The sequence below is a fragment of the Dendrobates tinctorius genome, unplaced genomic scaffold (assembly GCF_039654945.1).
Source record: "Dendrobates tinctorius isolate UK_male_01 unplaced genomic scaffold, ASM3965494v1 ptg000168l, whole genome shotgun sequence".
Classification (NCBI taxonomy): domain Eukaryota; kingdom Metazoa; phylum Chordata; class Amphibia; order Anura; family Dendrobatidae; genus Dendrobates; species Dendrobates tinctorius.
In genome coordinates, this window is record NW_027361835.1 from 196,774 (window position 1) to 268,862 (window position 72,089).

Sequence of the window (72,089 nt, forward strand, 5' to 3'; positions counted from 1 at the left end):
GGAATCTCTCTCAGGCAAAACTAACAGGTCAAGGAAATTCTTATCCTCTCTTGCTGACAACTTTATCTTCCAAAAGGTAAGGGAGAAAACAAGGGGAACTGCTACCTTGGATCTAATCCTTATAAACAGGGAGGAAATGGTTGAGGAGGTAAAAGTGGCTGGGACCCTAGGAGGTAGCGACCATGCTATTTTAGAATTTTGGATTACTAGAGGTGGAAGACCTGTGAAGACTCAGACGTCAAGGTTAGATTTCAGAAAGGCAGATTTTAAGGGATTCAGAAAGAGAATTGGAGGGATCCAATGGCTGGATATCCTTACAGACAAAAATGTCCAGGAAGGATGGGAAATCTTGAAAAATGAAATTCTCAAAGCACAGTTGTTAACAATTCCGAAAAGAGGGAAGAATAGGAAGCATTTAAGGAAACCAGGATGGATGAACACAGAACTTGAGCACATGCTAAAAAGGAAGAAAAAAATGTTTATAAAATGGAAAGAGGGAGGCATATCTAAAGAAGAATATAATGCTGTCTGCAGAACCTGCAGGGCACAAATCAGATTAGCTAAAGCTGAAAATGAACTGAGGCTTGCAAGAGATGTCAAAAGCAATAATAAAGGATTTGGGGGATATGTCAAAAGTAAAAGAAAAGTCAAAGATGCTATAGGATTTTTACAGGATGAAAATGATGAAATGGTAAGACAGGATGTTGAGAAGGCTGAACTTTTAAATTCCTATTTTGCATCTGTTTTCTCTCAGAAAGGAAATGCAACATCAACTGTTATTCACTGTCCTATTAAGGGAATAGAAGAATCCAGGATATCTATAAACAGAAAGATAGTGAGGAAACACTTAGCTAACCTAAATGAATTCAAGTCTCCAGGTACAGATGAATTACACCCCAGAGTACTGAAGGAGATAGCAGAAGAAATTTTTGAACCCCTCTCCATAATCTTTGAAAATTCTTGGAGAACAGGAGAAGTGCCAGAAGACTGGAGAAGAGCAAATGTTGTTCCTATCTTCAAAAAGGGGAAGAAGGTGGACCCAGGCAACTATAGGCCGGTGAGTCTGACTTCTATACCAGGAAAGATCTTTGAACAAATTATTAAACAACATGTATGTCAATACCTGGATAAGAATGAAGTGATTAAACAGAGTCAGCATGGGTTTCTAACTAATAAGTCATGTCAGACTAACTTAATTTCCTTCTATGACGGTATCACTGATTGGGTGGATCAAGGAAATGCTGTAGATATAGTATATCTTGACTTCAGCAAAGCATTTGACAAAGTCTCTCATACAATCCTTATTGAAAAAATGACTAAGTATGGAATGGACAAGGCAACTGTTAGGTGGATTCATAACTGGCTTAGTGATCGGACCCAAAGAGTGGTCGTAAATGGCTGCACATCCAGTTGGAAGAATGTCTCAAGTGGGGTACCACAGGGCTCTGTCCTGGGCCCTGTATTGTTCAACATCTTTATCAACGATTTAGATGAAGGAATTGAGGGTAAACTGATTAAATTTGCTGATGACACAAAGCTAGGAGGGATAGCTAATACTAGAGAAGAGAGAGAGAGGATTCAAAAAGATTTAAATAAACTGGAGAAGTGGGCAGCAACTAACAGAATGGTTTTTAACAGGGAGAAATGCAAAGTACTACATCTGGGCAATAAAAATGAAAAAAGCATATATAGAATGGGAGGAATAGGGCTAAGTGACAGCACATGTGAAAAAGACTTGGGTATACTAATAGATCACAGACTGAATATGAGTCAACAGTGTGATGCAGCAGCAAAAAAGGCAAATGCAATTCTAGGATGTATTAACAGAAGCATACAGTCTAGATCACGTGAAGTCATTATTTCCCTCTACTCCTCTTTGGTCAGACCTCATCTGGAATATTGTGTCCAGTTTTGGGCACCACATTTTAAAAAAGACATCAACAAACTGGAGCAAGTTCAGAAAAGAGCGACCAGAATGGTGACCGGTCTGCAAACCCTGTCTTATGAGGAAAGGTTGCAGGATTTGGGAATGTTTAGTTTGCAAAAGAGAAGACTGAGAGGAGACTTAATAGCTGTCTACAAATATCTAAAGGGCTGTCACATTGTAGAAGGATCAACTTTATTCTCATTTGCACAAGGAAAGACTAGAAGCAATGGGATGAAACTGAATGGGAAGAGACACAGATTAGATATTAGAAAAAACTTTTTGACAGAGTGATCAATGAGTGGAACAGGCTGCCACGAGAAGTGGTGAGTTCTCCTTCAATGGAAGTCTTCAAACAGAGGCTGGACAGACATCTGACTGGGATGATTTAGCGAATCCTGCTTTGAGCAGGGGGTTGGACCAGATGGCCCAGGAGGTCCCTTCCAACTCTACGATTCTATGATTCTATGTAACAAGGGCCTCGGCTACCTTTACTGCTGTAATACTGGACAGGGCCACAGCTTCAGGATACCTAGTGGCATAGTCCACCACGGTCAGGATATATTTTTTCCCTGACCTGCTGGGGTGGGCCAGAGGACCTATGATGTCGACGGCTACACATTGAATTGGTTCCTCAATTATGGGCAGGGATTGCAGGGGTACCTTATGTTGAGCTCCTGGATGCCGCATTCGCTGGCACACATCGCAGTTGCGGCAATAATGGGCTACCGACTGCGAGACGCCCGGCCAGTAAAAACTTTGGGTGAGTCTCTTTTCAGTCCTTTTTCTCCCTTGATGCCCAGCCAAGGGGATCTCATGGGCCAGTTGAAGTAGTTGTGCCCTGTACTTCTGAGGGACAATGAGTTGCCTGGTCGTTGCGTCAGGGTTGCCCTGGTCACTGCCCTTTGTTACACGATAATACAGTCCCTTTTCTCAAGTGAAGCCATCCCCATTATCTCCCATGTGCCCAGTTTCTGCCTTTCGCCTAAGGGCTGCTAAGGTAGTGTCACCCTCTATTTCTCTCCTAAACTCCTCTCTGTCCCAAGACTCTCCCAATGTAGTAGCAGCGAAAGCATTGCTTACCGACTCTGATGTGGTTCGTGGTGGTTGCTCCCCAGTGGGGTCCGGATGACGTAGTGCTTGAAGGGCCTGTAGTCGGGTGACTGCTCCCACAAATTGGCACTGTAACTCCCCAATGTCGTTCCCAAGGAGGATATCTGCAGGAAGTCCTCCCATAACTCCAATCCAACACAGTTTTTCTCCACAACCATAATCCAAACGCACAGAAGCTCGCTGTATATATTTGCGGGCACCGCCCGCCAGGAGAATGGGAATTCCCGGACCCTGGTAAATTGCCTCGGGTCGAACCACACGGGGGTCAGCGATAGTCAAGAATGCCCCCGTATCTCTAAATCCTGACACTTTGTATCCATCAATAAAGACATCCTGCAGGTGGCGTTGCCGTTGCTCTGAGTAGCTAAAGGACAGAGGCCGGAGTCCGTACACTCCAGGAGGGGTATCTATGGTGCCGTGGTCGGTGGTCCACTCTGGTGGGGGTGGTGGTAGCTCTTCCTCAGGTGTGGTGGAATGTACAAGATGCACTGGACGAGGTGGGGCTGCGTGGGGCTCCCTCCGAATCCTGGAGGGACAGCCAGACTGCAAATGTCCAGGTTGCCCACACCCATAACACCTCCTCTCTGTGATACCCCCAGGTCGTGGTCGGAACTGTTGGGGCCTAGGATTGTGAGGCGTGATTGTCATCGGCTTGCGACTAGGTGGAAGGGCAGATATAATTGCAGGGGGACGGGGCGCGGGAGCAGGCCGTGGTTCATTGTCCAGAAGCCTCCTCCATTGCGGCCGGATAGTAAGGGCTTCATCGGCCAAGGCTGCAGCTCTATCCACGGTACACGGCGTGCGCTCCCGGACCCATTCCCGTACCTCTGCAGGGCACTTGGCAAGAAATTGTTCTAAAGAACGCCTGTATAACATCTTCCACAGTAAAGGCGTTTTCTGCTTCCAGCCATCTCCGACATGCCTCGGACATCTTATGTGCATACATCCTAAACGATCCCCCCGTGGTGCATGGGAGGTCTCGGAACTTGGCCCTATATGAGTCTGGGGTGATAGCATGGTAATCCAGGATAGTCCGCTTTACAATGTTATAATCCCGGTTCCGCAGTGCATCAATGGTTCGGTAAGCCTCCGCCATGCTTCCGTTCAGGAGCCCCACTAACAAACGCATCCAGCTAGAGTGGGGGACCTCCATCACATCCCACTGCTGCCACCAGTTGTCACGGGGTCCTTCTCTGGTATCACACAATCAACAGAGCAAGCGAAGAGTGAACAATTCCAAGACCTTTATTCAGGCAAAAATACGAAAAGGTCCATATTCAGTCCACCACACAAAGGATAAGATAGTCCAGAATAAGAATGCAGTCCAGTATCAGGATAAAATGTCCAGGGAAACGAGATTCCACAACTCTAGCATCCAGAGGATAGAAATGGGTCCTTCTCTCTGAAATACAGCCTTTTCACCATCTTGTCTCTACCGGAACTGACTTGTTCAACTGCAGTTCTTCCCCCCACCCCCTTCCTTGTCCAGGGGTTGTCAAACAAGTTGCCTCCCAGAAGAGAACAAAGGGCCTTAGGGATTAATGCACTACAGGTGGTCATCAAGAGACAGATACAGTGAGGCTGTTTAGACTTACAATGTAATAAGAAAAACACTATGAAAATAACTGGAATTGTTAAAAATAGGAATATACAAAAAATGACACCCACATAACATATCACACCATCACAGTGGTCACTAGGGGCCCGCCCATGGACCTGGAGGGCCCCAAACCACCGAAGATAGTAGGCGGATCAGCTAGAAACCCGGCCTACCACAGTCCCCCTGGGGGCGCGATGGCACACCTGCCGTCAGCTGGGCCACCTGCAAAGACAATGCCCCAACCGGACTCAGCATACCCAGGGGCCAAAGGTGGGAACAGCTCCCTTCAGCCGGGCTGCTGTACACTGCTACCAAGGCGAAGCCGACCCAGCATTGGGGGCTACGATTAACCAAGGGGTGGAAGAGATGGAAGAAGTGCTGCATGAAGTAGACCCCGTGCAGGCAGCCCGGGCAGATAATCGACAACAGCATCGACAGGTCGTGTGGGTTAATAGGAAACGTACGCAGGGACTAAGAGATTCCGGAGCAACTTTGACCCTTGTGAAGCCTCATCTCGTCTGGGACCAAGAGAAGACGGACCGGACAGTGGCAGTCCGTGTAGCAGGGGGAGCCATACATCGACTACCCACTGCCAGGATTCACCTGAACTGGGGAGTCGGGGATGGCCTTGTTGAGGTCGGCTTGATGGAGGATTTGCCTGCAGATGTCTTGCTGGGAAATGACTTGGAGCCCATGTTGTCTGCATTCTCGGTGGCCCCTCTGGCTGAGACCTATCCTGTGACCACCCGGAGACAAGCTCGAGCTGCGGAGGCGGAATCACACTCAGGAGGCCCAGGTAAGACATCCCAGCCCTGCACGTGTTCCCATAGCCAGACACATTTCTTGGGCCACCCCAGATGAATTTAAGAGGGAGTTACTTGAGGATCCTTCATTGGAGGGATATCGTGGGAAGGCACAGAAGGGGAGAGGAGTACTGGAAGGGGAACAGTTTGTATGGAAGCAGGGACTCCTCTATCGGATCACAGAGCAGCACCACACAGGGACGAGCCCCACTATAAAACAACAGCTGATAGTTCCAAGAAGTATAGGCAGGAGCTACTGCGAATCTCTCATGATATACCCTTGGCCGGGCACTTCGGCGTCAGTCGCACCAGGCATCGTCTGACACAAAACTTCTTTTGGCCGGGGGTAACCTATGATGTTCGTCAGTACTGCCAGACCTGTGACAGTTGTCAGCGCATCGGCAAGAGGGGGGACCGATGCAAGGCCAAATTACGCCCGCTCCCCATTGTGGAGGAACCATTTAGCCGAGTAGCGGTCAATTTGATAGGGCTGTTAGCCAAACCCAGTCCGTCCGGGAAAAAGTATATATTGACAGTGGTAGATTATGCCACACGGTATCCAGAGGCGGTTGCGTTACCTAACATACTGGCAGAGACGGTGGCGGCCGCCCTGCTCCAGGTTTTCTCACGGGTTGGATTTCCCCGGGAGATTATCTCGGACCAGGGTACCCAGTTTACAGCAGAGGTGACCAACCAACTGTGGAAGCTGTGCAGCGTAAAGTCCATTAGAAGCGCCCCGTACCACCCACAAACTAATGGGTTGTGTGAACGCTTTAACGGGACATTAAAACAGCTCATTGGGACTTTTACCAGGACCTACAGGGACTGGGAGAAATTCTTGCCACACCTCCTGTTTGCCTATCGGGAGGTGCCCCAAGAATCCACGGGGTTCTCCCCGTTCGAGCTGGTATACGGGAGACGGGTAAGGGGACCCCTAGACTTAGTGCTGGAACACTGGGAAGGGGAGGGCCTCATAGAAGGGGTACCTATTGTACCCTATGTGCTGGAATTCCAGGACCGCCTACAGGAGCTGACTCAGGCTGTACATGAGAACATGCAGGCGACCCAGCGGCGCCAGCGCATATGGTACGATCGGAGGGCCAGAGAGCGCACCTTGGAAATAAGACAGAAGGTCCAGGTGTTAGAGCCCACTAAGCAGAATAAGTTTCAAGCTGCATGGCAGGGGCCCTACCAGGTAGTGGGGAAAATAGCCGACACAACCTACAATGTCGCCGATTGTGACGACCCCAGGGTTATCCGCATGTTCCACGTGAATATGCTGAAGCCCTACCGGGAGCGCCCTGAAGAGGTAGTGGCCATCTGTGCACCTGAGGCAGAGGATTTAGCCGGACTTCCCTTGCCGGATGTCTTAGGGGAAAGGACTCAGTCTAAAACATGGGACCAGGTACACTTGGGTGAAGACCTAGGCCCCCGGGAGAGACAGCAGGCGGAGGTGTTGTTGAGGCTGCGACAGAGGATGTTTTCAGAGAGACCGGGGTACACTCGCCTGGCACAACACAAGGTTGAGACCCAGGATCAGACCCCCCTGCGACAAAACCCCTTCCGCGTCCCTGAGTCTGTACAAGAGGGGATGCGACAAGAGATACATGTTGCGTTTAGGGGTCATTGAAGAGTCAGATAGTCCCTGGGCATCCCCCGTAGTGTTAGTGCCCAAGAAGGATGGGACTACACGGTTTTGTGTAGACTATCGTAAGCTCAATGAGAAAACAGTGACGGATGCATACCCCATGCCGCGTGTGGATGAGTTGTTAGACCGGCTGGCGGGGGCAAAGTATTTGACCACCATCGATGTATGCAAAGGCTACTGGCAGATTCCCCTTAGTCCTGACGCTATTCCCAAGTCGGCATTTGTCACCCCGTTCGGCTTATTCCAGTTTCGAGTTATGCCATTCAGGATGAAGAATGCCTCGGCGACCTTCCAAAGGCTGGCTGACCGGCTTCTGGATGGTCTCCAGGACTATGCTTGTGCCTACCTGGACGACATCGCCATCTACAGTGCGACATGGGAAGAGCATCTAAATCACCTAGAAACAGTATTGGACAGGATCCACCAGGCCGGAATCACCCTGAACCCAAACAAGTGTCACGTGGGCAAAGCAGAGGTTCAGTATTTAGGGCATTGGGTGGGAAGTGGGAAACAGCGACCAGAACCAGCCAAGATTGAGGCCATAGCCAAATGGCCCATGCCATGCACTAAAACCCAGGTCATGGCGTTTTTAGGGACAGCGGGGTATTACAGGAAATTCGTTCCCAATTACAGCAGCGTAGCCAAGCCCCTCACTGATTTGACCCGTAAGAATCAACCCCGCCAGGTAACCTGGACCTCAGAGTGTGAGGAAGCCTTCCGCCAACTAAAGGACGCCCTCACCAATACCCCTGTATTGGCCGCACCCAATCCAACTACACGTTTCCTGGTTCATACAGACGCTTCTATGTTTGGATTGGGGGCAGTACTGAGCCATGTCGGGCTGGACGGCCAAGAACACCCGGTAGCTTACCTGAGTCGGAAACTACTGCCCCGTGAAGTAAGCTATGCGGCCATCGAGAAGGAGTGCCTGGTGGTAGTATGGGCACTCAAGAAGTTGCAACCATATTTGTATGGACGACAGTTTTCCCTCCTAACGGACCATAATCCCCTAGTCTGGCTTAATCGGGTCTCTGGAGACAACGCCAGATTGCTGCGGTCGAGTTTAGCCCTACAACCTCTGGACTTCACCATCCACCACAGACCCGGCAACCAAAACAGTAACGCCGATGGACTAAGTCGACAAACGGAACTTGTACCAACCCCATAAACTTCGGTCATCCCCAAACCGATCCGTTGAGGATCAGACTGTGTATGCCGATCGCGTCGCTGAAAAGGGGAGCCGTGTTACAGAACCACTCAGCACCCAGAATATGTTGTGCAGTTATATGTATATATAATAGGTTCCATGTGAGATGCATGTCCCTAATGTATCAGCAGTGTCCGCCCTCCCCCCACCTTTGTAATTCCCACAGTAAACATACGCAGGCTCCGGCCACCTGCGGCTTTTGTAATGCATGTCTGGCCTGACTCTTGTCTATTGGCCGGCCCTCTGTATCTGTGTGATATATTCTGTGTCCTGTGAGTAAAGTGTTGTCAGACTGGAAATACACGGAGAAGCAGTGATCTTTTATATGCGCCCATGCACTCAGAGGAATTCCAGCCAGCGTCCTTCATTCAGACTCCAGCCAACGCAGAGTGGACCTCCGAAAACACGGAGTGGTACTGAAAGAGGTACCCCAGCTTGGAAGACCCCGTTACAGAACCTAAGAACCCTAGCTCGCCCTACACCTATACCTCACTAGTGAAATGGACGGTGCAGAAACTAATCCCACCACTGCACTGAAAAACACAAAAGGAAAGTCACAAAACAGGGGTAACACCACTTAGCTTTGCTCTGTTGCTATTGCTCCAAGCAACAGAGTCCCCCACCAGAATTAAGCTTCCACCTGAAGCTACTACACCAGAGCTCTGCCTGAGCTGCAAGGAACTCCTCTCATTTGTTCCTTCCTCCACCAGACTTGGTTGGAATAAGCAATATCACCAACCGTGATTGCAACACCTGATACTCTTTTATAGGTAAGAGCCAGCAATCACACCTGCTTTATAATCATGTGCAATAACGCTCACCACCACCGGGGGCAAACTAGAACAAAAGACACCAGTGTATAATAATCCTAATGGCCACCGGGGCAAAACCAAACTTAAGCACACAGCTTAAGGAAAAAAAAAAAAGGTCACATGTGCTCTTAACTGTCATCATCCAACCTGGATCATGACACATTATAAGTCCCTTTATTGTTTCCTCTCTCCCTCCCTCCGTCCCCAATTCTTTATAAGTCCCTGTATTGTCCTCTCTCCCAATTCATTATAAGTCTCTGTATTGTGTCTTCTCTACCTCACCAATTCATTTTAAGTACCTGTACTGTGTCCTCTCTCCAATTCATTATAATTCCCTGTATTGTGTCCTCTCTCCCGAGTTCCTTATAAGTCCCTGTATTGTGTCCTCTCTCCCTCCCCAATTCATTATAAGTCCCTGTATTGTGTCCTCCCTCCCCAATTCATTAAGTCTCCATATTGTGTCCTCTCTCCCCAATTCATTATAAGTTCCTGTATTGTGTCCTCTCTCCCTCTCCAATTCATTATAAGTCCCTGTATTGTGTCCTATCTCCCTCCCCAATACATAAGTCACTGTATTGTGTCCTCTCCCTCCCCAATTCATTATAAGTCCCTTTGTTTCCTCTCACCCTCCCCAATTCATTATAAGTCCCTGTATTGTGTCCTCGCTCCCTCCCCTATTCATTATAAGTCCCTGTATTGTGTCCTCTCCCCAAATCATTATAAGTCCCTGTATTGTGTCCTCTCCCCAAATCATTATAAGTCACTGTATTGTGTCCTCTCTCCCCAATTCATTATAAGTCCCTGTATTGTGTCCTCTCCCCAAATCATTATAAGTCCCTGAATTGTGTCCTCTCTCCCCAATTCATTATAAGTCCCTGTATTGTGTGCTCTCTGCCTCCCCAATTCATTATAAGTCCATTGATTGTTTCCTCTCTCCCTCCCTCCCCAAATCTTTATAAGCCCCTGTAATGTGTCCTCTCTCCGCAATTCATTATAAGTCCCTGTATTGTGTCCTCTCTTCCTCTCCAATTCATTATAAGCCCCTTTATTGTTATCTCTCGCCCTCCCTCCCCAATTCTTTATGTATTGTGTCCTCTCTCCATAATTCATTATAAGTCCCTTTATTGTTTCCTCTCTCCCTCCCCAATTCATTATAAGTTCCTGTATTGTGTGTTCTCTCCCCAATTCATTATAAGTCCCTGTAGTGTCTTCTCCCCCTCCCCAATTCATTGTAAGTCCCTGTATTGTGTCCTCTCTCCATCCCCAATTCATAATAAGTCCCTGTATTGTGCCTACTTTCCCTTCCCAATTCATTATATGTCCCTTTGTTTCCTCTCTCCCTCCCCAATTCATTATATGTCCCTGTATTGTGTCCTCTCTCCCCCAATTCATTAATAGTCCCTGTATTGTGTCCTCTCTCCCCCAATTCATTAATAGTCCCTGTATTGTGTCCTCTATCCCCAATTCATTATAAGTCCCTTTATTGTTTCCTCTCTCCCTCCCTCCCCAATTTTTTATAAGCCCCTGTATGGTGTCCTCTCTCCCTTCCCAATTCAATATAAGTTACTGTATTGTGCCCTCTCTCTCTCCCCAACTCATTATAAGTCCATGTATTGTGTACTATTCCTCCCCAATTCAATATAAGTCCCTATATTGTGTCCCCTCTTCAATTCATTGAAAGTCTTTTCTTACCTCCGGACTATTCTATCTCGCTCCAGACTCTTATCTGGAGGGGATAGAAGAGTCCAAAGGGGATCGAAGAGTCCGGAGGGGATCGAAGAGTCCGGAGGGGATCGAAGAGTCCAGAGGGGATCGAAGAGTCCAGAGGGGATCGAAGAGTCCAGAGGGGAAGGAGGAGTCCAAAGGGAATGGAAGAGTCCGGAGGGAATGGAAGAGTCTGGAGGGAATGGAAGAGTCTGGAGGGAATGGAAGGGTCCGGAGGGAATGGAAGGGTCCGGAGGAGATGGAAGAGTGCGGAGGGGATGGAAGAGTGCGGAGGGAATGGAAGAGTCCGGAGGGGATGGAAGAGTGCGGAGGGGATGGAAGAGTGCGGAGGGGATGGAAGAGTGTGGAGGGGATGGAAGAGTGCGGAGGGGATGGAAGAGTGCGGACTCTTCTATCCCCTCCAGGGTCTTCTATTACCTCTGAACTCTTCCATCCCCTCCAGACTCTTCCATTGCCTCTGGACTCTTCTATTGCGCTCCGGACTCTTCTATTGCCTCCGAACTTTTCCATCCCCTTCATACTCTTTTATTACCTCTGATCTCTTCAATCGCCCTCTGGTCTCTTCTATTCCCTCTGGAGTCTTCTATCCCCTCCAGACTCTTCCATCTCCGCTGGACTGTTCCATCACCTCCGAATTCTTCCATCCCCTCCAGACTCTTCTATTATCTCTGGACTCTTCCATTCCCTCCAGTATTTTTATTACCTCCGGTCTCTTCTATCTCCCTCCAGACTCTTCTATCCCCTTCATACTTTTTTATTACCTCTGGTCTCTTCTATCTCCCTCTGGACTCTTCCATCCCTTCTGGACTCCATCAGCTCCGTGCTCTTCTATCGCCCTCCGTCTCCTCTGAAAGTTGCTTAATCCCAAGAGTACAAAGTGATCAGGCTTTTCAATTCTCTCTTACATTAACTATCATATTCAGGAGGTTTTCATACACATTAGATGTTTTCTATGAAAGCATCCCTCACAGACTCCTGTCTTCATAGGAATCCTTTGCCCCTTACAGACACCTCTGTGCCCTACACACTACTTTGTCTTCTAGACTCCCAACACCCCAGACTCCACTGTCCCCACTAGTTTCATGCAGGAAGGGGAACTTCCAGGAGAGTAAGGTGAATTCTCCATGGACAGCATATATCGGGGGGTCAGAAGGCTCTTACAAGTACATATCAGATGGTGGCCACTCCTGGTGAAAAGACTCATTTTATAGGGGTGTTTCTCGCAGTAATAAAGAACAAGTCATGCCATTGAGACTTTCCTAGTCTTACAGCAGCTGCCAGCAGAGGACAGTATGAATCTCTAGAAGGACGAGGGCAGCGATGGCTGCTATCTGATCTGTTCTTCTGGCACTATGTGCTCACTACTTATGTGGGCAATGGATGACCTTCTCTTGGCAATGCTTTGCAGTATAGGTGCACAGTTTAGCTTTAGAGGCCAAAGTAAGTAATTTGTTGGGCAATGCATCATTTCCCTCAATGTGATCACTGTATTATGCTATCTGGGTAGCGCATGCATAATCTGTGCATGGTGAGCAGTACATGATGAGTACTTTATACACATATATCAATATTTCCGGGCACTCTCCATGCCTTCACATATGTACAGCTGCACCTCCTCACCCCTGGATCGAGAGTTATAGTGAGTGCTGACGCCCTGGGGTGATGTGTGGCCCCAGCTGAATAAACACTAGTATAGAGCTCCGGACATCCTCTGACTTCTGGGTCTCCGAGAGGCATCTGCTCCAGTGTTTGTCCATTAGAGCAGGGAGTAAACACTCAGCACAGAGCTGTGTACACTGATGGCTCCATCCCCTCCTAGTGATCATCATTTACTGAACTGGATGGAGGCATCAATAACCTCCATCAACGACGCAAATCAGCAGAGTTCTGCCCCACAAACGTGGACCCCTCTAATGTTTGCCTGATTCAGGAAATGACGTTCAATCTTTTTTTTCACCTTGTGGAAAATAAAACTCATTAAACTTATAATAGAAAAAAAAACATAAAAGTTACTTAATTCAATGTCAATAAGAATCCACTGTCCCATTCCATATTGTCGCTCCAAAAAAAACCCTAACATCTATTCAGGTTGTGCATCTACTGCCAATTATCTCCTATCCCTGCTAATAAACAGGTGGCTCTCATCTTCTCCAGATGATTTGGAGACCTCTTCAGACTAGAAGAAACGTCCACATTTTATAAGCCTCAAATTGACTTCAAGTTCAACACTCTGCACTGATAAGTTTCTTATAATATCTTCATATTATTCAGAACCAAAACAATAAATAAGATCCTGTCTGCTGTCACCACTAGGGAGAGCTCCCTGTATACAGAGATACATAATATCCTGTCTGCAGCCACCACTAGGGGGAGCTCTCTGTATACAGAGATACATAATATCCTGTCTGCAGCCACCACTAGGGGGAGCTCCCTGTATACAGAGATACATGATAAGATCCTGTCTGCAGCCACCACTAGGGGGAGCTCCCTGTATACACAGATACATAAGATCCTGTCTGCAGCCACCACTAGGGGGAGCTCCCTGCATACAGAGATACATGATAAGATCATGTCTGCTGTCACCACTAGGGAGAGCTCCCTGTATACAGAGATACATAATATCCTGTCTGCAGCCACCACTAGGGGGAGCTCTCTGTATACAGAGATACATAATATCCTGTCTGCAGCCACCACTAGGGGGAGCTCCCTGTATACAGAGTCACATGATTAGATCCTGTCTGCAGCCACCACTAGGGGGAGCTCCCTGTATACAGAGATACATGATAATATCCTGTCTGCAGCCACCACTAGGGGGAGCTCCCTGTATAAAGAGATACATGATAAGATCCTGTCTGCAGTCACCACTAGGGAGAGCTCCCTGTATACAGAGATACATAATATCCTGTTTGCAGCCACCACTAGGGGGAGCTCCCTGTATACAGATATACATGATAAGATCCTGTCTGCAGCCACCACTAGGGGGAGCTCACTGTATACAGAGATACATAAGACCCTATCTGCAGCCACCACTAGGAGGAGCTCCCTGTATACAGATACATGATAAGAGCCTGTCTGCAGTCACCACTAGGGGGAGCTCCCTGTATACACAGATACTTCATAAAATCCTGTCTGCAGTCACCACTAGGGGGAGCTCCCTGTATAGAGAGATACATGATAATATCCTGTCTGCAGCCACCACTAGGGGGAGCTCCCTGTATAAAGAGATACATGATAAGATCCTGCCTGCAGTCACCACTAGGGAGAGCTCCCTGTATACAGAGATACATAATATCCTGTTTGCAGCCACCACTAGGGGGAGCTCCCTGTATACAGAGATACATGATAAGATCCTGTCTGCAGTCACCACTAGGGGGAGCTCCCTGTATAGAGAGATACATGATAAGATCCTGTCTGCAGCCACCACTATGGGGAGCTCACTATATACAGAGATATATGATAAGATCCTGTCTGCAGTCACCACTAGGGGGAGCTCCCTGTATACAGAGATACAGAAGATCCTGTCTGCAGTCACCACTAGGGGAGCTCCCTGTATACACAGATACATGATAAGATCCTGTCTGCAGCCACCACTATGGGGAGCTCACTATATACAGAGATATATGATAAGATCCTGTCTGCAGTCACCACTAGGGGGAGCTCCCTGTATACAGAGATACATTATAAGATCCTGTCTGCAGCCAACACTAGGGGGAGCTCCCTGTATATAGAGATACATGATAAGATCCTGTCTGTAGCCATCACTAGGGGGAGCTCCCTGTGTACATAGATACATGATAAGATCCTGTCTGTAGTCACCACTAGGGGGAGCTCCCTGTATACAGAGATACACGATAAGATCCTGTGTGCAGCCACCACTAGGGGGAGCTCCCTGTATACAGTGATACATGATAAGATCCTGTGTGAAGCCACCACTAGGGGGAGCTCCTTGTTTACAGTGATAGAGCTCAGAGTAGAGCTCCCTTTACTGATGGCTGCAGGCAGAATGTTATGTATCTCTGTATGTAGGAACCTCCCTGTTTTTCCATCTCGACTGTCCCCTATTGTAAGTGACTCTTTCTCTATAGCTTTCTTTGATTTGTATCTAGGCATTCATCTGTGCATCTCCTATCTATTGTCGCCCTCCCTCCTCTCCCCCCCCTACATCTCCACCTTCAGTGATTCCTGGTAGTGTTTTTTCTCTTTCCTATCCATTTCCTCTCTAGTTGCTTGTAATGTCTCATTCTATCTCTGAGCTGTTCTCTCTGTCTCATCTCCCTCACTCTCTATTTTCCCTCCTGTGTCATCTCACTCCATCTCTTAATTTGGCTGTCTCCTCTATGTCATCACTCTTCGTTTCTTGCTCTCTGTCAGTTCCTTGTTCTCTCTTATTTTCTAGCTCTCTCTTTAGTTTCTTGCTCTTTCTTGTTTTTTGCTCTCTTTAGTTTCTGGCTCTCTCTTTAGACAGTGAGAGCCCCGGTCGGCCGCCCTGTGTAGGTGGGATCCCTCCGCCCGGGTGGAGCAGACCTGATGTCGTCTACTGGCAGGAAGTCGTCCCGACTACTCCAGGCTGCCCAACTCTGGAGAACTTGGTCGTCAGCGATCCGATGGTCCCTGGGTGAGTGTCTGCAATGCAGTGGTGTTTGCAGTAGATGTCGCTTCTAATAAACGCTGCTCATTCACTTAGCTGTCTTCTAGAAGAAAATACAGTCATTTTTGGAAGGAGGGGGAGCCGTGTAAGGAAAGGATAAATTATTAATCGCTGGAGAGTCTTTCTTTTACTTTTCATTAACGTTTTAAGTTTTTTTTTTTATTTTGTCTTTTTTTTTTTTTCAATGACATCAATGCAAATGAGTCTGTCAGTGGCCAAAATGACTGGCACATTTTGTGAATGGAATACTCAGTGACTGTGATGACGTCATTGGAAGGCTTGGGGTCCGAGCACTAATGGGGATTGGACACTGGAAGTCCCGGGTGGAGCCTATTGGCTGGGCACCACTCATCCAACGCCTACACACTGGCAGCCAGGAGCTACATATAAAAGCCTAGCCTGCTCCATTGGAGAACATTGAGATTTGACAAGTTTGAGAGGAGTCTCCGTGATCTGCACTCTACACAAGGACCACTGGCCGGTGAGTAGCTGATGACCAGTTGTGGTGGGCACAGGATGACCCATTCTTCAGTTTTGGATGCCAGATGCTTTGCCATCAGTTGACCGAAGCCTTGGAGGGAACCCATGCGAAGACCTGTTGCTCCGCAGAAGTGGTCGTACTACCAGCCTCAGCATCCCCTTTGGCCGCCTGGGGCTTGTAGTACGTGGCGTTTCAGTGACTCTTCTTGTAATCAGCTTGTTTGGTCGGATGGTGTCTGAGGCTGGGAGTTGCGTGTGATGAATGTGGAGCGATTGCAGGGTGCCGGGTCCAGGCTGCGCTCACATCATTACTCTGGACTCTCTTAATGCTGATGGCATTCCTGGCAGACGGCCAACGCTTCTCCCTTAAATCTTGTAGGAAGGACATTATGGTCGTGCTGAAGATCTCATCTCTTCTTGCAGTCCTGGGATTGCTGGTTTGCCAGATGTGCAGCTCACAGGCGGCTCCAGTCAGGTAAGTGTGTGTCAGTGGGATGGTTCTGTGCGGACCCCGCAGACCAGTCACCACCTGCCTTTCTTTCCATGAAGATCTGGCTTAGAGTCATTACCAGACCGGGTCACAGTCAGTGACTACGAGGCGCGGAGGTTACTCAATGCACTGGTCAAAGAATTTGTGCAGATGACAGCAGAAGAAATGGAGCAGGCGAATGACGGGAACAGGTAAGAGTGGAGCCTTCCTATCACATGCTGACATTGAGCTACACTGCACAGCACAGAGTAGACTGCAGCCTGTACAAGTAAGGATCACTGCACAGCACAGAGTAGACTGCACCCTATACAAGTAAGGAGCACTGCACAGCACAGAGTAGACTGCACCCTATACAAGTAAGGACCACTGCACAGCACAGAGTAGACGGCAGCCTGTACATGTAAGGACCACTGCACAGCACAGAGTAGACTGCAGACTGTACAAGTAAGGACCACTGCACAGCAGAGTAGACTGCAGCCTGTACAAGGACCACTGCACAGCAGAGTAGACTGCAGCCTGTACAAGTAAGGACCACTGCACAGCACAGAGTAGACTGCACCCTATACAAGTAAGGACCACTGCACACCACAGAGTAGACTGCAGACTGTACAAGTAAGCACCACTGCACAGCACAGAGTAGACTGCAGCCAATACAAGGACCACTGCACAGCAGAGTAAACTGCAGCCTGTACAAGTAAGGACCACTGCACAGCACAGAGTAGACTGCAGCCTATACAAGAAAGAAGCACTGCACAGCACAGAGTAGACTGCAGCCAATACAAGTAAGGACCACTGCACAGCACAGAGTAGACTGCAGACTGTACAAGTAAGGACCACTGCACAGCACAGAGTAGACTGCAGCCTATACAAGTAAGGACCACTGCACAGCACAGAGTAGACTGCAGACTGTACAAGTAAGGACCACTGCACAGCACAGAGTAGACTGCAGCCTGTACAAGTAAGGAGCACTGCACAGCACAGAGTAGACTGCAGACTGTATACGTAAGGACCACTGCACAGCACAGAGTAGACTGCAGCCAATACAAGGACCACTGCACAGCACAGAGTAGACTGCAGACTGTACAAGTAAGGACCACTGCACAGCACAGAGTAGACTGCAGCCAATACAAGTAAGGACCACTGCACAGCACAGAGTAGACTGCAGCCTATACAAGTAAGGACCATTGCACAGCACAGAGTAGACTGCAGCCTATACAAGTAAGAAGCACTGCACAGCACAGAGTAGACTGCAGACTGTATATGTAAGGACCACTGCACAGCACAGAGTAGAGTGCAGCCTGTGCAAGTAAGGACCACTGCACAGCACAGAGTAGACTGCAGCCTGTACAAGAAATGATCACTGCACAGCACAGAGTAGACTGCAGCCTATACAAGTAAGGAGCACTGCACAGCACAGAGTAGACTGCAGCCTGTACAAGAAAGGACCATTGCACAGCACAGAGTAGACTGCAGACTGTATATGTAAGGACCACTTCACTGCACAAGTAGACTGTACAAGAAAGGACCACTGCACAGCACAGAGTAGACTGCAGACTGTATATGTAAGGACCACTGCACAGCACAGAGTAGACTGCAGACTGTATATGTAAGGACCACTGCACAGCACAGAGTAGACTGCAGACTGTATATGTAAGGACCACTGCACAGCACAGAGCAGACTGCAGCCTGTACAAGAAAGGACCATTGCACAGCACAGAGTAGACTGCAGCCTGTACAAGTAAGGACCACTGCACAGCACAGAATAGACTGCAGCCTGTACAAGTAAGGACCACTGCACAGCACAGAGTAGACTGCAGCCTGTATATGTAAGGACCACTGCACAGCACAGAGTAGACTGCAGCCTGTTCATGTAAGGACCACAGCACAGCACAGAGTAGATTGCAGCCTATACAAGTAAGGACCAATGCACAGCACAGAGTAGACTGCAGACTGTACATGTAAGGACCACTGCACAGCACAGAGTAGATTGCAGCCTATACAAGTAAGGACCACTGCACAGCACAGAGTAGACTGCAGACTGTACATGTAAGGACCACTGCACAGCACAGAGTAGATTGCAGCCTATACAAGTAAGGACCACTGCACAGCACAGAGTAAACTGCAGCCTGTACATACAAGGACCACTGCACAGCACAGAGTAGACTGCAGCCTGGACAAGGACCACTGCACAGCACAGAGAAAACTGCAGCCTGTACATGTAAGGACCACTGCACAGCACAGAGTAGACTGCAGCCTGTATATGTAAGGACCACAGCACAGAGTAAACTGCAGCCTGTACATGTAAGGACCACTGCAAAGCGCAGAGTAGACTGCAGCCTGGACAAGAACCACTGCACAGCACAGAGTGAACTGCAGCCTGTACATGTAAGGACCACTGCACAGCACAGAGTACACTGCAGCCTGTATATTTAAGGACCACTGCACAGCAGAGTAGACTGCAGCCTGTACATGTAAGGACCACTGCACAGCGCAGAATAGACTGCAGCCTGGACAAGGACCACTGCACAGCACAGAGTGAACTGCAGCCTGTACATGTAAGGACCACGGCACAGCACAGAGTACACTGCAGCCTGCATATTTAAGGACCACTGCACAGCAGAGTAGACTGCAGCCTGTACATGTAAGGACCACTGCACAGCACAGAGTAGACTGCATCCTGTACAAGTAAAGACCACTGCACAGCACAGAGTAGATTGCAGCCTATACAAGTAAGGACCACTGCACAGCACAGAGTAGACTGCAGCCTGTTCATGTAAGGACCACAGCACAGAGTAAACTGCAGCCTGTACATACAAGGACCACTGCACAGCACAGAGTAGACTGCAGCCTGGACAAGGACCACTGCACAGCACAGAGTAGACTGCAGCCTGTACATGTAAGGACCACGGCACAGCACAGAGCACACTGCAGCCTGTATATAAAGGACCACTGCACAGCAAAGAGTAGACTGTAGACTGTACATGTAAGGACCACTGCACAGCACAGAGTAGACTGCAGCCTGTGCATGTAAGGACCACTGCACAGCAGAGTAGACTGCAGCCTGTACAAGTAACGACCACTGCACAGCACACACTGCAGCCTGTACAAGGACCACTGCACAGCACAGAGTAGACTGCAGCCTTTACAAGCAAGGACCACTGCACAGCACAGAGTAGACTGCAGACTGTATATGTAAGGACCACTGCACAGCAGAGAGTAGAGTGCAGCCTGTACAAGAAAGGACCACTGCACAGCAGAGTAGACTGCAGCCTGTACATGTAAGGGCGACTGCAAAGCACAGAGTAGACTGCAGCCTGTACAAGTAAGGGACACTGTACAGCACAGATTACACTGCAGCCTGTACAAGTAAGAACCAATACGCAGCATAGAGTAGACTGCAGTCTGTAAATGTAAGGACCACTGCACAGCACAGAGTAGACTGCAGCCTCTACATGTAAGGACCACTGCACAGCACAGAGTAGACTGCAGACTGTACATGTAAGGACCACCGCACAGCACAGAGTGCAGCCTGTACAAGTAAGGACCACTGCACAGCACAGAGTCGAGTGCAGCCTGTACAGGAACCACTGCACAGCACAGAGTAGAGTGCAGCCTGTACAAGTAAGAACCAATACACAGCACAGAGTAGACTGCAGCCTGTACAAGTAAGAACTACTGCACAGCACAAAGTAGACTGCAGCCTGTACAAGTAAGGACCACTGCAGAGCACAGAGTAGACTGCTGCCTGTACATGTAAGGAACACTGCACATCACAGAGAAGACTGCAGCCTCTACATGTAAGGACCACTGCACAGCACACACTGCAGTCTGTACAAGTAAGGACCACTGCACAGCACAGAGTACACTGCAGCCTGTATATGTAAGGACCACTGCACAGCAGAGAGAAGACTGCAGCCTGTATAAGTAAGGACCACTACACAGCACAAAGTAGAACTGCAGCCTGTACATGCAAAGACCACTGCACAGCACAGAGTAGAGTGCAGCCTGTACATGTAAGGACCACTGCACAGCACAGTGAAGACTGCAGCCTGTACAAGTAAGGACCACTGCACAGAGCAGAGTAGACTGCAGCCTGTACATGTAAGGACCACTGCACAGCACAGAGTAGAGTGCAGCCTGTATGTGTAAGGACCACTGCACAGCACAGAGTAGACTGCAGCCTGTACATGCAAGGGCCACTGCACAGAACAGAGAAGACTGCAGCCTGTATATGTAAGGACCACTGCACAGCACAGAGTAGACTGCAGCCTGTACAAGTAAGAACCACTGCACAGCACACAGTAGACTGCAGCCTGTAAAAGTAAGGACCACTGCACAGCACAGAGTAGACTGCAGCCGGTACATGCAAGGACCACTACACAGCACAGAGTAGAGTGCAGCCTGTACATGTAAGGCCCACTGCACAGCACAGAATAGACTGCAGCCTGTATATGTAAGGACCACTACACAGCACAGAGTAGACTGCAGCCTGTACATGTAAGGACCACTACACAGCACAGAGTAGATTGCAGCCTATACAAGTAAGGACCACTGCACAGCACAGAGTAGACTGCAGCCTGTTCATGTAAGGACCACAGCACAGAGTAAACTGCAGCCTGTACATACAAGGACCACTGCACAGCACAGAGTAGACTGCAGCCTGGACAAGGACCACTGCACAGCACAGAGAAAACTGCAGCCTGTACATGTAAGGACCACGGCAGAGCACACTGCAGCCTGTATATAAAGGACCACTACACAGCAAAGAGTAGACTGTAGACTGTACATGTAAGGACCACTGCACAGCACAGAGTAGACTGCAGCCTGTGCATGTAAGGACCACTGCACAGCAGAGTAGACTGCAGCCTGTACAAGTAACGACCACTGCACAGCACAGAGTAGACTGCAGCCTTTACAAGCAAGGACCACTGCACAGCACAGAGTAGACTGCAGCCTGTACATGTAAGGGCGACTGCAAAGCACAGAGTAGACTGCAGCCTGTAAAAGTAAGGGCCAATGTACAGCACAGAGTACACTGCAGCCTGTACAAGTAAGAACCAATACGCAGCATAGAGTAGACTGCAGTCTGTAAATGTAAGGACCACTGCACAGCACAGAGTAGACTGCAGCCTCTACATGTAAGGACCACTGCACAGCACAGAGTAGACTGCAGACTGTACATGTAAGGACCACCGCACAGCACAGAGTGCAGCCTGTACAAGTAAGGACCACTGCACAGCACAGAGTCAAGTGCAGCCTGTACAGGAACCACTGCACAGCACAGAGTAGAGTGCAGCCTGTACAAGTAAGAACCAATACACAGCACAGAGTAGACTGCAGCCTGTACAAGTAAGAACTACTGCACAGCACAAAGTAGACTGCAGCCTGTACAAGTAAGGACCACTGCAGAGCACAGAGTAGACTGCAGCCTCTACATGTAAGGACCACTGCACAGCACACACTGCAGTCTGTACAAGTAAGGACCACTGCACAGCACAGAGTACACTGCAGCCTGTATATGTAAGGACCACTGCACAGCACAGAGTAGACTGCAGCGTGTACATGTAAGGACCACTACACAGCACAGAGTTGACTGCAGCCTATACAAGTAAGGACCACTGCACAGCACAGAGCAGACTGCAGACTGTATATGTAAGGACCATTGCACAGCACAGAGTAGACTGCAGCCTGTACAAGTAAGGACCACGGCACAGAACAGAGTAGACTGCAGCCTGTACATGTAAGGACCACTGCACAGCACAGAGTAGACTGCAGCCTGTACATGTAAGGACCACGGCACAGAACAGAGTAGACTGCAGCCTGTACATGTAAGGACCACTGCACAGCACAGAGTAGACTGCAGCCTGTACAAGTAAGGACCACTGCACAGAACAGAGTAGACTGCAGCCTGTACATGTAAGGACCACTGCACAGCACAGAGTAGACTGCAGCCTGTACATGCAAGGGCCACTGCACAGAACAGAGAAGACTGCAGCCTGTATATGTAAGGACCACTGCACAGCACAGAGTAGACTGCAGCCTGTACAAGTAAGAACCACTGCACAGCACACAGTAGACTGCAGCCTGTAAAAGTAAGGACCACTGCACAGCACAGAGTAGACTGCAGCCGGTACATGTAAGGCCCACTGCACAGCACAGAGTAGACTGCAGCCTGTACAAGAAAGGACCACTGCACAGCACAGAGTAGACTGCAGCCTGTACATGCAAGGACCACTACACAGCACAGAGTAGAGTGCAGCCTGTACATGTAAGGCCCACTGCACAGCACAGAATAGACTGCAGCCTGTATATGTAAGGACCACTACACAGCACAGAATAGACTGCAGCCTGTACATGTAAGGACCACTACACAGCACAGAGTAGACTGCAGCCTGTACATGTAAGGACCACTACACAGCACAGAGTAGACTGCAGCCTGTACATGTAAGGACCACTACACAGCACAGAGTAGACTGCAGCCTGTATGTGTAAGGACCACTACACAGCACAGAATAGACTGCAGCCTGTACATGTAAGGACCACTACACAGCACAGAGTAGACTGCAGCCTGTACAAGTAAGGACCACTACACAGCACAGAATAGACTGCAGCCTGTATATGTAAGGACCACTACACAGCACAGAGTAGACTGCAGCCTGTATGTGTAAGGACCACTACACAGCACAGAATAGACTGCAGCCTGTACATGTAAGGACCACTACACAGCACAGAATAGACTGCAGCCTGTACAAGTAAGGACCACTACACAGCACAGAATAGACTGCAGCCTGTATATGTAAGGACCACTACACAGCACAGAGTAGACTGCAGCCTGTATGTGTAAGGACCACTACACAGCACAGAGTAGACTGCAGCCTGTAAATGTAAGGACCACTACACAGCACAGAGTAGACTGCAGCCTGTATATGTAAGGACCACTACACAGCACAGAGTAGACTGCAGCCTGTATGTGTAAGGACCACTACACAGCACAGAGTAGACTGCAGCCTGTACATGTAAGGACCACTACACAGCACAGAGTAGACTGCAGCCTGTACATGTAAGGACCACTACACAGCACAGAATAGACTGCAGCCTGTACATGTAAGGACCACTACACAGCACAGAGTAGACTGCAGCCTGTATGTGCAAGGACCACTAGACAGCACAGAGTAGACTGCAGCCTGTACATGTAAGGACCACAACACAGCACAGAGTAGACTGCAGCCTGTACATGTAAGGACCACTACACAGCACAGAGTAGACTGCAGCCTGTACATGTAAGGACCACAACACAGCACAGAGTAGACTGCAGCCTGTATGTGTAAGGACCACTACACAGCACAGAGTAGACTGCAGCCTGTACAAGAAAGGACCACTGCACAGCACAGAGTAGACTGCAGCCTGTACATGCAAGGACCACTACACAGCACAGAGTAGAGTGCAGCCTGTACATGTAAGGCCCACTGCACAGCACAGAATAGACTGCAGCCTGTATATGTAAGGACCACTACACAGCACAGAATAGACTGCAGCCTGTACATGTAAGGACCACTACACAGCACAGAGTAGACTGCAGCCTGTACATGTAAGGACCACTACACAGCACAGAGTAGACTGCAGCCTGTACATGTAAGGACCACTACACAGCACAGAGTAGACTGCAGCCTGTATGTGTAAGGACCACTACACAGCACAGAATAGACTGCAGCCTGTACATGTAAGGACCACTACACAGCACAGAGTAGACTGCAGCCTGTACAAGTAAGGACCACTACACAGCACAGAATAGACTGCAGCCTGTATATGTAAGGACCACTACACAGCACAGAGTAGACTGCAGCCTGTATGTGTAAGGACCACTACACAGCACAGAATAGACTGCAGCCTGTACATGTAAGGACCACTACACAGCACAGAATAGACTGCAGCCTGTACAAGTAAGGACCACTACACAGCACAGAATAGATTGCAGCCTGTATATGTAAGGACCACTACACAGCACAGAGTAGACTGCAGCCTGTATGTGTAAGGACCACTACACAGCACAGAGTAGACTGCAGCCTGTAAATGTAAGGACCACTACACAGCACAGAGTAGACTGCAGCCTGTATATGTAAGGACCACTACACAGCACAGAGTAGACTGCAGCCTGTATGTGTAAGGACCACTACACAGCACAGAGTAGACTGCAGCCTGTACATGTAAGGACCACTACACAGCACAGAGTAGACTGCAGCCTGTACATGTAAGGACCACTACACAGCACAGAATAGACTGCAGCCTGTACATGTAAGGACCACTACACAGCACAGAGTAGACTGCAGCCTGTATGTGCAAGGACCACTAGACAGCACAGAGTAGACTGCAGCCTGTACATGTAAGGACCACAACACAGCACAGAGTAGACTGCAGCCTGTACATGTAAGGACCACTACACAGCACAGAGTAGACTGCAGCCTGTACATGTAAGGACCACAACACAGCACAGAGTAGACTGCAGCCTGTATGTGTAAGGACCACTACACAGCACAGAGTAGACTGCAGCCTGTACATGTAAGGACCACTACACAGCAGAGTAGACTGCAGCCTGTACATGTAAGGACCACTACACAGCACAGAATAGACTGTAGCCTGTACATGTAAGGACCACTACACAGCACAGAGTAGACTGCAGCCTGTATGTGTAAGGACCACTAGACAGCACAGAGTAGACTGCAGCCTGTACATGTAAGGACCATAACACAGCACAGAGTAGACTGCAGCCTGTACATGTAAGGACCACTACACAGCACAGAGTAGACTGCAGCCTGTACATGTAAGGACCACTACACAGCACAGAGAAGACTGCAGCCTGTATGTGCAAGGACCACTAGACAGCACAGAGTAGACTGCAGCCTGTACATGTAAGGACCACAACACAGCACAGAGTAGACTGCAGCCTGTACATGTAAGGACCACTACACAGCACAGAGTAGACTGCAGCCTGTACATGTAAGGACCACAACACAGCACAGAGTAGACTGCAGCCTGTATGTGTAAGGACCACTACACAGCACAGAGTAGACTGCAGCCTGTGCATGTAAGGACCACTACACAGCAGAGTAGACTGCAGCCTGTACATGTAAGGACCACTACACAGCACAGAATAGACTGTAGCCTGTACATGTAAGGACCACTACACAGCACACAGTAGACTGCAGCCTGTATGTGTAAGGACCACTAGACAGCACAGAGTAGACTGCAGCCTGTACATGTAAGGACCACAACACAGCACAGAGTAGACTGCAGCCTGTACATGTAAGGACCACTACACAGCACAGAGTAGACTGCAGCCTGTACATGTAAGGACCACTACACAGCACACAGTAGACTGCAGCCTGTACATGTAACCACCACTACACAGCACAGAGTAAATGGCAGCCAGTACGTGCAAGGACCACTGCACAGTACAGAGTGCAGCCTGTACATGTAAGGACCACTGCACAGCACAGAGTAGACTGCAGCCTGTACATGTAAGGACCACAACACAGCACAGAGTAGACTGCAGCCTGTACATGTAAGGACCACTACACAGCACAAAGTAGATTGCAGCCTGTACATGTAAGGACCACTACACAGCACAGAGTAGACTGCAGCCTGTACATGTAAGGACCACTACCCAGCACAGAGTAGATTGCAGACTGTACATGTAAGGACCACTACACAGCACAGAGTAGACTGCAGACTGTACATGGAAGGGCCACTACCCAGCACAGAGTAGACTGCAGCCTGTACATGTAAGGACCACTACACAGCACAGAGTAGACTGCAGCCTGTACATGTAAGGACCACTACACAGCACAGAGTAGACTGCAGCCTGTGCATGTAAGGACCACTACACAGCACAGAGTAGACTGCAGCCTGTACATGTAAGGACCACTACACAGCACAGAGTAGATTGCAGCCTGTACATGTAAGGACCACTACACAGCACAGAGTAGACTGCAGCCTGTAAATGTAAGGACCACTACACAGCACAGAGTAGATTGCAGACTGTACATGTAAGGACCACTACACAGCACAGAGTAGACTGCAGCCTGTACATGTAAGGACCACTACACAGCACAGAGTAGACTGCAGCCTGTACATGTAAGGACCACTACACAGCACAGAGTAGACTGCAGCCTGTACATGTAACCACCACTACACAGCACAGAGTAAACGGCAGCCAGTACGTGCAAGGACCACTGCACAGTACAGAGTGCAGCCTGTACATGTAAGGACCACTGCACAGCACAGAGTAGAGTGCAGCCTGTACATGTAAGGACCACTACACAGCACAGAGTAGACTGCAGCCTGTACATGTAAGGACCACTACACAGCAGAGTAGACTGCAGACTGTACATGTAAGGACCACTACACAGCACAGAGTAGACTGCAGCCTGTACATGTAACCACCACTACACAGCACAGAGTAAACGGCAGCCTGGACATGTAAGGACAACTACACAGCACAGAGTAGACTGCAGCCTGTACATGCAAAGACCACTGCACAGCACAGAGTAGATTGCAGCCTGTGCATGTAAGGACCACTGCACAGCACAGAGTAGACTGCAGCCTGTACATGCAAGGACCACTGCACAGAACAGAGTAGACTGCAGCCTGTATATGTAAGGACCACTGCACAGCACAGAGTAGACTGCAGCCTGTACAAGAACCACTGCACAGCAGAGAGTAGACTGCAGCCTGTAAAGGTAAGGACCACTGCACAGTACAGAGTAAACTGCAGCCGGTACATGTAAGGCCCACTGCACAGCACAGAGTAGACTGCAGCCTGTACATGCAAGGACCACTGCACAGAACAGAGTGCAGCCTGTACATGTAAGGACCACTGCACAGCACAGAGTAGAGTGCAGCCTGTACATGTAAGGACCACTACACAGCACAGAGTAGACTACAGCCTGTACATGTAAGGACCACTACACAGAACAGAGTGCAGCCTGTACATGTAAGGACCACTGCACAGCACAGAGTAGACTGCAGCCTGTACATGTAAGGATCACTGCACAGCACAGAGCAGACTGCAGCCTGTACATGCAAGGACCACTGCACAGAACAGAGTGCAGCCTGTACATGTAAGGAGCACTGCACAGCAGAGAAGACTGCAGCCTGTACAAGTAAGGAGAACAGAGTAGACTGCAGGCTGTACATGGAAGGGCCACTGCACAGCACAGAGAAGACTGCAGCCTGTACAAGTAAAGACCACTGCACAGCACAGAGTAGACTGCAGACTGTACATGCAAGGACCACTGCACAGCACAGAGTAGACTTCAGCCTTTACAAGTAAGGACCGCTGCAGAACAGAGTAAACTGCAGCCTGTATATGTAAGGACCACTGCACAGCACAGAGTAGACTGCAGCCTGTACAAGTAAGGACAACTGCACAGCACAGAGTAGAGTGCAGCCTGTACAAGTAAGGACCACTGCACAGCAGAGTAGACTGCAGCATGTACATGCAAGGTCCACTGCACAGCACAGAGATGACTGCAGCCTATACAAGTAAGGACCAATGCACAGCACAGAGTAGACTGCAGCCTATACAAGGACCACTGCACAGCACAGAGTAGACTGCAGCCTGTATATGTAAGGACCACTGCACAGCACAGAGCAGACTGCAGACTGTATATGTAAGGACCATTGCACAGCACAGAGTAGACTGCAGCCTGTACAAGTAAGGACCAATGCACAGCACAGAGTAGACTGCAGCCTGTACAAGACCACTGCACAGCACAGAATAGACTGCAGCCTGTACATGTAAGGACCACTACACAGCACAGAGTAGACTGCAGCCTGTACAAGGACCACTGCACAGAAAAGAGTAGACTGCAGCTTGTACATGTAAGGACCACTGCACAGCACAGAGATGACTGCAGCCTGTACAAGAAAGGACCAATGCACAGCAGAGTAGACTGCAGCCTATACAAGGACCACTGCACAGCACAGAGTAGACTGCAGCCTGTATATGTAAGGACCACTGCACAGCACAGAGCAGACTGCAGACTGTATATGTAAGGACCATTGCACAGCACAGAGTAGACTGCAGCCTGTACAAGTAAGGACCAATGCACAGCACAGAGTAGACTGCAGCCTGTACAAGTAAAGACCACTGCACAGCACAGAGTAGACTGCAGCCTGTACATCTAACTACCACTGCACAGCACAGAGTAGATTGAAGCCTGTACAAGTAAGGACCACTGCACAGCACAGAGTAGACTGCAGCCTGTACATGTAAGGAACACTGCACAGTACAGAGTAAACTGCAGCCTGTACAAGTAAGGACCACTGCACAGCACAGAGTAGACTGCAGCCTGTACATACAAAGGACCACTGCACAGCACAGAGTAGACTGCAGCCTGGACAAGGACCACTGCACAGCACACAGTACACTGCGGCCTGTATATTTAAGGACCACTGCACAGCACAGAGTAGACTGCAGCCTGTACATGTAAGGACCACTACACAGCACAGAGTAGACTGCAGCCTGTACATGTAAGGACCACTGCACAGCACAGAGTAGACTGTACATGTAAGGACCACTGCACAGCAGAGTAGACTGCAGCCTGTACATGTAAGGACCACTGCACAGAGTAAACTGCAGCCTGTACATACAAGGACCACTGCACAGCACAGAGTAGACTGCAGCCTGGACAAGGACCACTGCACAGCACATCGTACACTGCGGCCTGTATATTTAAGGACCACTGCACAGCACAGAGTAGACTGCAGCCTGTACATGTGTAAGGACCACTACACAGCACAGAGTAGACTGCAGCCTGTACATGTAAGGACCACTGCACAGCACAGAGTAGACTGTACATGTAAGGACCACTGCACAGCACAGAGTAGACTTCAGCCTGTATATGTAAGGACCACAGCACAGAGTAAACTGCAGCCTGTACATACAAGGACCACTGCACAGTACAGAGTAGACTGCAGCCTGGACAAGGACCACTGCACAGCACATAGTACACTGCGGCCTGTATATTTAAGGACCACTGCACAGCACAGAGTAGACTGCAGCCTGTACATGTGTAAGGACCACTACACAGCACAGAGTAGACTGCAGCCTGTACATGTAAGGACCACTGCACAGCACAGAGTAGACTGTACATGTAAGGACCACTGCACAGCACAGAGTAGACTGCAGCCTGTACATGTAAGGACCACTACACAGCAGAGTAGACTGCAGCCTGTACAAGTAAGGACCACTGCACAGCACAGAGTAGACTGCAGCCTGTACAAGTAAGGACCACTGCACAGCACAGAGTAGACTGCAGCCTGTACATGTAAGGACCACTGCACAGCAGAGTAGACTGCAGCCTGTACAAGTAAGGACCACTGCACAGCACAGAGTAGACTGCAGCCTGTACAAGTAAGGACCACTGCACAGCACAGAGTAGACTGCAACCTGTACAAGTAAGGACCACTGCACAGCACAGAGTAGACTGCAGCCTCTACATGTAAGGACCACTGCACAGCACAGAGTAGACTGCAGCCTGTACAAGTAGGGACCACTGCACAGCACAGAGCAGACTGCAGCCTCTATGTGTAGGGACCACTGCTCAGCACAGAGTAGACTGCAGCCTCTACATGTAGGGACCACTGCACAGAACAGAGTAGACTGCAGCCTGTATATGTAAGGACCACTGCACAGCACAGAGTAGACTGCAGCCTGTACAAGAACCACTGCACAGCAGAGAGTAGACTGCAGCCTGTAAAGGTAAGGACCACTGCACAGTACAGAGTAAACTGCAGCCGGTACATGTAAGGCCCACTGCACAGCACAGAGTAGACTGCAGCCTGTACATGCAAGGACCACTGCACAGAACAGAGTGCAGCCTGTACATGTAAGGACCACTGCACAGCACAGAGTAGAGTGCAGCCTGTACATGTAAGGACCACTACACAGCACAGAGTAGACTACAGCCTGTACATGTAAGGACCACTACACAGCACAGAGTAGACTGCAGCCTGTACATGTAAGGATCACTGCACAGCACAGAGCAGACTGCAGCCTGTACATGTAAGGAGCACTACACAGCACAGAGTAGACTGCAGCCTGTACATGTAAGGACCACTACACAGCACAGAGTAGACTGCAGCCTGTACATGTAAGGACCACTACACAGCACAGAATAGACTGCAGCCTGTACATGTAAGGACCACTACACAGCACAGAGTAGACTGCAGCCTGTATGTGCAAGGACCACTAGACAGCACAGAGTAGACTGCAGCCTGTACATGTAAGGACCACAACACAGCACAGAGTAGACTGCAGCCTGTACATGTAAGGACCACTACACAGCACAGAGTAGACTGCAGCCTGTACATGTAAGGACCACAACACAGCACAGAGTAGACTGCAGCCTGTATGTGTAAGGACCACTACACAGCACAGAGTAGACTGCAGCCTGTACATGTAAGGACCACTACACAGCAGAGTAGACTGCAGCCTGTACATGTAAGGACCACTACACAGCACAGAATAGACTGTAGCCTGTACATGTAAGGACCACTACACAGCACAGAGTAGACTGCAGCCTGTATGTGTAAGGACCACTAGACAGCACAGAGTAGACTGCAGCCTGTACATGTAAGGACCATAACACAGCACAGAGTAGACTGCAGCCTGTACATGTAAGGACCACTACACAGCACAGAGTAGACTGCAGCCTGTACATGTAAGGACCACTACACAGCACAGAGAAGACTGCAGCCTGTATGTGCAAGGACCACTAGACAGCACAGAGTAGACTGCAGCCTGTACATGTAAGGACCACAACACAGCACAGAGTAGACTGCAGCCTGTACATGTAAGGACCACTACACAGCACAGAGTAGACTGCAGCCTGTACATGTAAGGACCACAACACAGCACAGAGTAGACTGCAGCCTGTATGTGTAAGGACCACTACACAGCACAGAGTAGACTGCAGCCTGTGCATGTAAGGACCACTACACAGCAGAGTAGACTGCAGCCTGTACATGTAAGGACCACTACACAGCACAGAATAGACTGTAGCCTGTACATGTAAGGACCACTACACAGCACACAGTAGACTGCAGCCTGTATGTGTAAGGACCACTAGACAGCACAGAGTAGACTGCAGCCTGTACATGTAAGGACCACAACACAGCACAGAGTAGACTGCAGCCTGTACATGTAAGGACCACTACACAGCACAGAGTAGACTGCAGCCTGTACATGTAAGGACCACTACACAGCACACAGTAGACTGCAGCCTGTACATGTAACCACCACTACACAGCACAGAGTAAATGGCAGCCAGTACGTGCAAGGACCACTGCACAGTACAGAGTGCAGCCTGTACATGTAAGGACCACTGCACAGCACAGAGTAGACTGCAGCCTGTACATGTAAGGACCACAACACAGCACAGAGTAGACTGCAGCCTGTACATGTAAGGACCACTACACAGCACAAAGTAGATTGCAGCCTGTACATGTAAGGACCACTACACAGCACAGAGTAGACTGCAGCCTGTACATGTAAGGACCACTACCCAGCACAGAGTAGATTGCAGACTGTACATGTAAGGACCACTACACAGCACAGAGTAGACTGCAGACTGTACATGGAAGGGCCACTACCCAGCACAGAGTAGACTGCAGCCTGTACATGTAAGGACCACTACACAGCACAGAGTAGACTGCAGCCTGTACATGTAAGGACCACTACACAGCACAGAGTAGACTGCAGCCTGTGCATGTAAGGACCACTACACAGCACAGAGTAGACTGCAGCCTGTACATGTAAGGACCACTACACAGCACAGAGTAGATTGCAGCCTGTACATGTAAGGACCACTACACAGCACAGAGTAGACTGCAGCCTGTAAATGTAAGGACCACTACACAGCACAGAGTAGATTGCAGACTGTACATGTAAGGACCACTACACAGCACAGAGTAGACTGCAGCCTGTACATGTAAGGACCACTACACAGCACAGAGTAGACTGCAGCCTGTACATGTAAGGACCACTACACAGCACAGAGTAGACTGCAGCCTGTACATGTAACCACCACTACACAGCACAGAGTAAACGGCAGCCAGTACGTGCAAGGACCACTGCACAGTACAGAGTGCAGCCTGTACATGTAAGGACCACTGCACAGCACAGAGTAGAGTGCAGCCTGTACATGTAAGGACCACTACACAGCACAGAGTAGACTGCAGCCTGTACATGTAAGGACCACTACACAGCAGAGTAGACTGCAGACTGTACATGTAAGGACCACTACACAGCACAGAGTAGACTGCAGCCTGTACATGTAACCACCACTACACAGCACAGAGTAAACGGCAGCCTGGACATGTAAGGACAACTACACAGCACAGAGTAGACTGCAGCCTGTACATGCAAAGACCACTGCACAGCACAGAGTAGATTGCAGCCTGTGCATGTAAGGACCACTGCACAGCACAGAGTAGACTGCAGCCTGTACATGCAAGGACCACTGCACAGAACAGAGTAGACTGCAGCCTGTATATGTAAGGACCACTGCACAGCACAGAGTAGACTGCAGCCTGTACAAGAACCACTGCACAGCAGAGAGTAGACTGCAGCCTGTAAAGGTAAGGACCACTGCACAGTACAGAGTAAACTGCAGCCGGTACATGTAAGGCCCACTGCACAGCACAGAGTAGACTGCAGCCTGTACATGCAAGGACCACTGCACAGAACAGAGTGCAGCCTGTACATGTAAGGACCACTGCACAGCACAGAGTAGAGTGCAGCCTGTACATGTAAGGACCACTACACAGCACAGAGTAGACTACAGCCTGTACATGTAAGGACCACTACACAGAACAGAGTGCAGCCTGTACATGTAAGGACCACTGCACAGCACAGAGTAGACTGCAGCCTGTACATGTAAGGATCACTGCACAGCACAGAGCAGACTGCAGCCTGTACATGCAAGGACCACTGCACAGAACAGAGTGCAGCCTGTACATGTAAGGAGCACTGCACAGCAGAGAAGACTGCAGCCTGTACAAGTAAGGAGAACAGAGTAGACTGCAGGCTGTACATGGAAGGGCCACTGCACAGCACAGAGAAGACTGCAGCCTGTACAAGTAAAGACCACTGCACAGCACAGAGTAGACTGCAGACTGTACATGCAAGGACCACTGCACAGCACAGAGTAGACTTCAGCCTTTACAAGTAAGGACCGCTGCAGAACAGAGTAAACTGCAGCCTGTATATGTAAGGACCACTGCACAGCACAGAGTAGACTGCAGCCTGTACAAGTAAGGACAACTGCACAGCACAGAGTAGAGTGCAGCCTGTACAAGTAAGGACCACTGCACAGCAGAGTAGACTGCAGCATGTACATGCAAGGTCCACTGCACAGCACAGAGATGACTGCAGCCTATACAAGTAAGGACCAATGCACAGCACAGAGTAGACTGCAGCCTATACAAGGACCACTGCACAGCACAGAGTAGACTGCAGCCTGTATATGTAAGGACCACTGCACAGCACAGAGCAGACTGCAGACTGTATATGTAAGGACCATTGCACAGCACAGAGTAGACTGCAGCCTGTACAAGTAAGGACCAATGCACAGCACAGAGTAGACTGCAGCCTGTACAAGACCACTGCACAGCACAGAATAGACTGCAGCCTGTACATGTAAGGACCACTACACAGCACAGAGTAGACTGCAGCCTGTACAAGGACCACTGCACAGAAAAGAGTAGACTGCAGCTTGTACATGTAAGGACCACTGCACAGCACAGAGATGACTGCAGCCTGTACAAGAAAGGACCAATGCACAGCAGAGTAGACTGCAGCCTATACAAGGACCACTGCACAGCACAGAGTAGACTGCAGCCTGTATATGTAAGGACCACTGCACAGCACAGAGCAGACTGCAGACTGTATATGTAAGGACCATTGCACAGCACAGAGTAGACTGCAGCCTGTACAAGTAAGGACCAATGCACAGCACAGAGTAGACTGCAGCCTGTACAAGTAAAGACCACTGCACAGCACAGAGTAGACTGCAGCCTGTACATCTAACTACCACTGCACAGCACAGAGTAGATTGAAGCCTGTACAAGTAAGGACCACTGCACAGCACAGAGTAGACTGCAGCCTGTACATGTAAGGAACACTGCACAGTACAGAGTAAACTGCAGCCTGTACAAGTAAGGACCACTGCACAGCACAGAGTAGACTGCAGCCTGTACATACAAAGGACCACTGCACAGCACAGAGTAGACTGCAGCCTGGACAAGGACCACTGCACAGCACACAGTACACTGCGGCCTGTATATTTAAGGACCACTGCACAGCACAGAGTAGACTGCAGCCTGTACATGTAAGGACCACTACACAGCACAGAGTAGACTGCAGCCTGTACATGTAAGGACCACTGCACAGCACAGAGTAGACTGTACATGTAAGGACCACTGCACAGCAGAGTAGACTGCAGCCTGTACATGTAAGGACCACTGCACAGAGTAAACTGCAGCCTGTACATACAAGGACCACTGCACAGCACAGAGTAGACTGCAGCCTGGACAAGGACCACTGCACAGCACATCGTACACTGCGGCCTGTATATTTAAGGACCACTGCACAGCACAGAGTAGACTGCAGCCTGTACATGTGTAAGGACCACTACACAGCACAGAGTAGACTGCAGCCTGTACATGTAAGGACCACTGCACAGCACAGAGTAGACTGTACATGTAAGGACCACTGCACAGCACAGAGTAGACTTCAGCCTGTATATGTAAGGACCACAGCACAGAGTAAACTGCAGCCTGTACATACAAGGACCACTGCACAGTACAGAGTAGACTGCAGCCTGGACAAGGACCACTGCACAGCACATAGTACACTGCGGCCTGTATATTTAAGGACCACTGCACAGCACAGAGTAGACTGCAGCCTGTACATGTGTAAGGACCACTACACAGCACAGAGTAGACTGCAGCCTGTACATGTAAGGACCACTGCACAGCACAGAGTAGACTGTACATGTAAGGACCACTGCACAGCACAGAGTAGACTGCAGCCTGTACATGTAAGGACCACTACACAGCAGAGTAGACTGCAGCCTGTACAAGTAAGGACCACTGCACAGCACAGAGTAGACTGCAGCCTGTACAAGTAAGGACCACTGCACAGCACAGAGTAGACTGCAGCCTGTACATGTAAGGACCACTGCACAGCAGAGTAGACTGCAGCCTGTACAAGTAAGGACCACTGCACAGCACAGAGTAGACTGCAGCCTGTACAAGTAAGGACCACTGCACAGCACAGAGTAGACTGCAACCTGTACAAGTAAGGACCACTGCACAGCACAGAGTAGACTGCAGCCTCTACATGTAAGGACCACTGCACAGCACAGAGTAGACTGCAGCCTGTACAAGTAGGGACCACTGCACAGCACAGAGCAGACTGCAGCCTCTATGTGTAGGGACCACTGCTCAGCACAGAGTAGACTGCAGCCTCTACATGTAGGGACCACTGCACAGAACAGAGTAGACTGCAGCCTGTATATGTAAGGACCACTGCACAGCACAGAGTAGACTGCAGCCTGTACAAGAACCACTGCACAGCAGAGAGTAGACTGCAGCCTGTAAAGGTAAGGACCACTGCACAGTACAGAGTAAACTGCAGCCGGTACATGTAAGGCCCACTGCACAGCACAGAGTAGACTGCAGCCTGTACATGCAAGGACCACTGCACAGAACAGAGTGCAGCCTGTACATGTAAGGACCACTGCACAGCACAGAGTAGAGTGCAGCCTGTACATGTAAGGACCACTACACAGCACAGAGTAGACTACAGCCTGTACATGTAAGGACCACTACACAGCACAGAGTAGACTGCAGCCTGTACATGTAAGGATCACTGCACAGCACAGAGCAGACTGCAGCCTGTACATGTAAGGAGCACTGCACAGCAGAGAAGACTGCAGCCTGTACAAGTAAGGAGAACAGAGTAGACTGCAGGCTGTACATGGAAGGGCCACTGCACAGCACAGAGTAGACTGCAGCCTGAACAAGTAAAGACCACTGCACAGCACAGAGTAGACTGCAGACTGTACATGCAAGGACCACTGCACAGCACAGAGTAGACTTCAGCCTTTACAAGTAAGGACCGCTGCAGAACAGAGTAAACTGCAGCCTGTATATGTAAGGACCACTGCACAGCACAGAGTAGACTGCAGCCTGTACAAGTAAGGACAACTGCACAGCACAGAGTAGAGTGCAGCCTGTACAAGTAAGGACCACTGCACAGCACAGAGTAGACTGCAGCATGTACATGCAAGGTCCACTGCACAGCACAGAGATGACTGCAGCCTATACAAGTAAGGACCAATGCACAGCACAGAGTAGACTGCAGCCTATACAAGGACCACTGCACAGCACAGAGTAGACTGCAGCCTGTATATGTAAGGACCACTACACAGCACAGAGCAGACTGCAGACTGTATATGTAAGGACCATTGCACAGCACAGAGTAGACTGCAGCCTGTACAAGTAAGGACCAATGCACAGCACAGAGTAGACTGCAGCCTGTACAAGACCACTGCACAGCACAGAATAGACTGCAGCCTGTACATGTAAGGACCACTACACAGCACAGAGTAGACTGCAGCCTGTACAAGGACCACTGCACAGAAAAGAGTAGACTGCAGCTTGTACATGTAAGGGCCACTGCACAGCACAGAGATGACTGCAGCCTGTACAAGAAAGGACCAATGCACAGCACAGAGTAGACTGCAGCCTATACAAGGACCACTGCACAGCACAGAGTAGACTGCAGCCTGTATATGTAAGGACCACTGCACAGCACAGAGCAGACTGCAGACTGTATATGTAAGGACCATTGCACAGCACAGAGTAGACTGCAGCCTGTACAAGTAAGGACCAATGCACAGCACAGAGTAGACTGCAGCCTGTACAAGTAAAGACCACTGCACAGCACAGAGTAGACTGCAGCCTGTACATCTAACTACCACTGCACAGCACAGAGTAGATTGAAGCCTGTACAAGTAAGGACCACTGCACAGCACAGAGTAGACTGCAGCCTGTACATGTAAGGAACACTGCACAGTACAGAGTAAACTGCAGCCTGTACAAGTAAGGACCACTGCACAGCACAGAGTAGACTGCAGCCTGTACATACAAAGGACCACTGCACAGCACAGAGTAGACTGCAGCCTGGACAAGGACCACTGCACAGCACACAGTACACTGCGGCCTGTATATTTAAGGACCACTGCACAGCACAGAGTAGACTGCAGCCTGTACATGTAAGGATCACTACACAGCACAGAGTAGACTGCAGCCTGTACATGTAAGGACCACTGCACAGCACAGAGTAGACTGTACATGTAAGGACCACTGCACAGCAGAGTAGACTGCAGCCTGTACATGTAAGGACCACTGCACAGAGTAAACTGCAGCCTGTACATACAAGGACCACTGCACAGCAGAGTAGACTGCAGCCTGGACAAGGACCACTGCACAGCACATCGTACACTGCGGCCTGTATATTTAAGGACCACTGCACAGCACAGAGTAGACTGCAGCCTGTACATGTGTAAGGACCACTACACAGCACAGAGTAGACTGCAGCCTGTACATGTAAGGACCACTGCACAGCACAGAGTAGACTGTACATGTAAGGACCACTGCACAGAACAGAGTAGACTTCAGCCTGTATATGTAAGGACCACAGCACAGAGTAAACTGCAGCCTGTACATACAAGGACCACTGCACAGCACAGAGTAGACTGCAGCCTGGACAAGGACCACTGCACAGCACATAGTACACTGCGGCCTGTATATTTAAGGACCACTGCACAGCACAGAGTAGACTGCAGCCTGTACATGTGTAAGGACCACTACACAGCACAGAGTAGACTGCAGCCTGTACATGTAAGGACCACTGCACAGCACAGAGTAGACTGTACATGTAAGGACCACTGCACAGCACAGAGTAGACTGCAGCCTGTACATGTAAGGACCACTACACAGCAGAGTAGACTGCAGCCTGTACAAGTAAGGACCACTGCACAGCACAGAGTAGACTGCAGCCTGTACAAGTAAGGACCACTGCACAGCACAGAGTAGACTGCAGCCTGTACATGTAAGGACCACTGCACAGCAGAGTAGACTGCAGCCTGTACAAGGACCACTGCACAGCACAGAGTAGACTGCAGCCTGTACAAGGACCACTGCACAGCACAGAGTAGACTGCAGCCTGTACAAGTAAGGACCACTGCACAGCACAGAGTAGACTGCAGCCTCTACATGTAAGGACCACTGCACAGCACAGAGTAGACTGCAGCCTGTACAAGTAGGGACCACTGCACAGCAGAGCAGACTGCAGCCTCTATGTGTAGGGACCACTGCTCAGCACAGAGTAGACTGCAGCCTCTACATGTAGGGACCACTGCACAGCACAGAGTAGACTGCAGCCTCTATGTCTAGGGACCACTGCACAGCACAGAGTAGACTGCAGCCTCTATGTGTAGGGACCACTGCACAGCACAGAGTAGACTGCAGCCTGCACATGTAAGGACCACTGCACAGCACAGAGTAGACTGCAGCCTCTATGTGTAGGGACCAATGCACAGCACAGAGTAGACTGCAGCCTCTACATGTAGGGATCACTGCGCAGCACAGAGTAGACTGCAGCCTCTATGTGTAGGGACCGATGCACAGCACAGAGTAGACTACAGCCTCTACAAGTAGGGACCACTACACAGCACAGAGTAGACTGCAGCCTGTACATGCAGGGACCACTGCACAGCACAGAGCAGTCTTCAGCCTCTATGTGTAGGGACCAATGCACAGCAGAGTAGACTGCAGCCTGTACATGTAGGGACCACTGCACAGCAGAGTAGACTGCAGCCTGTACATGTAGGGACCACTGCACAGCAGAGTAGACTGCAGCCTGTACAAGTAAGGACCACTGCACAGAGTAGACTGCAGCCTCTACATGTAGGGATCACTGCACAGCACAGAGTAGACTGCAACTTCTATGTGTGGGGTGTGTACCTGATACCTATTTTCAGGAGCCATAAAACAGAGCACATCTTCATGTCATGTCTGACCCCACACATAGGGGGCAGCACAAATCCACAGTGATGTCTGGGTATTGGGATAGAACTGACCTGTTGATCTCCTCTCATATGTGTCCTGACAACTATTATTTATCACCCTCATCATCCTCAGAGACCTTAACTCTTTCCATGCAGCAGGTGTCCGCAGAGCCTTAGTGTCTGCCCCATGTCTGTTTCCATTAGCCATAAAGAGAAGGAATGTTCCCCTTGGAGAGACCATGGGGTGTGAGCGTGAGGTACGGTATCATGGAGAAGAGAGGTCCCGGGTCTGGGGGTGCCCTCGCTCACAGTGTTGCATGCTCCCCCATATTCAGGCATGTAGTGTAATGACGGCGACTTTGTCTGCAGTGAGAGGATTAATAATATAACTGGGCGTTCACATAATGCACTGAGCGATGACATCATCCTCCGAGCCGAGAGATCAATAGCAGCGCATGGACTGCATTGTAATAACCGCAACTATAGCATGATGTAAGCATGCCTGCACCGTGCTCTGCAGCGGGACTGTACCCCAAGTCTACTGCTCACACTCCGCATGCCTGCACCGTGCTCTGCAGCGGGACTGTACCCCAAGTCTACTGCTCACACTCCGCATGCCTGCACCCTGCTCTGCAGCGGGACTGTACCCCAAGTCTACTGCTCACACTCCGCATGCCTGCACCTCGCTCTGCAGCGGGACTGTACCCCAAGTCTACTGCTCACACTCCGCATGCCTGCACCTCGCTCTGCAGCGGGACTGTACCCCAAGTCTACTGCTCACACTCCGCATGCCTGCACCCTGCTCTGCAGCGGGACTGTACCCCAAGTCTACTGCTCACACTCCGCATGCCTGCACCCTGCTCTGCAGCGGGACTGTTCCCCAAGTCTACTGCTCACACTCCGCATGCCTGCACCCTGCTCTGCAGCGGGACTGTACCCCAAGTCTACTGCTCACACTCCGCATGCCTGCACCCTGCTCTGCAGCGGGGACTGTACCCCAAGTCTACTGCTCACACTCCACATGCCTGCACCCTGCTCTGCAGCGGGACTGTTCCCCAAGTCTACTGCTCACACTCCGCATGCCTGCACCTCGCTCTGCAGCGGGACTGTTCCCCAAGTCTACTGCTCACACTCCGCATGCCTGCACCCTGCTCTGCAGCGGGACTGTACCCCAAGTCTACTGCTCACACTCCGCATGCCTGCACCCTGCTCTGCAGCGGGGACTGTACCCCAAGTCTACTGCTCACACTCCACATGCCTGCACCCTGCTCTGCAGCGGGACTGTACCCCAAGTCTACTGCTCACACTCCGCATGCCTGCACCCTGCTCTGCAGCGGGGACTGTACCCCAAGTCTACTGCTCACACTCCACATGCCTGCACCCTGCTCTGCAGCGGGGACTGTACCCCAAGTCTACTGCTCACACTCCACATGCCTGCACCCCGCTCTGCAGCGGGACTGTACCCCAATTCTACTGCTCACACTCCGCATGCCTGCACCCTGCTCTGCAGCGGGACTGTACCCCAAGTCTACTGCTCACACTCCGCATGCCTGCACCCTGCTCTGCAACGGAACTGTACCCCAAAGTGTACTGCTCACACTCCGCATGCCTGCACCCCAAGTCTACTGCTCACACTCCGCATGCCTGCACCCCGCTCTGCAGCGGGACTGTACCCCAAGTCTACTGCTCACACTCCACATACCTGCACCCTGTACTGCAGCGAGACTGTACCCCAAGTCTACTGCTCACACTCTGCATGCCTGCACCTCGCTCTGCAGCGGGACTGTACCCCAAGTCTACTGCTCACACTCCACATACCTGCACCCTGTACTGCAGCGAGACTGTACCCCAAGTCTACTGCTCACACTCCGCATGCCTGCACCTCGCTCTGCAGCGGGACTGTACCCCAAGTCTACTGCTCACACTCCGCAAGTCTGCTACCCGTATTGCAGCGGGACTGTACCCCAAGTCTACTGCTCACACTCCACATGCCTGCACCTCGCTCTGCAGTGGGGACTGTACCCCAAGTCTACTGCTCACACTCCGCATGCCTGCACCTCGTACTGCAGCGGGACTGTACCCTAAGTCTACTGCTCACACTCCACATGTCTGTACCCCGCACGGCAGCAGGGACTGTACCCCAAGTCTACTGTTCACACTCTGCAGCGGGATTGTACCCCAAGTCTACAGCTCACACTCCGCAAGCCTGCACCTCGCTCTGCAGCGGGACTGTACCCCAAGTCTGCTGCTCACACTCTGCAAGCCTGCACCCCGTACCGCAGCGGGACTGTACCCCAAGTCTACTGCTCACACTCCGCATGCCTGCACCCCGTCTGCCGCTCACTCTCACCATGGTACAGCAGGCAGCTCTCACTTCTCACTGTCTGGTTAACCGCATGACATGTGAACGTGCAGAGGTGCATGAGGGTGCATGTGTCTTCTGACCACTTTAGTTTGGCTGTTTTTTTGGCATGTCTCTTTTTTTCTGTTTTCCCCCCTGCAGCTTGGATAGACCCATGTCTAAACGTTGCTCAGGTCTGAGTACTTGCACGCTGTGGAAACTCTCGCAGGATTTGCACAAATTAAACTCTTATCCTCGCACTGATGTCGGTGCTGGCACGCCTGGCAAGAAGAGAAGCGCCCTGGCCGCCATGGACAATGAACATTACGCAAACTATGGCGAGCAGTTTGATATTAATAACTAACGCAAGGCTGATGCATGTGGAGAAATCGTGGCCAGGGCCCCTCAGCCGGAGCGCAGAGCGCACAACCAACCTCATATATTACTAGAGCCAGTTAGCTAGGTGCAGGAGCCCCCCCCCAGAACACGAGCGCTGGACCCCCCATCATTACTTCAGATTCGAGCTCACAGCGCTTTGTCCCTTTTCATTGCTGCTTATGTACAAATAAAATCCTCTCATCCGCCTGCTCCGCACTCAATTAATAAACCTATTTTTCTACAAGGAGAAGTTTTGTGGTTTAATAGTGTTCTGTAGAATAGACGGTCAGCTCTGTAGTGAGGGAGATCAGTGACAGGGCGGGTGAGGGGTTAACACCGGCCTGCGGGGAGAAGAGCGCAGGTAAAACACTGAGCTGTGAAGGTAAGAGACTATTTCATCCTTGATACATTGTAGCCTGTGATTGGAATTCTTGTAGTGATACAATGTAACAGCCGTGGTGATCCACTTTCTGCACTGAGTAGATCATTCTGCAGATCTGTGCCGGCTTCCACGATCCTGTTTAGTGGCCAATATCAGGCCTTCACTAGCCGTCTCCCTCTTGTGCTCAGCAGATGACACGTCTGCGGTGTCTTAGGATTTGGACGCTGATGTGACATCTTCTACATTTTCTTATGACTTATGTCAACTTCACAAATGTTATGATGATCATCAGATCTCTATGTACCAAGATTAGACCTGATGGATTACAGATCATTTCTAGCTTTAGTAGGGAGCTGGTGCCATGCCAGTCGCTGAGGGACTACAAGTCTCAGCATGTTTCCTGATATCACAAATGATAATTGTGTTTTTCTTACTTGACCCCAGAAGCAATGTGACAGCTCAGAAGAGAGCGTGCAACACGGCGACCTGCGTCACCCACCGCCTGGCGGACTTCCTCAGCCGGTCAGGGGGAATGGTGAAGAGCAATTTTGTGCCCACAAATGTCGGCTCCAAAGCATTTGGCAGGAGAAGACGAAGCCTCCACGTCTAAAGACAGCCATGACAACAGGAATATGGTAATGGTCTGAGGGGCTGCGTCCTGGCACGGTCCGTCATGGGCCCTCATTGTGGACTGATGGACAGTGTAATATGGCTGGAAGACGTGATCATAGGAAAGGCTACGGCACGTAATAGATCATACGGAATACTAGCTAATAGAATAAACTAGGATCTAATACCCCCTAATATGTCACACGCAATACTAGGATTGTATAATAAGATTCCCTAATCTAATGCGATTCAGTATGAAATGTATCAGCCACTAATATCAAACCCGAGACCGTAATATGCAGGAAGATCAGATTAGATGCCAGATTACAGCAGATGTCAGCGCCAGCTGCAAGATTCTCTCCTGACCAGAACCCCAGAACTTTTTTTTACGTCGGATGTTACACTTATTTTATCCAAATCTTTTAATGGCGAACTGAAGAGATGGTGACACATTGCAGCTTTCCAGACTCCTCAGGTCTCTTCTCGGAAACTTGCAATGTGTCACCATCTCTTCAGTTCACCATTAAAAGGCATCAACCACTGAGGACTCTCAATCCTGAATATTATTCCATCTACTGGCTAACACGGTGCAGAGATATACATCTTCCCTGTATCCAAATCCTGATTTTATTACATTTCTGAGCTGCTGTAAATGATCGGCGACAGAGCAGCAGAGCAGAGACTCAGACACGGAAAGGGAAGCGGAAAGAGAAATAACGCAGTGATACCGAGCACACGGAAAGAATAACGATAATGACACCACATACACAAATACCCATCACAAAGAAAAACTAACCCAGCGCACAACGCTGCCGGCTACGTCTGCACGCCTGGCCCCGGCGCTGTATCTAGCGAGCTTCAGTCCTCAGCGTGGATGGAATATAGCAGTAGATCCCTATGATATACAGATAAATGTACAATTAGGATCTGATCGGCTCTTGGGCTGAGCTCAGCGATTCCCCAACCCAAAGCTGACCTTATCATCAAACAGTAACACAAGTATCCCACTAGTAACACTATACGGGCCCAACCATGAGCACCACCACTGATGTAGCCTACTAAGCAGCACTGGTTAGAGGTGAGCGGATCGATTCACGCCTCCCTGGTCTGCAGTAGGGGTCCTCTGGCCGTGGACAGGAGCTGTGTGAATTTCCTGAGCGTCTGGGTCCCCCATATGGCATTTGTTTTGCCGGCCTGGCATGATGTGCAGTTGGGGCGCACAGATGATGTCTTGCCTGCCTGGTTAATCACAAGTTGAGCCTGGGAAAGCGGCATGGCTCGTGTCCACAGCCAGAGCGCACTGACCTGGACATGGACTGGGGTGGCACGAGGCGACCCACTCACCTCAAGAACTGATACTACTAATCTAATTACTACCCCAACACAGTGACCCCGACATCAGGAACATGGTGCCGATCCCCGGCTGTCTGATCTCAGCCCACTATGTCTGACTATGAAACTCTGCAGCATTTCAGACAAAAACACTCTAAAAGTCGCATGGGACCGAGCTCCACATGAAACTATCCGGGCTGGCAGGTCTCCAACAGCTCTCCTCGCGTGTATAGGCAGAGACCTGTCAATCCAGGGCAGTGGGCGGGGAGAAACTGCGGGGGTCCTGCCGATCCGGCTCGTCTCCAGCACGGCTCGGTCCACGGCGGATTGTATAGTATGTTCTTCTCTGAAACGCCGCACTGTTTTACCGTCACACACACTGGGCTCAGGTCGTACAGCCGGTGCCGGATACCTGGATCAGCGCGCATTGACTAGTAAACACTAACATATTCCTGAGCCAGATACTAATAATACAAGTCTCTCCTAATAATCATACCAGTCCAAGCTCACATCGAAGCCCAAGTGTAACCAACCCGGAGCGTAGTAATAACAAAGACTCACCGATACTACAACTCGCAATTCTAATGTCACCCAATAACCACCTAACTACTATTAGTCTGTGCTAGAACCAACTAGTAACAACACTCATCTAATACTCATCGGACCTGGAAGAAATACGTCTGCAAACTACCCCAACCCCAAGAACGGCCGCCCTTATAATAACACTCCAGCAATCAGTCCTAATAGTCAGACAACTCCTAATATTAATCCACCCCGACTGCCAGAACTGCGTTATCCCAATAGTAACTACTGAAGTTAATCTGCACTAATAGAAACTAGTTCTACTGATATTACCGTAATCTGCTTTAGCAACAATTGCTACGGATCTACCCCAATAGTAACAGTTACTGACCGAACAGCGGCTAGCATTAATCCAAGTCTGACACCCTCTTATAGATACAACTATTTATGTAGGCGACTTCTCACCTCTACAAATTATACCAGGCATCTAGATTTTAATGTTCGACTTGCAAAAACAAATTTTTATTTAACATGCAAATAAGGGGGCTTCAATGCACCATTGGCATGGCCTATGGCGTGGTGCACTCTTGGCGTGGCCTATGGCGTGGTGCACCATTGGCGTGGCCTATGACGTGGTGCACCATTGGCGTGGCCTATGGCGTAGTGCACCCTTGGCGTGGCCTATGGCGTGGTGAACCCTTGGTCTGGTGCGCCATTGAAGTGCCCTATGGTGTGGCCTATTGCATGGTGAACCCTGAATGTGGACTATGGCGTGGTGAACTACTGGAGTGCCCTATAATGTGGCCTATGGCGTGGTGCACCCTTGGCATGGCCTATGGTGTGGTGAACCCTTGGCGTGGCCTATGGCATGGTGTATCCTTAGCATGGCCTTTGGCATGGAGCACCCTTGGCATGGGCTATGGTATGGTGAACCCTTGGCGTGGCCTATGGCATGGTGAACCCTTGGTCTGGTGCACCATTGGAGTGCCCTATGGTGTGGCCTATTGCATGGTGAACCCTGAATGTGGACTATGGCGTAGTGAACTACTGGAGTGCCCTATAATGTGGCCTATGGTGTGGTGCACCCTTGGCCTGGCCTATGGTGTGGTGCACTCTTATGCTTTTCCATTTGGGTATTAAGCCCAGTCCATTATCTTGATTTCCTCACTTAGTAATGATGAATGCTGACTAGAAGCAATCCCTGTTTATGCGCTGGCGCACTGGCACAGGAGGAGCCCAGCGGTGCACTCAGTGCCAGTTCAGGCAATGTGGCTCTGGCCACAGTCTGTTAGCAGCTGTAGCTCACAAGTCTTCAATGTCCTCTCCGCCTCTGCGAAGCCGCTCTCTCACTTCACTTCTGGGTGTATAGCGAGGCAGCCGCAGACAGGCAGGAGCCAGGTGTCGGAGAGCCACGATGTGAGTGTGCCGGTGGGGCCCCCCAGTATCAGTGTGTCAGCACACAAATGGTGACTGATTATAGACAGCGGACACTTACCCAGCGAGTGCTGTCAATCGAGACAAGGGACTGGGCTTAATATGCAAATTGGAGGGCACCACTGAAACTCATCATTTGTATATTACATAGATTCTTCTGCAAATATACCATTAAATGTCTATGTCTGGTGTGATATTTCTAGGGTCCGTGCCCACCATATAAAGAAGTCAGCAATAGAAATGTCACTTTGTGGGTGACAGACTCCCTTTATCCTAATAGTAACTTACCAAACTGACGCCATAGTCACTAACACTCCACTAAACTAATAACTACTAACGAACGGTCCTAACAAAGGACTATTCATATCAATCTGCGCTAATAACAATAATGACTAATCTAACACAGCGGCTCCCACTGTATATTAATATCTACTAATCCATCCAAATAATGCAGCTAATACTAATCTACCCTATTCGTAACCCGGTTACTAATTATCTCATTAGCAATGGTTACTAAACTAACCCAATGACTATTACTAATCCAACCTCGAACTCATCTAACACAACGGCTCCTATTATATTAGTAATGTATGCGAATAGTAACCAACACTGAGCTACCTTAATAATACAACTACCATCAGTAACGTTTCCTTATACCGGCAATATTAATAGTTGATAATATTAATACAAATTACACCTAGAAGAAGAATTATACAATTTGACTATGACAAAGCCAGCAATAATTTGCTCGTCCTCATCAGATTGGGGATCACGCACATATGAGGTGTAGCTTTCGATAGTATAATAGTCACAAACGTATCAAGGATGGAAATTAGTCATCCTTTTAGATCCTGGAGTCTTGGAGGCTTCTGCAGGGGCGGAGCTCCAGATTAGAGTCCTCCTGGGCGTCACCCTCAGTGAACGCTCTTGGCCAATCACATTGTACTGGATCTAATCTCTGAAGAGAATATGGCGCCTCTCGTCCGCTGTACTGTAACTCTAATCCACAATGTCACCGGCGGATCAGAGGAGAATTGTATGAGGAGGAGACATGATTAGCAGCAGCGAGACACTGCAGTCACTCTATCAGCACTTCGTGCTCTCCAGGATTTAAGTCACCATAGACATTTATTTTTTTATTACATTTTTTTAAATATCATTTTCTTTTCTTTCTTGTAGATTGCCATGAAAATGAAAATTCAATTTTCTTCCAAAAACACCACATCTCGAAGATCAAACAAAACCGTTCTGCATCTGAACCAAGACCCATTTTTTTTGTTTCGCGTTTTTTTTTCCATTGCTAGCGCCCTTCTGTTATTTATTGTATAGAGACAGAGAGAAAAGTATTTATTACAACCAAATGAGTCTATTCTTTTTATATCTTATATTTCAAAAAATAAAATCTGACGGCATCCATTGATTCTTTACATTGCGGCGTCCTGGCGGACTGCACTGCCCTCGGGGACACACTGTACAGGTCTCTGTCGGGCCGGATGAGTGAAATGCGCCGTGCCTTGGACTGACATGATTGTACAGTATGTTACAAAAAGAATAAACATTGTATCAATTGTGTATTTCAGCAAGATTAAAAAAGTATTTTAGATACAGCGCCGTTCCTGCTCCTTTCTTTATGGCGGCTTTATCCACTACAGGTAAATAATGGTGGCCAGTGATAACCCACAGGGGCCACACTTGGAGCACAGATCACATTGGTCACACATCACCAGTAGAGTATGGAGTACAGACTGAACCCCACATTTATAAAGCGCTCACCCCTCTTGGGAACTCCAGGACTGGGGAGTGTTTAGTTTTCTTATTAGTGGCTTCTGGCAGCGCAGAACACCCTGGTGAAGAATGTTATATATGGGGGGACAGTACATCAGTAGAAATATACTGTCATTCACGGGACAGAGACTGTCCCCAGTGACCTCATGAGAAATGCAAGACCCACAATGCGGTTCTATATGGTCATCTTCTATCAGTCACACTGGCCTCTAGTTTATGTCACCGACACCGGCCTCCATCTTACATCAGGAGGCCTTCTTATGGTGTTTCAGTCTCTCACAGAGGCAATTAGCTTGCTGTTACAGTCTCAGAAGCGATAAGCTTAGTGTTAGTCTCTCCTAGAGGCAATGAGCTTTGTTTTACAGGCTCTCAGAGGCGATGAGCTTGATGTTACAGTCTCTTACAGAGGTGATGAGCTTGATGTTACAGTCTCTTACAGAGGCGATGAGCTTGATGTTACAGTCTCTTACAGAGGCGATGAGCTTGGTCTTGCAGTCTCTTACAGAGGCGATGAGCTTGATGTTAGTCTCTTACAGAGGCGATGAGCTTGATGTTACAGTCTCTTACAGAGGCAATGAGCTTGATGTTACAGTCTCTTACAGAGGCGATGAGCTTGGTCTTGCAGTCTCTTACAGAGGCGATGAGCTTGATGTTAGTCTCTTACAGAGGTGATGAGCTTGGTCTTGCAGTCTCTTACAGAGGCGATGAGCTTGATGTTACAGGCTCTCATAGAGGTGATGAACTTGGCGTTACAGTCCCTTATAGAGGTGACAAGCTTGATGTTACAGGCTATCCTAGAGGCAAAGAGTTTGATGCTACAGTCTTTTATGGAGGCAAAGAGCTTGGTTTTACAGGCTCTCATAGAGGCAATGAGCTTGATGTTACAGGCTCTCACAGAAGTGATGATCTTGATATTACAGTCTCTTATAGAGGTGATGAGCTTTATGTAACAGTATGCTGCAGAAGTGATGAGCTTGGTATTGGTCTTTTAGACAGGCAATGTCTTTTTTTTTGGTTCAATAATTCAATACTGAAACTTGGCATTTCTCACAGACAGCCATGGATGGGCAGTCCACTGTCACACTGCATTTACTCACTTGCGACAGTGGTCTCGATGTTCATGACATGCCTCCTGCTGGTACACCCCTCAGCGGTACTCATTCTCCAGATACTGCAGACTTTTTCTGCTGGGCCTCTGTGCGGAGACAGAATCTGGAAGTAGAGACCAGCAGGGACCAAATAGGCACTTGGAGCGACCTGCTTCAGGTCTTGTTTTCTGAGGGAAGTGGTCGCTCCCATTAGAACAGTTTTTCAGTGGATTTGGCCGTTTTATCGCTTTTCAGTTATTTTGTCAGAAGTTCTGGCATTTTTCATATTTCAGGACTCTACAGATGCCCAGATACAAGAGCGGCTTATTACGCTGTCTGCACTGTGTGACCGCTCACTTACTGTGCCACAGTATGTGTTTGCCGCGTGTAGCGGGGCTGATGCAGAATTTCTGTAGAGAATCCGTGGCGGCAGCAGCAATGCACGTGAGGTTTGATAAAATACATACTGCAGAAGCGTTCTGTGCAGATTTTTCATTCGGCTCCATGCCATTTTGTGTTGCGGATTTGTAACTCATTTTTTATATTTTTTTTTCCAAGTTCAATAGAGAAGCGACAATTAAAAAGCACGCCTGAATCAGCCTATCCTGAGTAAAAGAAACCACCAAGGTTTAACCCCTTAATGACAGCAACAGTTTGGTGTAAATGACCAAACCCCATTTTTCAAATCTGCCACAAGTCACTTTACGTGGTAATAACTGTGGCACTTCCACGCATCCCGGCGATTCTGCCAATGTTTCTTTGTGACACACTGGACCTTGTGACAGTGGGAAGTGGACGTTGATGTTTTGCATTTATTACAAAAAAAATATATTTGCATTTTCATAAAAATGTAGAAAAACTGACAAATTTTCAAACTTTTCAGGCTTATATTTCTACACCTGAAAGTCACACCCCACAAGAGAGCTAATAAACACCGTTCCCATGTGTCGGCGTCACGTCGGCGTCATTTACTCATTGCCCTTCTTTGGTGAGGATGGTAGAAGTCACAACAGAGTAGCAGCACTTTTTTTTTTTTTAGAAAATTGAGGACACCAGTTTTTTATGGACTTTTCTCTTTTGAAATGATTGGGAGTCTCTTATATATTGGGAAACCTGAAAAGTGATAAGTGTAGAGCTGCCGCCATACAGTATTAAGGCCGCTGCCAGCAAGTCTGGTAGCTTCTGTGCAGCACCTGAAGGGTTAACTTAACATGGAGCGAATGGAATAACATTGACACTTTATCCACTAAAATGTTGTTTAAGCCCAAAACATTTTATTTTCTTAAGGACTTAGGCTACTATCAGACTCCGGCGGCTCCTCCGGTCAGCTTCTTCTATGGGCGCATGTTGTTACATGCAACCGGTGTACCCTATATTTAGCGTTGGGTACACTGGCCGTGCGCTGGTATATTTTTGCCAGCGCATGTGCCCTTTTGGCGCTGCGCTGACGTGCGCCAAATGCACCGTGTTGCATTTTTGTGCGCTCGGCACAGCACCAAAAGGGCGCATGCGCTGGCACCAAAAGGGCGTACGCAACGCTAAATATAGGGTACACCGGTTGCATGCAGCATCATGCGCCCATAGGAGGAGCTGACCGGAGAAGGCGCGGCTGGGGGCGGAGCTTAGCGGCAGCCCTGCGCCTCATAACGCAAGTCTGAAAGTAGCCTAACAGGAGAAAATAGAGCCTATAATTAGTTACCCCGATACAGCACTACCTGGATGTAGTTGGACGCTGGCGCACGGCCGGGCTCAGCTGGAACGAGTGCAATTTGATTTTTTTTAGTGCAAAAATATTTGATAATATTTCATTACGTAAGATAAAGTGATTTGACCACGGCTCGTGTGTTGAGCCTCTGTCTCCAAGCGCTTGAAACAGAAGGGCGAAAAACCTCACAATCAGGACTCACTGGTGATCTGGCATACCTGACGCTTGGTCAGAACAAAAGCAGCTACGACACACTCACACCTTGGGCCCACACCTTGTGCCTGCATGTTGCGCTCACACCTTGGGCCCGTACCTTGTGCCTGCATGTTGCGCTCACACCTTGGGCCCACACCTTGTGCCTGCATGTTGCGCTCACACCTTGTGCCCGTACTTTTTGCCCATACCTTGCGACCGCACTTGTGCCTACACCTTATGCCTGTACCCTGCACTCACATCTTGCACTCACACCTTGCGATCACACTCTGTTCTGGAGACGCCGGTGGAGTGTTCTGTGGGAACCTTCCGATGCAGCAGTGCCAGCCGCGTCTAGACTTCCGCCATCGGCCTCTCTGTAGTGAAGGCTTCTGGAGAAGGTTTTGTCTGAATCACATTTTTTGGGGATGTGGAGAAAAACCCTAACGTCAGTGCTGAGCGCAGAGCACAGGATACGTGTGACTCCGTCCCACACGGATTATTGGGCCTGCAATAAACAAGTGCAGCGGGTGCAGAGTTGGCGATAATTTCTTGCTGTTCCTTCCACGGTGTCAGTGCTCGGATAGTTTTTGCACTTTTTCTGTTTTATATCTTATCATGTGACTCATTCAGCTTTTACCAGGTTTCGTCTTATTTGCAGTGCGGCACTGGAATATTTAGCAGTAAGGCTGCGGCCGGAGCCCGGCGGATCCATAACAAGGCCGCCCTCCGCTGCACTCTGCCGCCCTCCGCTGCACTCTGCCACCCAACTCCCTCTGGCTTCTGAGGATGCGATCTTTACCTCTGAGTACCCTGGGAGGAGAGTGCCGGCCCTTGAGGAACAAATGGTCACATGACATCGGGGCCGGGGACATAATGGCACAGGGACTCTGTAATGGAGGCAGAGTCAGCGGTCACCAATCAAGACGATGGACGGCAGTGCAGATCTCACCTGCACTAAGGCTCCAACACAAGATGGCGGTATTCCCCAGTCAGCAGGGACTAGCCCCTCTGCACTGCTCCACAGGACAAAAACTGCCCTGGGTTCTCTGTCCTGCAGTCTGCTGTATGAGGAGGACAATATAACTTTCCCTGGGTTCTCTGTCCTGCAGTCTGCTGTATGAGGAGGACAATATAACTTTCCCTGGGTTCTCTGTCCTGCAGTCTGCTGTATGAGGAGGACAATATAACTTTCCCTGGGTTCTCTGTCCTGCAGTCTGCTGTATGAGGAGGACAATATAACTTTCCCTGGGTTCTCTGTCCTGCAGTCTGCTGTATGAGGAGGACAATATAACTTTCCCCGGGTTCTCTGTCCTGCAGTCTGCTGTATGAGGACAATATAACTTTCCCTGGGTTCTCTGTCCTGCAGTCTGCTGTATGAGGAGGACAATATAACTTTCCCTGGGTTCTCTGTCCTGCAGTCTGCTGTATGAGGAGGACAATATAACTTTCCCTGGGTTCTCTGTCCTGCAGTCTGCTGTATGAGGACAATATAACTTTCCCTGGGTTCTCTGTCCTGCAGTCTGCTGTATGAGGAGGACAATATAACTTTCCCTGGGTTCTCTGTCCTGCAGTCTGCTGTATGAGGAGGACAATATAACTTTCCCTGGGTTCTCTGTCCTGCAGTCTGCTGTATGAGGACAATATAACTTTCCCTGGGTTCTCTGTCCTGCAGTCTGCTGTATGAGGACAATATAACTTTCCCTGGGTTCTCTGTCCTGCAGTCTGCTGTATGAGGAGGACAATATAACTTTCCCCGGGTTCTCTGTCCTGCAGTCTGCTGTATGAGGACAATATAACTTTCCCTGGGTTCTCTGTCCTGCAGTCTGCTGTATGAGGAGGACAATATAACTTTCCCTGGGTTCTCTGTCCTGCAGTCTGCTGTATGAGGAGGACAATATAACTTTCCCTGGGTTCTCTGTCCTGCAGTCTGCTGTATGAGGAGGACAATATAACTTTCCCTGGGTTCTCTGTCCTGCAGTCTGCTGTATGAGGAGGACAATATAACTTTCCCTGGGTTCTCTGTCCTGCAGTCTGCTGTATGAGGAGGACAATATAACTTTCCCTGGGTTCTCTGTCCTGCAGTCTGCTGTATGAGGAGGACAATATAACTTTCCCTGGGTTCTCTGTCCTGCAGTCTGCTGTATGAGGAGGACAATATAACTTTCCCTGGGTTCTCTGTCCTGCAGTCTGCTGTATGAGGAGGACAATATAACTTTCCCTGGGTTCTCTGTCCTGCAGTCTGCTGTATGAGGAGGACAATATAACTTTCCCCGGGTTCTCTGTCCTGCAGTCTGCTGTATGAGGAGGACAATAAAACTTTCCCTGGGTTCTCTGTCCTGCAGTCTGCTGTATGAGGAGGACAATATAACTTCCCTGGGTTCTCTGTCCTGCAGTCTGCTGTATGAGGAGGACAATATAACTTTCCCTGGGTTCTCTGTCCTGCAGTCTGCTGTATGAGGAGGACAATATAACTTTCCCTGGGTTCCACATCCTGCAGTCTGCTGTATGAGGAGGACAATATAACTTTCCCTGGGTTCTCTGTCCTGCAGTCTGCTGTATGAGGAGGACAATATAACTTTCCCCGGGTTCTCTGTTCTGCAGTCTGCTGTATGAGGAGAACAATATAACTTTCCCTGGGTTCTCTGTCCTGCAGTCTGCTGTATGAGGAGGACAATATAACTGTCCCTGGGTTCTCTGTCCTGCAGTCTGCTGTATGAGGAGGACAATATAACTTTCCCCGGGTTCTCTGTTCTGCAGTCTGCTGTATGAGGAGGACAATATAACTTTCCCCGGGTTCTCTGTCCTGCAGTCTGCTGTATGAGGAGGACAATATAACTTTCCCTGGGTTCTCTGTCCTGCAGTCTGCTGTATGAGGACAATATAACTTTCTCGGGGTTCTCTGTCCTGCAGTCTGCTGTATGAGGAGGACAATATAACTTTCCCTGGGTTCTCTGTCCTGCAGTCTGCTGTATGAGGAGGACAATATAACTTTCCCCGGGTTCTCTGTTCTGCAGTCTGCTGTATGAGGAGGACAATATAACTTTCCCCGGGTTCTCTGTCCTGCAGTCTGCTGTATGAGGAGGACAATATAACTTTCCCTGGGTTCTCTGTCCTGCAGTCTGCTGTATGAGAACAATATAACTTTCTCGGGGTTCTCTGTCCTGCAGTCTGCTGTATGAGGAGGACAATATAACTTTCCCTGGGTTCTCTGTCCTGCAGTCTGCTGTATGAGGAGGACAATATAACTTTCCCCGGGTTCTCTGTTCTGCAGTCTGCTGTATGAGGAGGACAATATAACTTTCCCTGGGTTCTCTGTCCTGCAGTCTGCTGTATGAGGAGGACAATATAACTTTCCCTGGGTTCTCTGTCCTGCAGTCTGCTGTATGAGGACAATATAACTTTCCCCGGGTTCTCTGTTCTGCAGTCTGCTGTATGAGGAGGACAATATAACTTTCCCTGGGTTCTCTGTCCTGCAGTCTGCTGTATGAGGAAGACAATATAACTTTCTCGGGGTTCTCTGTCCTGCAGTCTGCTGTATGAGGAGGACAATATAACTTTCTCTGGGTTCTCTGTTCTGCAGTCTGCTGTATGAGGAGGACAATATAACTTTCTCTGGGTTCTCTGTTCTGCAGTCTGCTGTATGAGGACAATATAGCTTTCCCTGGGTTCTCTGTCCTGCAGTCTGCTGTATGATTAGGACAATATAACTTTCCCTGGGTTCTCTGTCCTGCAGTCTGCTGTATGAGGACAATATAACTTTCCCCGGGTTCTCTGTTCTGCAGTCTGCTGTATGAGGACAATATAACTTTCCCTGGGTTCTCTGACCTGCAGTCTGCTGTATGAGGAAAATATAACTTTCCCTGGGTTCCACGTCCTGCAGTCTGCTGTATGAGGAGGACAATATAACTTTCCCTGGGTTCTCTGTCCTGCAGTCTGCTGTATGAGGACAATATAACTTTCCCTGGGTTCTCTGTCCTGCAGTCTGCTGTATGAGGACAATATTACTTTCTCTGGGTTCTCTGTCCTGCAGTCTGCTGTATGAGGAGGACTATATAACTTTCCCTGGGTTCTCTGTCCTGCAGTCTGCTGTATGAGGAGGACAATATAACTTTCCCTGGGTTCTCTGTCCTGCAGTCTGCTGTATGAGGACAATATAACTTTCCCTGGGTTCTCTGTCCTGCAGTCTGCTGTATGAGGAGGACAATATAACTTTCCCTGGGTTCTCTGTCCTGCAGTCTGCTGTATGAGGAGGACAATATAACTTTCCCTGGGTTCTCTGTCCTGCAGTCTGCTGTATGAGGAGGACAATATAACTTTCCCCGGGTTCCACGTCCTGCAGTCTGCTGTATGAGGAGGACAATATAACTTTCCCTGGGTTCTCTGTCCTGCAGTCTGCTGTATGAGGAGGACATTATAACTTTCCCTGGGTTCTCTGTCCTGCAGTCTGCTGTATGAGGAGGACAATATAACTTTCCCCGGGTTCTCTGTCCTGCAGTCTGCTGTATAAGGAGGACAATATAACTTTCCCTGGGTTCTCTGTCCTGCAGTCTGCTGTATGAGGAGGACAATATAACTTTCCCTGGGTTCCACGTCCTGCAGTCTGCTGTATGAGGACAATATAACTTTCCCCGGGTTCTCTGTCCTGCAGTCTGCTGTATGAGGAGGACAATATAACTTTCTCTGGGTTCTCTGTCCTGCAGTCTGCTGTATGAGGACAATATAACTTTCCCTGGGTTCCCCGTCCTGCAGTCTGCTGTATGAGGAGGACAATATAACTTTCCCTGGGTTCCCCGTCCTGCAGTCTGCTGTATGAGGAGGACAATATAACTTTCCCTGGGTTCTCTGTCCTGCAGTCTGCTGTATGAGGAGGACAATATAACTTTCTCTGGGTTCCCTGTCCTGCAGTCTGCTGTATGAGGACAATATAACTTTCCCTGGGTTCTCTGTCCTGCAGTCTGCTGTTTGAGGACAATATAACTTTCCCTGGGTTCTCTGTCCTGCAGTCTGCTGTATGAGGACAATATAACTTTCCCTGGGTTCTCTGTCCTGCAGTCTGCTGTATGAGGAGGGTAATATAACTTTCCCTGGGTTCTCTGTCCTGCAGTCTGCTGTATGAGGAGGACAATATAACTTTCCCTGGGTTCTCTGTCCTGCAGTCTGCTGTATGAGGAGGATAATATAACTTTCCCTGGGTTCTCTGTCCTGCAGTCTGCTGTATGAGGAGGACAATATAACTTTCCCTGGGTTCTCTGTCCTGCAGTCTGCTGTATGAGGAGGACAATATAACTTTCCCTGGGTTCCCCGTCCTGCAGTCTGCTGTATGAGGAGGACAATATAACTTTCCCTGGGTTCTCTGTCCTGCAGTCTGCTGTATGAGAACAATATAACTTTCTCTGGGTTCTCTGTTCTGCAGTCTGCTGTATGAGGAGGACAATATAACTTTCCCTGGGTTCTCTGTCCTGCAGTCTGCTGTATGAGAACAATATAACTTTCTCTGGGTTCTCTGTCCTGCAGTCTGCTGTATGAGGACAATATAACTTTCCCTGGGTTCTCTGTCCTGCAGTCTGCTGTATGAGGACAATATAACTTTCCCTGGGTTCTGTCCTGCAGTCTGCTGTATGAGGAGGGCAATATAACTTTCCCTGGGTTCTCTGTCCTGCAGTCTGCTGTATGAGGAGGGCAATATAACTTTCCCTGGGTTCTCTGTCCTGCAGTCTGCTGTATGAGGAGGACAATATAACTTTCCCTGGGTTCTCTGTTCTGCAGTCTGCTGTATGAAGAGGGCAATATAACTTTCCCTGGGTTCTCTGTCCTGCAGTCTGCTGTATGAGGAGGACAATATAACTTTCCCTGGGTTCTCTGTCCTGCAGTCTGCTGTATGAGGAGGATAATATAACTTTCCCTGGGTTCTCTGTCCTGCAGTCTGCTGTATGAGGACAATATAACTTTCTCTGGGTTCTCCGTCCTGCAGTCTGCTGTATGAGGAGGGCAATATAACTTTCCCTGGGTTCTCTGTCCTGCAGTCTGCTGTATGAGGACAATATAACTTTCCCTGGGTTCTCTGTCCTGCAGTCTGCTGTATGAGGAGGGCAATATAACTTTCCCTGGGTTCTCTGTTCTGCAGTCTGCTGTATGAGGAGGACAATATAACTTTCCCTGGGTTCTCTGTCCTGCAGTCTGCTGTATGAGGAGGACAATATAACTTTCCCTGGGTTCTCTGTCCTGCAGTCTGCTGTATGAGGAGGGCAATATAACTTTCCCTGGGTTCTCTGTTCTGCAGTCTGCTGTATGAGGAGGACAATATAACTTTCCCTGGGTTCTCTGTCCTGCAGTCTGCTGTATGAGGAGGGCAATATAACTTTCCCTGGGTTCTCTGTCCTGCAGTCTGCTGTATGAGGAGGACAATATAACTTTCCCTGGGTTCTCTGTCCTGCAGTCTGCTGTATGAGGAGGACAATATAACTTTCCCTGGGTTCCCCGTCCTGCAGTCTGCTGTATGAGGAGGACAATATAACTTTCCCTGGGTTCTCTGTCCTGCAGTCTGCTGTATGAGGAGGACAATATAACTTTCCATGGGTTCTCTGTCCTGCAGTCTGCTGTATGAGGAGGACAATATAACTTTCTCTGGGTTCTCTGTCCTGCAGTCTGCTGTATGAGGAGGACAATATAACTTTCCCTGGGTTCTCTGTCATGCAGTCTGCTATATGAGGAGGACAATATAACTTTCCCTGGGTTCTCTGTCCTGCAGTCTGCTGTATGAGGAGGACAATATAACTTTCCCTGGGTTCTCTGTCCTGCAGTCTGCTGTATGAGGAGGACAATATAACTTTCCCTGGGTTCTCTGTCCTGCAGTCTGCTGTATGAGGACAATATAACTTTCTCTGGGTTCTCTGTCCTGCAGTCTGCTGTATGAGGAGGACAATATAACTTTCCCTGGGTTCCCCGTCCTCCAGTCTGCTGTATGAGGAGGACAATATAACTTTCCCTGGGTTCCCAGTTCTGCAGTCTGCTGTATGAGGAGGACAATATAACTTTTTATGGGTTCTCTGTCCTGCAAACTGCTGTATGAGGACAATATAACTTTCCCTGGGTTCTCTGTCCTTCAGTCTGCTGTATGAGGAAAATATAACTTTCCCTGGGTTCTCTGTCCTGCAGGCTCTCAACTGTTCACTGTTAGCCCCTGCCATCTCCTATATAATCTGGGCCCTGGCTAGCACTCCTTGTCTGAGAAGCTTTTGCTGAATGTCTGGAAGTTGTTGGTGGTTATTATTGAAGGCATTTTGTGGATTTATCTATGACAGTTGCTTGGCTTTGAGTCTGTGATAATTCCCTTTCTTCTCCTACTTTGGTTTTACCCCATTCTCCACTTCCCGATGCATCGATGCATACCTCTGTTATATGTGTGAGTATATCTGCATGTTTGGTATTGTTCGGTATCCCTGTTCGTATTACTTTATTAGTCTGGTTGGTGTATTACAGTACACTACTACTCCCCTCTTCCCTGGGTTGGGGATGGTTACAGACTGAGGGAGGATTCAGGAGCTAAGGCAAGGTACATGGCCCCGGGGTCTTCACCATCAGAAGTAATCCGGGGAACAGGACGAGCTAGGGCGCCCATAGCGTTAGGGATAGAGGAGGACACCCGACAACAGAGTCGTGACATTAGCTCTGACTGAAACCTTTTTTTTTTGCCGGAAAACTAAGGAACCCGAGTTGCGGGGAGGTTAGCAACCCGGGTGTACATATCTCCTCCGTGGGTAGGACACAATTTATTCTGTCTACTGAGATACATTCGGGCAAAAATAAGATGGTTGTTTCTGCCTTTCTGGAAAGCAGGGCGAGATTTAACTTTATCGACGCTAGGTTCGTCCAGATTCGGGGCCTCAAACCACATACACTGTCCAGACCTTTACCCAAAATCGCCAATAACTCTGCCCCCTGTATGTTACTCAAGCCGACTAGGAGTAACGTCTGCATGGCTCCTACCTGTACTCTGAGGTAATAGACTTATGTGCTAGAGCGCCGGCCCTCACCTGTGGTACTTGGACGTCCTTGGCACACTCTACTCAATCCTTTAGTAGATTGGTAGACTCGGGAAGTGGTACAATTGAGTGAGTATTGTCAAGGACACTGCTTGGGTACTTGGCTTGCTAGGGTGGATACCCAGTCTGTGCCTAAATACCTGTGTGACTTTAGGGATGTGTGTTCAGAGCAGGGCTGCCAAGAACTCCCTCCTCATCGCCCTTATGAATGCGCAGCTAATCTTGTTCCTGGTGCCAAGCTGCCCAAGAGCAGACTGTATAATATCTCTGGTCCAGAGACAGGCCATGAAGGACTATATTGTGGAAAGTTCGGCAAAGGGTCATATTAGACATTCTACATCACTCATTGCTGCCAGGATTTTCTCTGTAAAAAAAGAAAGATGGGGCGTTACGTCTTTGCCTGGATTTCCACAAACTCAATCAGATCACGATCCGGGATCCATAATCCGCTCCCTCTCAGCCCAGACCGCAATCAGATTGCAAGATCAAAATGATTTTCTAAACTGGATCTTAGGGGGCGTATAATCTAATTCGTATCAATGAGGGGGATGAGTGGAAAACAGCTTTCAATGCTCCTGAGGGACACTATGAAAACCTTGTGATGCCATTTAGGTTGACTAATGCTCCCACCGTCTTTCAGTACTTTGTACGTAACATCTTTAGTCACCTGGTAGGCAGATTCGTGGTTATCTATCTTGATGACATACTAATTTATTCACCTGACCTTGAGTTACACCAGGTACATGTCAGGCAGGTCTTCCAAATATTCAGACAATAAGTTATATGTCAAACCCGAGAAATGTATGTTCTCGGTTGAGGAGATCCCAGTTCTAGGATATGTGTTATCATCCATCAGTTTTCGCATGGATCCAGAGAAAGTCCGGGCAGTATTGGATTGGGAAAATCCTGAGGATTTGAAGGCATTACAAAGGTTTTTAGTGTGAGGGGTTGACTCACTCAGCTGCTTCACAAGGCAGACACAGGAACAATTCTGGTAGTAGTTCACCTGCTGGTTTATTATAGGCAGCATAAACCTTAGCAGGATTCAGCAAAATAAACATGGCCTTTCTGGCATGAAGGTAAAACAAAGATAAAGCCTATCAAAGTCCTTCTACTGCAGGTAACTCACACACAGCATCCTTAGCTCCTATAGGAGCCACGTGGGAGTTCCACCTCTCCCCAATACAGTCACCCACTGACTCTCGTGGCCAGGCATTTAACACCCATGTGATGGTCGCATGACCTTGACCTCACACAGGTCCTGGCAGGACTCTGAAGGTGGAGATATGGTGGACCTCCATCCACCAGCTCTATGGACGTCCACTAAAACCAGCCCATAACATACATTCCTATTAACCCTCTCAGCACTTAGTGTGCTGGAGGTAAAATCGCTCTGGTTTTACATCATTGGCTGCAGTATGCGCAGTCACACGTATCTCCCTTCACATACTGTGCCAGTGACTCTGCCACATTAGGTTTCGCCAACTACTACCGTAAGTTCATCAAAAACTTTGATAATGGCCAAACCTCCGACTGATATGACCAGGAAAGGGGCAGACTTTTCAAAGTGGTCCAGAAAGTGCTAACAGGGTCACTGATAAAAATGATCAAAGCATGGATAAGTCATGACTTTTCCACACCACAGATAACAGCGGCACATAAAATGTTTTTAATCTTCAATATTTGAAGCCCTCCAGTTATTGCCTTCAAGGGTCTATGGATGGCCCTCCTTATACTCATATGACTGAATGACCCTACTTATTTTTTCATGCTTAGCGCTTTGTTTAGAGAATTTATGAGTGTAGGAGCATATCAACTACACTTTCTCAACATTTTAATGAGACCTTAGTTATTGCCTTCAAGGATGTATGGATGAGCCTGCTTATAATTTTTTCTTGGCTTTTCACTGTGTGCAGAACCTTTATGAATGTAGGAGTACTATAACTACACTTTCCTCACATTACTTGAATTAGATACTGCAGTTGGTGCCTGTATGGATGACCCGGCTTGTAACTTTTGGCAGGCTTCACACTTAGTGTATAGCCTTCATGAGTCTAGGAGACCAATACAAGACAATTTGAACACATTGTGTATGAGACCCTCCTCTATGTCTAATACAGGGTGGATCCGAGTCCCTTATTTTGAGTAGTTCTTGCTTCCTTCATAAAATTACACTGAAATTTCCAAACTTTTTTAATAAAAATTTCAATTTTGGTTACTTAAATTATGAATTTAAATCCTTTTTACATCATTTTTACAAGTCATTATACAGGAAAGAATGTTTAACATTTTTTCTTGGAAACTCCAATTGATTTGGAATATTTTATTGTCAGTCCTTACAGTGGAGTAAAAGTGTGACTCCGTAGTTCTCAGTAGCGATCTGAGGGTCAGAGATGCTTCCAGGGGTCTTCCCCTTGCTGTACTCTTTTCATTCAGCACGTTTTAAATCTATTTGAACACTTTCACTGCCCCCCAGACCTCTTTGTAGGGTTTGCTGGAGAAAAGCTCAGATTTCCCAATGATTCCCATTATACTCTTTACTCGAAACGAGCATGCAAGTATCAGGAATTGCTCTGTTCGAGCACTCGCTCATCTCTAGTAAGGCGCCCCCGAGCATTTTGGCGCTCGCTCGTCTCTAGTAACGAGCCCCCGAGCATTTTAGCGTTCGCTCATCTCTAGTAACCAGCCCCCGAGCATTTTAGCGCTCGCTCGTCTCTAGTAACCAGCCCCCGAGCATTTTAGCCCTCGCTCGTCTCTAGTAACCGGCCCCCGAGCATTTTAGCCCTCGCTCGTCTCTAGTAACGAGCCCCCGAGCATTTTAGAGCTCGCTAGTCTCTAGTAACGAGCCCCCGAGCATTTTAGCGCTCGCTCGTCTCTAGTAACCAGCCCCCGAGCATTTTAGCGCTCGCTCGTCTCTAGTAAGCAGCCCCCGAGCATTTTAGCGCTCGCTCGTCTCTAGTAACCAGCCCCCGAGCATTTTAGCGCTCGCTCGTCTCTAGTAACCAGCCCCCGAGCATTTTAGCGCTCGCTCGCCTCTCATAACGAACCCCCGAGCATTTTAGCCCTCGCTCGTCTCTAGTAACGAGCCTCCGAGCATTTTAGCACTCGCTCGTCTCTAATAACGAGCCCCCGAGCATTTTAGCCCTCGCTCGTCTCTAGTAACGAGCCTCCGAGCATTTTAGCACTCGCTCGTCTCTAATAACGAGCCCCCGAGCATTTTAGCCCTCGCTCGTCTCTAGTAACGAGCCCCCAAGCATTTTAGCACTCGCTCGTCTCTAATAACGAGTCTCCGAGCATTTTAGCCCTTGCTCGTCTCTAGTAACGAGCCCCCAAGCATTTTAGCCCTCGCTCGTCTCTGGTAACGAGCCTCCGAGCATTTTAGCCCTCGCGCGTCTCTAGTGACGAGCCCCTAAGCATTTTAGCACTCGCTCGTCTCTAGTAACGAGCCTCCGAGCATTTTAGCACTCGCTCGTCTCTAGTAACGAGCCCCCGAGCATTTTAGCACTCGCTCGTCTCTAATAACGAGCCTCCGAGCATTTTAGCACTCGCTCGTCTCTAGTAACCAGCCCCCAAGCATTTTAGCCCTCGCTCGTCTCTAGTAACCAGCCCCCGAGCATTTTAGCCCTCGCTCGTCTCGAATAACGAGCCCCCGAGCATTTTAGCCCTCGCTTGTCTCGAATAACGAGCCCCCGAGCATTTTAGCACTCACTCGTCTCTAGTAACCAGCCCCCAAGCATTTTAGCCCTCGCTCGTCTCTAGTAAACAGCCCCAGAGCATTTTAGCCCTCGCTCGTCTCGAATAACGAGCCCCCGAGCATTTTAGCCCTCGCTCATCTCGAATAACGAGCCCCCGAGCATTTTAGCACTCGCTCGTCTCGAATAACGAGCCCCCGAGCATTTTAGCCCTCGCTCGTCTCTAGTAACCAGCCCCCGAGCATATTAGCCCTCGCTCGTCTCTAGTAACCAGCCCCCGAGCATTTTAGCCCTCGCTCGTCTCTAGTAACGAGCCCCCGAGCATTTTAGCCCTCGCTCGTCTCGAATAACGAGCCCCCGAGCATTTTAGCCCTCGCTCGTCTCGAATAACGAGCCCCCGAGCATTTTAGCCCTCGCTCGTCTCTAGTAACGAGCCCCCGAGCATTTTAGCACTCGCTCCTCTCTAGTAGGCAGTTGTTACTTTTTGTTCTTGGTCACCTGACAGGGTTGATTACATGTAGGCGTTTCCTGACGAAGAATTTGTTTCTGGAAAGGATTGGTGGAGGATGATTTAAATAGCACAGGGGAAATGACAGAACACGCCGTCTACTCAGCTATTTGGCATTTTAATGAGCTTGAAATAAAAATGGACTTTTAACTGAAGAATTTTGGACACTGGACTCCTATCCATTTGAACATGCAAATCGTTCCCACGATCCGGAGTTGCTGCAGTTTTGATACTGCCTGTTTATGCAACATCAAAAACACAGCGGCCAGATGTTACAGCATAGTGGATGGGATTTCAAGAAATCTCATGTCCTCTGTGTGCCTGCGGATCGTGTGTCTTTCAGATCTACAGCATGCAAATTTCTCTTAGGAATTTCCACAATAGAATGTAATGGATGCAGTAAATCCACATGGTTCAGTGAACAAATGCTGATTTACCTGCGTTAATAGAACACAGCAAAAATATGCTGCATCCAAAATGCTGCTACTTGCTGATCGTGGACACATAGCCTTACAGTTATTATAATATACACTGTTCAGGGCCAGATTTAGACAAAGTAGGGCCCTGGGCAAAAGTTTAAAGTGGGGGCATAAATATTTTCTTTTTTTTTTTTACTCATTTATTTAGCGCCATTAATTCCACAGCGCTGTACAGACATTATCATCATCACTGTCCCCGATGGGACTCACAATCAGTATGTCTTTGGAATGTGGGAGAAAACCGGAAAACCAAGAGGAAAACTACACAAACACTCCTTGCAGATGTTGTCCTTGGTGGGATTTGAACCCTGGACTCCAGAGCTGCAAGACTGCAGTGCTAACCACTGAGCCACCGTATCTAGTACTAGCCATTGAGCCACTGTTCCGCCCTAAACACTGTCAACTATCACAGTGAGACGGGTCGTAACTTGAACCCACCAGCTGTTATCTTTGGAGCGAAGAGCTCTCTCCTGCCCCCTATCAGCCGGACAATTAGGAGATTGACAATTAACGGAGGAGACCACAGGCTGTTTCCACTAATAGGTCTGTTATGGAGAAGCTAACAGTGAGTATGTGGTATATACACACCCGATTTCAATGCATGAAATACGTGTATACACCCCCGGTACCTTCACTGCTAGCTCCACGATAACCTAAAAACTACTCACTCCCACCACCAGTTGTTTTCTTTTTCCTTTATATATACACAGGCTGACTGGAGGCCTGGGTAGTAGCATATGGCATCGGGGTGCAGGTTACAGAACAAAAGGAACAGAACTATTACATTTTATATTTAATCCAAAGCGATAGAGATTATAAAAAATATACAAAAGATTTTACAAAGAGAACAAAACAATACAGCATATACAGTTAGACAAAAAACAAAGGTTTAACAAAAGAACTTACTACACCGATCACCGAGATGATTCAGTTTAGCAAAGGAGAGCACTTCGATTGGAGGCGTTCAGTGAACAGGATTCATGCATACACCAATGTGTATCTTTCTACAGGAACACAGATCATTATTTGTTTTTACCTTTTATCGGCACCGGAGTTACAATCACCCCCCCCCCTTGATGACCTCAAGTGAGCCAGGTTGTGGGATGCTATCAGCCCTTCAGGATTTTATGAAATTCCCAACTTATGAGAAATTACGAGATGTTAAACATGATTTTTGCCACTATTGATTTGGGGTTTATAGACAGGTATTACAGTTATGAGAAAACATGCATATTCTTCCCTGATTCGCCCTGAAGCTGAAAGTGAATGTCCCATCACTATCAGATCTATACACATACTAATATTTCTATCTGGACCCGTGTGGCAAACTGGCTATTGAAGAAATAACAATTCTCCTGACGGAATAAAAACTTCTTTTTACCTCAGGATCTATCTCCTAGGGACAAAGAAGACTAGTCCAGTTTTCTATCTATGCTTAATCACAGGTACCTTTTGTTATCCAACCCTCTGAAAATACTTTTCCTTTCCTAATTCTTGGTCCCCACCAGGGAGCCTGCACGTCTAAAGGAAATTAAATTTGCTCTGTCACTTCTCTTCCTTTCCAAACTATAAATCTCAGTTTTCCTCATTTTCCATATCTTAAACTGTGCAATTCACCTACTAAAAGAGACTTAATCTTTGGCACTACAGGGGTCCTTTGGTTTGAAAGAATAATAATGGGCACAAAACGATCACTAATAGATCATACTGTCCACGTCCAGTATATCACCAGCACATCTGCAGTTTTCACCAGGCGATGTGCTGCGGAGAACAATGATTTCTGTCCCGGCATAAACAATGCAATCACCCGATGAATAGCTGGCATTTTGCTTGTTTGGTATAAGCACCCCATAGTCCTCCATATAGTGTAATGTGCCCCATAATATAATGCACCCCATAGACCTCCACATAGTATAATGCACTCTCCATAGTAGTCCATACAGTATAATACACTCCCCATAGTCCTCCATATAGTATAATGTGCCCCATAATATAATGCACCCCATAGTCCTACAAATAGTATAATTCACATCATAGTCCTCCATATACACTGCTCAAAAAAATAAAGGGAACACAAACAACAGAATAACTCCAAGTAAATCCAACTTCTGTGAAATCAAACTGTCCACTTAGGAAGTAACACTGATTGACAATCAATTTCACATGCTGTTCTAGAATCGTACAGTTGGAAGGGACCTCCTGGGTCATCTGGTCCAATCCGCTGCTCAAAGCAGGATTTGCTAAATCATCCCAGACAGATGTCTGTCCATCCTCTGTTTGAAGACTTCTACTGAAGGAGAACTCACCACCTCTCGCGGCAGCCTGTTCCACTCATTGATCACCCTCACTCTCAAAGTTTCTTCAAATATTTAATCTGTGTCTCCTTCCATTCAGTTTCATCCCATTGCTTCTAGTCTTTGCTTGTGCAAATGAGAATAAAGATGATCCTTCTACAATGTGACAGCCCTTGAGATATTTGTAGACAGATATTAAGTCTCCTCTGAGTCTTCTCTTCTGCAAACTAAACATTCCCAAATCCTGCAACCTTTCCTCATAAGACAGGGTTTGCAGACCGGTCACCATTCTGGTCGCTCTTTTCTGAACATGCTCCAGTTTGTTGATGTCTTTTTTAAAATGTGGCGCCCAAAACTGGACACAGTATTCCAGATGAGGTCTGACCAAAGAGTAGAAGAGGGAAATAATGACTTCACGTGATCTAGACTGTATGCTTCTGTTAATACATCCTAGAATTGCATTTGCCTTTTTTGCTGCTGCATCACACTGTTGACTCAGTCTGTGATCTATTAGTATACCCAAGTCTTTTTCACATGTGCTGTTGCTTAGTCCTATTCCTCCCATTCTGTATATGCTTTTTTCATTTTTATTGCCCAGATGTAGTACTTTGCATTTTTCCCTGTTAAAAACCATTCTGTTAGTTGCTGCCCACTTCTCCAGTTTATTTATATCTTTTTGAATCCTCTCTCTCTCTTCTCTAGTATTAGCTATCCCTCCTAGCTTTGTGTCATCAGCAAATTTAATCAGTTTACTCTCAATTCCTTCATCTAAATCGTTGATAAAGATGTTGAACAATACAGGGCCCAGGACAGAGCCCTGTGGTACCCCACTTGAGACATTCTTCCAACTGGATGTGCAGCCATTTACAACCACTCTTTGGGTCCGATCACTAAGCCAGTTATGAATCCACCTAACAGTTGCCTTGTCCATTCCATACTTAGCCATTTTTTCAATAAGGATTGTGTGAGATACTTTGTCAAATGCTTTGCTGAAGTCAAGATATACTATATCTACAGCATTTCCCTGATCCACCCAATCAGTGATTCTGTCATAGAAGGAAATTAAGTTAGTCTGACATGACTTATTAGTTACAAACCCATGCTGACTCTGTTTAATCACTTCATTCTTATCCAGGTACTGACATACATGTTAATAATTTGTTCAAAGATCTTTCCTGGTATAGAAGTCAGAATCACCGGTTTATAGTTGCCTGGGTCCACTTTCTTCCCCTTTTTGAAGATAGGAACAACATTTGCTCTTCTCCAGTCTTCTGGGACTTCTCCTGTTCTCCAAGAATTTTCAAAGATTATGGAGAGGGGTTCAAAAATTTCTTCTTCCATCTCCTCCAGTACTCTGGGGTGTAATTCATCTGGACCTAGAGACTTGAATTCATTTAGGTTAGCTAAGTGTTTCCTCACTATCTTTCTGTTTATAGATATCCTGGATTCTTCTATTTCGTTAATAGGACAGTGAAGAACAGTTGATGTTACATTTCCTTTCTGAGAGAAACAGATGCAAAATAGGAATCTAAAAGTTCGGCCTTCTCAACATTACCAACATTATTGTCTTACCATTACCATTTGTTGTGCAAATTGAATAGATAACAGATGGAAATTGTCAATTATCAAGGCACCCTCAATAAAAGGAGTGGTTCTGCAGGTGGGGACCACAGACCATATCTCAGTACCAATGCTTTCTGGCTGATGTTTTGGTCACTTTTGATTGTTGGTCGTGCTTTCAGATTCGTGGTAGCATGAGACGGACTCTACAACCCAAACAAGTGGCTCAGGTAGTGCAGATCATCCAGGATTGCACATCAACGCCAGCTGTGGCAAGGTTTGCCGTGTGTCAGCATAATGTCTAGAAGCTGGAGGTGCTACCAGGAGACAGGCCTAGTACACCAGGAGACGTGGAGGGGGCCGTAGGAGGGCGACAACCCAGCAGCAGGACCATTACCTCCGCCTTTGTGCAAGGAGGAACAGGAGGAGCACTGCCGGAGCCCTGCAAAATGTCCTCCAGCAGGCCACAAGTGTGCACGTGTCTGCAGAAACGGTTAGAAACCGACTCCATGAGGATGGTCTGAGTGCCCGACGTCTACAGTTGGGGGTTGTACACACAGCCCAACAACGTGCATGACACTTGGCATTTGCCACAGAACACCAGGATTGGCAAATTCGCCACTGGCGCCATGTGCTCTTCACAGATGAAAGCAGGATCACACTGAGCACATGTGACAGAGTCTGGAGACGCTGTGGAGAGCGATCTGCTGCCTGCAACATCCTTCAGCATGACCGGTATGGCAGTGGGTCAGTAATGGTGAGGGGTGGCATTTCTTTGGAGGGTCACACAGCCCTCTATGTGCTCGCCAGTGGTAGCCGACTGCCTTTAGGTACCGAGATGAGATCGTCAGACCCCTTGTGAGACCAATGGCTGGTGCGGTTGGCCCTGGGTTCCTCCTAATGCAGGACAATGCCAGACCTCATGTGGCTGGAGTGTGTCAGCAGTTAATGCATGATGAGGGCATTGATGCTATGGACTAGCCTGCCAATTCCCCAGACCTGAATTCAATCGAGCACATCCGGGACATCATGTCTCATTCCATCCACCAACGTCACATTGCACCACAGACTATCCAGGAGTTGACTGAAGCTTTAATCCAGGTCTGGGAGGAGATCCCTCAGGAGAACATTCACAACCTCATCAGTAGCATGCCCAGGCGTTGTAGGTAGGTCATACAGGCACGTGGAGGCCACACACACTACTGAGCATCATTTCCTTGTCTTCAAGCATTTCTACTGAAATTGGATCAGCCTGTAATTTGATTTTCCACTTTGATTTTCAGTATCTTTCCAAATCCAGACCTCCGTGGGGTATTAGTTTTGATTTAGGCTATGTTCCCACGTAGCGATTCTTAAGCAGAATATTCCTGAGCAGAATCGCACACCCTGCTCCCGGGAAAACACATGCGGTTTTTGACACGCTTTTTTAAGTGTTTGTCAAGCGTTTTAGCATGCGTTTTTGCCCATACAATTGATGGTATGTGGAATCGCATGCGATTCCGCAAAATTAACATGCTGCGTTTTTTACCGCTAAGCGATTCCGCAGCAGTAAAAAACGCACCATTGGCACAACATGTGCGTTTTCAATTATGATTGAATGGAATGCTTTTCTTAAACATTTGTGGCAGAATCGCACGTTTAAGAACGCCGCGGAAACGCTTAAGAAACGCTACGTGGGCACACAGCCTTACATTGATTATTTCTATATTTTATTGTTCTCAATGCATGCCATTATGTAATGAATAAAGATTTGCAATTGGAATATTTCATTCGGTGATATCTAGAATGTGGTATTTTAGTGTTCCCTTTATTTTTTTGAGTAGTGTAGTATAATGCAATCCCCAGAGTCCTCCATACAGTATAATGCAATCCCCAAAGTCCTCCATATAGTATAATGCAATCCCCAGAGTCCTCCATATAGTATGGCCCTGACATTATAATCCCTGTACGGTGACATCACTGTGTGCACTATCCCTGTGCTGTGACATCATATGGTATATCCCATAGTAAGCAGAGCTGCTATGACCTGGGCATTATTCCCATAGCTGCATCTTCTCCAGCAGCTCATCTCTTCCAAGCATCGGATACGTCACGGACTGTACCGGACTGGCCGGGTTCCTGCACGATTAATCACTATAATGTCCCTGTCTGTGTGTCATCCAGATACTTCACATGCTCCTGGCCTCCATATTATGTGCACTGGCCTCCATATGTGCAGGGACCCTCATTATCTGGAGCCTGTCACATGACCGCCAGTCGCACAATATTAGTTTATGGTGCAGGGTCACCGGTAGTTTTGGTGGATGTAAATATAACGACATTACCTCCCGTCTGGAGGATTCCGGGATCACAGACAAGACGTCTGCATTTGATGTAATCTCATTCCCCGCATGCTGATTCTATTTGAGGGGAAGATGGTGCGGCCAGACACCGAAACAGACATCACCCCCCAATATCCAGTGCTGAACCGCATATTACTGGTAAGGAACATACCGTCTGACGGTTATACACAAGGATCATGGCGGGTAAAAGGAGAGATTTCATGGGACCTCACTGGGGGGTGGGGGGGGGGGGGGAGACGTGTGTCAGTCCTTACTGCACATCTAAAGGTATTCAGGTCAGAAGGTCCCAGCCTGGGGAAGGCTGGCAGGTCAGAGGCTCCCAGGCTGGGGAAAACTGTCGGGTCAGAGGGTCCCAGTCTGGGGAAGTTTATCAGATCAAAGGGTAAAAGTCTGGGGAAGGTTGTCAGATAGGAGGGTCCCAGTCTGGGGAAGTTTGTCAGGTCAGAGGCTCCCAGGCTGGGGAAGATTGTCAGGTCAGAGGGTCCCAGAATGGGGATTGCTGTATGGAAAAGAGAGGACACAAAGATGCACTGATGGCACGAGATGAAGTCATGACACATAGTGGCCCCTGTGATTACTTTCTTTGGGGGTCTTGTGCTCTAACATTTCAAGATTGTCCACAAACATCATTTATCACCAATCCACAGAAAAAATGATAAAATCACTGACCGCTGAAACCCTTTCCAACACTAAAACGTTCCCGTCTGGATGGAATGCAGCTATGTCTGCACAAAATATCTGTGTCCATGGGACAGAAAGTCACAGCGCCCCAACATCCCCACTAGGAGAAACTCCCTGTATACAGAGATACATGATAAGATCCTGTCTGCAGCCACCACTAGGGGGAGCTCCCTGTATACAGAGATACATAAGATCCTGTCTGCAGTCACCACTATGGGGAGCTCCCTGTATACAGAGGAGATATGTGGCGCCCCCAGGAGTATGGTTGCCACAGTGGCATTACCTTCCTCCTAGGGAGTGTGATGTCATGCTTGGAAGCAATGAAGGGTCTCTCTATCAGTTAAATACAACACACAGCGCAGTTCCCACTCCAGGCCAGCAGAGGGAGCTCTGAACCAAAACTGGGGGAGGAGCTGCTCTCTGGGGGCCAGGAAGGGGAAATTAGTCAGTTCGTGTGAAGAGGGAAATGTGTGTGGACGTGAGGAGAGGAGCTGGAAGACTGAGCAGAGTTCAGGGCTCACTTCTAGCTGTAGCGCATGATCTGGAGTCCAGTCTCCAAGGTTGTACGGATACTGATGTTCCTGCAACAGAAACCGGAGGAATAGGAAGCTGTAAATGCTCTGTTCCCACATAAGACTCGGAGACACAACAGCAACGTGTGAGCCAGAAGAAGAAGGCTACAGCTGTCTGCCATACGAGGGAGTTCTGAAAGAGAACGAGCAAATGGAACTTCAGTGTAACACAGAACTGCAAGTACCTCAAATAAGCGCTAGAAAGGAGACTACACAACCCATCTGCATAGAGAGATTCCAAAGTTGCTTCCAGGCTAATCAGCTCCTGTTCCATCTGTAATCTGGACCCTGGACTGCATTTACAAAGCACAGTAGAGGTAACGGAAACTGCACCCTGTTGTGTCATTGCATTCTTCCTGCAAACCCTCCAGCACTGCTACATCTCTGTGCCAGACACTACACCCTCTTCCTCAACACCTATTACCATTGCCCTGGGACCACAGCTCCACCTGTAGGGAGCTATTACATCTTGCTGCCTTATACCATCTGTCCCAGAGGCTTGCAGCGGCGGCTTAACCCCTTCAATGCCGATCACCACAGGTGGCGTCACATATTAT

General features: G+C 48.6%; 1 protein-coding gene across 2 annotated transcripts; it reads left to right on the forward strand.

Annotated features, from left to right (window-relative positions):
* Positions 1-15,677: 15,677 nt before the first annotated feature.
* Positions 15,678-48,196, forward strand: CALCB (calcitonin related polypeptide beta). Of its 2 annotated transcripts, XM_073550744.1 has the most exons (5): positions 15,678-15,961; positions 16,340-16,435; positions 16,510-16,641; positions 43,137-43,327; positions 47,769-48,196. In XM_073550744.1, exons 2-4 carry the CDS (start codon positions 16,350-16,352, stop codon positions 43,300-43,302), a joined length of 384 nt encoding a protein of 127 aa, XP_073406845.1. In that variant the 5' UTR covers positions 15,678-15,961; positions 16,340-16,349; the 3' UTR covers positions 43,303-43,327; positions 47,769-48,196. The 2 variants fall into 2 exon arrangements, with proteins under 2 accessions (XP_073406845.1, XP_073406844.1); XM_073550743.1 differs by lacking the exons at positions 43,137-43,327; positions 47,769-48,196 and adding an exon at positions 42,095-42,554 and having other exon boundaries at positions 15,702-15,961.
* The last annotated feature ends 23,893 nt before the right edge of the window (positions 48,197-72,089 follow it).

Excerpts from the sequence above, each read along its gene's own strand:
- CALCB (XM_073550743.1), top strand. The coding sequence starts at position 16,350 with ATGGTCGTGCTGAAGATCTCATCTCTTCTTGCAGTCCTGGGATTGCTG. Across the intron at positions 16,436-16,509 it reads TCACAGGCGGCTCCAGTCAG|ATCTGGCTTAGAGTCATTAC; the intron begins GTAAGTGTGTGT and ends CTTTCCATGAAG. Across the intron at positions 16,642-42,094 it reads CAGGCGAATGACGGGAACAG|CTTGGATAGACCCATGTCTA; the intron begins GTAAGAGTGGAG and ends TCCCCCCTGCAG.